The sequence below is a fragment of the Labrus mixtus genome, chromosome 16, assembly GCF_963584025.1.
Source record: "Labrus mixtus chromosome 16, fLabMix1.1, whole genome shotgun sequence".
Classification (NCBI taxonomy): Eukaryota; Metazoa; Chordata; class Actinopteri; order Labriformes; family Labridae; genus Labrus; species Labrus mixtus.
The window spans coordinates 6675672-6739452 of NC_083627.1; the positions used below are offsets into that span (position 1 = coordinate 6675672).

At 42.4% G+C, this 63781-nt stretch overlaps 1 protein-coding gene and 1 long non-coding RNA gene across 2 annotated transcripts; both read right to left on the reverse strand.

The window, feature by feature from the left end:
* Window positions 1-13820: 13820 nt before the first annotated feature.
* On the reverse strand, window positions 13821-15380 carry LOC132990647 (uncharacterized). The gene is made up of 3 exons (XR_009676082.1): window positions 15202-15380; window positions 14890-14971; window positions 13821-14451 (listed from the first exon to the last, which is right to left on the reverse strand). It is a non-coding gene; the product is annotated as an uncharacterized LOC132990647 (long non-coding RNA).
* Window positions 15381-24849: 9469 nt separating this feature from the next.
* On the reverse strand, window positions 24850-51311 carry atp1a3a (ATPase Na+/K+ transporting subunit alpha 3a). Its single transcript, XM_061059480.1, has 23 exons — window positions 50947-51311; window positions 40635-40748; window positions 38518-38577; window positions 38073-38276; window positions 37003-37116; window positions 36498-36632; window positions 35890-36007; window positions 34531-34619; window positions 34210-34389; window positions 32182-32380; window positions 31277-31521; window positions 30954-31146; window positions 30672-30847; window positions 30291-30427; window positions 29963-30113; window positions 29678-29846; window positions 29326-29480; window positions 28425-28548; window positions 28083-28228; window positions 27813-27943; window positions 27300-27401; window positions 26397-26488; window positions 24850-25940 (listed from the first exon to the last, which is right to left on the reverse strand). Exons 1-23 carry the CDS (start codon window positions 50950-50952, stop codon window positions 25912-25914), a joined length of 3069 nt encoding a protein of 1022 aa, XP_060915463.1. The 5' UTR covers window positions 50953-51311; the 3' UTR covers window positions 24850-25911.
* Window positions 51312-63781: the final 12470 nt, after the last annotated feature.

Sequence of the window (63781 nt, forward strand, 5' to 3'; positions counted from 1 at the left end):
GGGCCTAATCGGGATGCCAATGGCACAAGTCAAAACAATTAAGAAGGAAGAAAAATGTTTAACAACCCCCCGCCACTACCACAACCACCGCCGCCGCCACCCCACCACCCCACCCCGATGCTTACACAGAGGCAGAAGAGAGATGGAGGGAGCAGGGGGGGGGGGGGAGAAAGAATAACAGAGGGTTGAAACAATACGAGGGATGTTGGGAATGTGGAGAATGTCAAGAGGAGGATCGCGGCCATGTTGGATGTGATTCAGGATCAGAAGAATTAGAAAGTATTCACCCGGTGAAGTGACTGAGGAGCCGCAGGTTTGAATCCAGATCATCAGTTTGGACATCGCTCAGCTCTCTTTCAAAAATGAAGTTGTAACCTGTTCAAAAAGAAAGACCACATATTTAATTGCTTACATAACGTTCAGATTATTCAAGCTGATCAGTGAACTTTACCAATCGAAAATAATATGCTGGACAACGCAGGATTTGCTCATGCAGGCTGATAAACCCAGAAGTGGTGCTGCTTTGGAATCAGCATAAGAATGATGCCGTCAATCAAGCACGTTTTTTTTTAAATTTTTTTTAATTTTATTTATTTTTGGACTTTTTGTGCCTCTAATGGAGAGACATGACAGTGGATAGAGTCAGAAATCAGGGAGAGAGAGAATGAGGAATGACATGCGGGAAAGGAGCCACAGGTTGGCCTGAACCTGGGACGCCCGCTTGGAGGACCACAGCCTCCATACATGGTGTGCACGCACCAACCACTGCGCCACCAGCGCCCCCCCCCCCATGCATGTTTTTTTAAACTACTATTTCAGGGTGGTTGCACATTAAGCTAAGTAACGACGACGTTCTTCTCCCCAAGTTACGTCCCGCTCTTTCAGATGGATCCTGAGAAACCTCAAGAGATGAGACCATTAGGAACACCACGGCAACCCACCACCAAGGTATAAAGATGCACTCGACTTCCCCCTGACTGGGTCCACGTGGTTTTTAAACCCGTCTTTGTGGGTGTGGGTCATTTTGATACATGCAGGGCCATTATGTGTTTGCTTACTAGCACACTTCCATTGCTTCATTCATTTGAGGACGGGGTTCTGGGTCGATCTGGATATCGTATGCAAGTCCTCTGAGATCTTTGGACCTACAACTACATTAAAATGTGCCTTAGGGAACCTCATCAGGAGCCAAACAACAACAGCTGGAGGCCAAGACCTGATCAGCGTATTTAAATCACACACGAGATCTCTTTCCTTTCTTTGGGAAACAAAGACACCATCATGAATCCTCACTGACTGACGACTGAAACCGACCACAGCTGCTTTCTCTGTGAGAAATACAAAACTACGAATGTTTTGCCCTTCTGCAGACAGTGAAGGGTTTTCAAACTAAAGAAGATTTTGGAGAGGAGTATCACTTTCATGTTCTCATGGAGATATGAAAGGATGTGAAAGTATTGGCATGCGGGGCCGAGCCGGTGGAGAGGGAGGAGAGCAGTTTTGTTGTTCGTAAAAATCTGTCAATAAAAATATTTCAAACACAAAATGATTGATGAATGGAGATGACACCGCAACATGATACGAACACACCCAACAGCACGCTGGAGGAGAGGAAGGCGTGCGAGGGGAGAGTCATAGAGGTGCAGATAGAAAGCGTCTGAAGGTATGGTGAGGCTGCATGCCGTAGCACTGCGGTTAGGTTATGTATGTATGTGTGTGTGTGTGTGTGTGTGTGTGTGTGTGTGTGTGTGTGTGTGTGTGTGTGTGTGTGTGTGTGTGTGTGTGTGTGTGTGTGTGTGTTGTAGGGAGGTGGTGGTGGGGTTGATCCGGGGCCAATCAATAGCGGCAGGCTCTCTTACGACCCCTGAGTTCCTCCTGGCTTGGCTGGCAGGCTGGAAATCAATGGGCCGAGCCAATAACTCAGGATGGTGTGTGGATTAGTGAACTGTCAACTAATCAGAGAGTTACTGAATCTGACACCGCAGCTATTAACCTATCGATATGACACTTGGCACTGACACACACTCACACACGTGGATATATATATATGTATTGACGAACACACGGGCGTATAGAAACACGTATGTGAACGCCTGAAGGAGGCTCGCACGATCGTACGCGCCTCCAAAAAAATGGACTGACACAAACTTATAGAATAGATTTTATACACACAAGAGAGAGGACACACAGGCACACAAAGACCATTTAAAATGTAGGAGCAAAGGGGCGCCGTTATGTCGGGCGCCCCATGCTGTGAGTAGTCTCTCTTCTGCACACAACAAGCAGAGTAGGCTGAGTGTAGGTGGCCTTCCGCTGCACTACATCCCTCCTTTATCCACAGTTCACATCCAGTTTCCTCCGCGCTTCTTAAATATGTACACTCTCTGATCTTTTCATATTCTCATGTTCCTCCAGTGTGCAAGTACAGGCTTATTCTGTGTCAAGGGTGCTGGTTCGTTTTACATTATTCTCTTCTATTCTTTGCTTCTTTTCTACTTCTTTTTTTTTGGGGGGGGGGGATACTGGGGGAAGAAAAAGGAGATTATTTTGGGGGGTAATTCCATTGAAAGCGCTCTGAAATAACTTGACTTGGCATGTGCCTATACAAGGCTCCACAAAGGGCTCCGGGAATACTATTCAGTAATGGGGTAAAGCAAGAAGAAGTAGCAGGACAAAAAGCCTGTGAGTGTGTGAGTGTGTGTGCTAGTGTGTGTGTGTGTGTGTCTGTCGGTTACAGTGCAGCTGAAATAAGGGAGAAAATAAGACAGCTTGCAGGAGGGGAAAAAGAGGATGAATGAGCAGCAGGGAAGCTAGCTGAAATAATTAAGGGTTAAGATACGGGCTAACTCGTTGGATTCCTTTCAAATATAACACATTTTTCAATCATTCATGAAGGCACTGGAAGGTATGAAGTCCAGTAACAAAACAGGGTTTTCGACATCTATGCAACTTAACTTTTTGGTCAGCATTTTGGCTCACATGTTTGGCAAATTTGGTATATTTTAGTCAGATTTTGGTTGTTCATTAGCAACACGTTAAAGTGAAATCATCATGACAATTGGTGAATAGAAAAGAGAAGAAAACAGACTTAAGATAAATAGAAATGAGCGGTAATAGCAAGAAATGAACCCCCCCCCAAAAAAAAGACAGAAGAGGGGCAGGATGGCTCAAGAAAACAGAGGAGGGGACGGAGAGGAGGCTTTGGGTGGGGGCAGGCTGGTTCACTCTGCTGTCTGCCGATAAGAGCTGCAGAAAAGACAGACAGAACAGGGCTAAAAGAAAGACGAATGGAGGCAGGTTACAGCATTACAGCCACCAAGAGAAAGGCGAGGGGTGGAGGTGGACAAGGAGAGAGGAGGGAGGAGAGAGGAGGAGGAGGAGGCGAGGGGGTTCATGGGCCTCCCACACACTCCGGATTAGGAAACATATGCAGTGGAGTAGCGAGGGATTAGGGGGTGAACGAGAGCTGGAAGAAGGAAAAGAATGTTTTTTTGGGGAGCAGAGGAGGGGTGAAGGGGTGGGATGGAAACACAAGTGCTCGGCCAGGCGTATTTCCACCCCGCTTTCATCCTACATCCCCTCCTCTACCGTCCACCTCCTCCTCCTCCTCCTCCTCCTCCCCCCTCTCACTCACCTTCATCTTTGAACCTCTGGGATGACGAGATTGGTGTGCAAGGACTCTGATGGAGAGGAGGGAGGAGGCCGGTAGCTCGCACCATCCTTTGATTGTGGTTATTTGCTGCGAACACAAGAAGGAGCATACGAGGGGAAGTGGTCAAAATGAGTAAAAACCTGGACATTAAAATTGTTTAGTGACCATACAACATGAGCCGTGCCTGGGTGATGATGGAGTGGGTTTCAGAAGAAGAGAAGACAGCACTATTATTTTGTCGAGTTCTGCCACAAGAATGAAACAATACAAAAATAAAAGTTAAAGACAAATTAGATCATCATTGTAATAGTGACAAGAAACCAGTCCCTCATCACTGCTGATGTCTCTCTATAACTGACAAGTCAGACACACGGTTTCAGTATTTGCGTCCATAACATGAGGCGTCCTGCACGGTGGGATTGTTAGCTGACAGGAGTGCAGAGTAGAAGCCTTTTTTTAAGAGGATTTTCATGCTGCTTAATCTTCACATTCTGTGAATCTATCTCGACACACATAAAACTGCTGACAATAAAAAAAAAAAGAAGATTTTTAATGTAAAGTGGGAATGAGTTTGGACAGCATCTGTAAATGGTTTCATCTGAGAGGAGCACGACTCGTTGAATGAATGGCGATAAAAGCCGCCTAAATGTACCTACATCAACAGCTGATCCCATTCAATAAACATTCTGTTCAGATTAAAAGGTTTGAGGTCGGACTGTAAGTGGACAAACACTTCACCAGGTTGTTGCAACAAATAATAGTTTAGAATGTCAAGAAAGCAGACTGGGAGTTCTCCTAAATCTTTGCAAATTTCATTAAAAAAAAAAAAAAAAAAAAAAAAAATAGACTTTAAATGAGGATGGATTTTATTCATTTTTAAAAAATATTTTTGGGCCTTTTTGTCTGCTTGGATAGGACAGCTGAAGAGAGACAGGAAATAAGGGGGGAAGTGAGAGTAGGGGATGACATTCAGCAAAAAGGGCAAAATCGGATCCGAACTCGCTGCGGCTGCAACGAGGACTATAACCCCCGTACATGGGGCACATGACAAAACCGCAAGGCTATCCGACACACCATGAGTATTGATTTTTTTAAATAATTAGATTCCACTCATTGTCCCGTCAGCGCATGCAGCAAAGAAAATGTATCGCTGTTGATAAAGAGGTTTATCAAACTGATACTACTTGCTGAAAAATAGAATTTCTTCTGTAATTAAAAAAACATAATTGCATCATTTCCCACTTTTTGGTTCCTCCTGAAGGCTGCAGAAGGTTTGCCAGACTTTAACACGTCATGCAAACGTATCAATGATCTTTTAATCACACTGACACCTTTCTTTGTATCAGAATGTAAAGCCTTAATGTTACGACTTCAATTAATATTCATAAATCTTTTTAGTTAAAAATATCGGAGGTTTGTTATAAATCTCGCTGTAACGGGTGACCACAGCAGACTTCAGTGTGAGCTGCTGTACACAAGGGAGTCAGCAAGCCTGGGTGTGTATTTCAGTGTGTGTCTCTGTACATTTTGTGTGTGTGTTGGGGTGTTACGCGGGGTTGTGAGTCAAGGTCAGGTTATAATTTGCCAGCGAGCAGATGAAGGTATAGAGGGACAGTGAGCACAAAGTGGCGAGCAGGAAAAGTAAAAAAAAAAAAAAAGAGAAGTTTGAGATGATGGCCGAGTGATAGTGAGCAGGACGAGGAGGCCAATCAGTGAGGAAGGAGGAAACCTGGAACTGCAACTATCCACCAATCTGTCACTGGACCCTTTGTCTCCCTCTGATTTTAAGTTTTTGTCTTGGACGTTACACTCTCTCTCTCTCTCTCTCTCAATTAATTCTCTCCATTTCCCACGGCTCATTTTCAGTGGATTGAATGAACACTAAAAATCCCCCCATTCTGCAATCCTCCATCTTTGCTTACTGCCTTGCCTCGAGCAATATATCGCAAACGCAGACACAAACATTTTAATATATAACAATTGACATTCTATTTCACTTGTGCTCTCACTTCATCCTATACTAACCCTCACACACACACACACACACACACACACACACACACACACACACACGTGGCCCAGAGAGGTCGACCTTTGCTGGATGAGGTCAGACGTCTGGGATGAAATTGGCCTTTGACCTAGAGGGCACAATCGCCTGCTTGCATCCTAACCAGCTGGACAAAGAGCCAGCCGTGCAACCTTCACCGTGTTTGTGTGTGTGTGTGTGTGTGTGTGTGTGTGAGTGTTTGTGTTCTTGCAGTAAGTGTTTATGTGTGTATCCGTGCCTTTGTCCATGTTTGTGTGTGTGTGTGTGTGTGTTTCGCGTCTTCCGTGTGTGCTCTAATATCTGCATGCTCTTATTTATGTGGTTAACAGTGAGAGCGTGTCGATGCAGAGAAATTGGATTTACCTCCTCGGTCTCAAAGGGACGCCGTCGCTCGCTGCTTGTTACTGACGGCGATGAACAGAACAGTATTGATCAAGCCGGGGGTCATCAATCGACAAATCCACTCTTTAGTCTTTCATCACTTCCTCTCTCCTTCCTTATGCGAGGTTAATATCTCATTAACTGCTATTATCTCCACACCGGTCACCACAGCAACAGCCAGAAGGACTAGAGCTGACAATTCCCCGTAGCCTGCATCCTGCGGATCAGACGGGCGATGACCAGATTATTGGAAATCAATCCAGGGGAGTTACTGTTTCCCCGACCTCCCAAGCCTCATTTCCACTATTTATTGAGGAACCCTGGTCAAACGTCGACGACTGTGAGGTTTACACAGATGTCAATACATGCAATAACAAGAGTCAATATGCAATGAGTGTTGTGATTGTGCTTTATTATTTTGAGGTTCATAAATCAGACGTTGATGTCACAAAAAAAGCAGTTAGTAAGACGTGTTGAAAAGATTTCTATTATTCATCTACTGCAGGTTTTTTTTTTTTTTCTTTCTTTCTTGCTGATGGCATCATTTTCTTGCTACAGTAAAATGTCAAGCAGAAATTAAAATGATACCCACAGATGTTATCAGTTAATTTGGAATGAATTCATTTCAGACTTCTGACTTACACAGAGATGACAGTGAACCGCAGGGGGTAGGAGTAGGTCTATATGTGGTGGGGGGGTGGGGGGGCTTTTCTTTCTTATCAGTCGCTGGACAGTCCTGATCCGTATTTTCCACGGAGCAACACAGGAAAATGTTATTTAACAACACACACTTTGAGCTTATAGCTGCACAACTTTACTGTCACAGCATTCTGATGACATGAATTAAGTGGTTGATAAATATCTGCTTTTTTGTATTTTTAAGATGTTCACTAAGAATAATAATGCATAATAAATAAAACAGACCAACGCCTCTAGTAGTTCCATTCAGGTGTCGCCTTCAGGATTATCAGGGGTTCCCAAACTTTTCATTACAAATCCACAAAATGACGGTGCTATAGAGACTAGGACCCTAATGTTATTTTAGTAATTAGTTGTAAGAAACACTACAGACAGAGCAAAGTAATCAACATAGACCGAGTGGACGTACAAGTTAAAAAAACAGACACACAGGTGATGTCTGTGTGTGTCTGTGTTGTAGTCATGTGCAAACTTACATTTTAGATTTTTAACACAACTTTAGTTTCAAAATAAACCATAAAATAAATGGTTTATTTTAAAATGAACTACTTCAAATTGTTATGACAAAAACACAAATAATTTTAGTGTTTACTAATTACCTTTAGGTAGTACCCCAGTGCAATAATGCATACATAATCACATCTACTGTCTGCTGCCAACCCATCTGAAATAGTAGGCATATGTGTGCATGACTGTATGCAAACTGCAATAGGGCTATATGTTAAATTACACCAGCACTTTAAAGTTACAGGCTCCAGGACAAATGTGCAATTTAAATCAGCGACTCATAATCATGTGCAATAATCCATCACTCTCTTTAATACTCAGGTAGGCTACTTTACACCCTGTAGACACTTTAAGCACTTCATGTTATCCTGGTTTGTTTTGAACAACAGGCCTAGACACCTTTTATGCTTGTATAAATGTGTAAAGTGTAAACTAATGTACAGTTTATGTTGTTGTTTGGTCGTCAATTGTTGTTTGTTTTTTTGCTTGTCACTGAGTTTATGGTTGTGTGACCACCAACCTGCCAAGGGACTACAGATGTTAATTAGCCTAGTGTGTGTGTGTGTGTGTGTCTACAATCTGGAACTACTGACATGTTTATGGTCATTAATGTCCCAATTTATATTATTAAATAAAGTACAATTATAGTGAAATGCTACCAGACGACTCCAATTTGATTGCGCCGACCTGAACTCACTTGTGCGTCTCTTAGCAACCACACTGTTCTAGAACGTTACTGCTCATACTAACTGTAATGTTTGAGCAGCTACAGTTTGCTTCACTTTCTTTACAACAGAAGAAGAGTGATAGGTGTTTTCAAGGTGGTTATGAGCGTTATACGGTAAGAGTTTATATACAGAGTACTTACCTATAATGTGTCTGGTTCGTCTGGTGCTAGCTTGGGAGGGAGCTGATGAGCTGCGGTAATGGCTGAGTGGCCGGCTGACCTCTGACCTCCAGGGGTCGGGGCAGGGAGCCGCAGCAGTGACAGACGCTCCCAGCAAACTGATGAAAAAGACAATCAGGTCTGTAATAAAAGGAAGCAGCCGCCACCAAATAATCACATAATGGCTTGAGGTGCAATAATGATGTTCTGTTATTCAGGTTTTCATTTAGGCTACAAGACGACGTAACAATACACGATTGTTTCAGAAAACACTTTTATAAGAGGTTTGTTGTTTTTGTTGTTGAAGCAGCTTAAAGAAAATGATAACCTCTCTGGACGATCTTCTCTTGTTTTTTTTCTTTATCAGTTTTTGGTGTGACACATAACCGACACTCTGAGACTATACATTTCAATAATCAATTAAAAAACATTCAAATATATAATTATCTCCTATTAATGACAACTGTTGTGCAAGTAAAGCAAAACGTTTTTTTTTTGTTTTTTTTAAATAAATCGGACCGGAAACTGAAAACTCTTTTAAAGCATCAGGAAACAATCAAGTGACCCACGAGATGTGCATTTGTGTTTTTTTAATTTATAATTTGAAATTTACGTCAAATCGTTATTTTTGGGATTGAAAATCATTTGATGAAAAGTGGACATTTAAATCTTTGGTGATTTTCAAACATCAGAGGAAGTTGACTTTTCCAGTGGTTGATCTTTGGGCTTTAACTTCATCATAATTAAAAAATAAAACACCAACGACTAATAGACTATTTAGATCTATTTTCATTTATGCAAATTAAATGAAAAATGGTTAAATTTTAAATCGTAAATGAAACGACTTTGTTGGCTTTTATAGTGGATTTTTTAAAAACTTAATTGGAGATTATTTATTTATTTATGCATTTCATTTCGTTTACTTTGACTTTGCTGCTTTTAACGAAATATTTTTCTATCATAATTTTATTCTCTTTCTTTGACAAATCATCAAAGTGTTGGTCGGTATTTCAGTGCAGCCTCGACAGGCCATTTACATTCAGTGCATACATGTAAATCCAGCTATAATAAATACAAACACGTGCAGTGAGACTCAAAACTGTGTGTGGAATTGAAAAGAGGAATTTATCTGTTATGACAAAGGTGGAAAACACGCTGTTTTACTAACTGGGGCTTATTTGCATATAAGCAAAAATATTCAAATCGTGAATTAAACGCGTTGCTGCTTTGATTTTGTTCAAACTTTTCAAAATAAAAGACTTCATGTTTATTCCCAGAACGAACAATATTCATCCTTTTAAAATGCGTTTTAGACAACTATTAAAAAAAAAAAACCAAATAAACAAAAAAGATTCAGAGAAAAAGAAAGTCAGCCACAGTTCTCTTTAGATGAATCAAATACTTAAAGAGCTGAAGACACATTATTACTGAATGTTATTGATCTTAAAGAAGCAATAATTAGCCTATAATAAAAAGTGAATGAAAATACTGATCGTCTCCTCAGTTGTCAAATGATTCAATCTCAATCAAAATACATAAAACACGTTCAAATGTGTATCAAATATATCAGAATCATTTAAGGTTTGGTGTTTTTTTTTAATCAGGAAAAAGGCTGATCATAAGCTTCGTGGGTAAATATCCTTTTTGTTGCAGTTCCAACAGAAAACAGTTGAAGATAAAAAACAGAGTTTACGATCATAAAATGATCCAATCAACTTTTAAAGCCATATTCTTAGTTTTCAACCATCACATTGCACGCGTGTAAATATGTATTGTAATAAAAGTGATGAGGAATCAGGTGTGTGTGTGTGTGTGTGTGTGTGTGTGAGAGAGAGAGAGGGAGAGATGCGGTCACGTAGCGTGTTTGTGTCCATGCAGGGTTCAGATGGGCCGCAGGTTTTGGACACAGTGTTTACCTATGGACTGAAGATCAGGGTGACAATCCTCTTCACCTGAGTGTGTGTGAGAGTGTGTGTGTGTGTGTGTGTGTGTGTGTGTGTGGGGGGGGGGGGGGTCAGAAAAAATATATAAAAGGACATTAAGGGGCTTTTGTTTGATGTCAATCGCTGCCGACGACACGGTGTGTTGAAGAGATGATGGAGAAACATGAGGATTTCATAACAAACTGTTTTAGGAGAGATCGAGTATTAAAAAAGGAAGCAGCGTAAATTGCCTCCTCTTGTTTTGGTGCAAAAAGAAAACAACCAGGAAAGAGAGAGAGAGAGAGAGAGAGAGAGGCCATCACTTCTCTCGTCTGTGGCCGGCAGGGTGCCCCTCTCCCTCCTTTTAATTGATTTCTCATAATTAACTCACTGTGTTCATCGATTTCCCCGCGACCGTCCGACACCGCCTCCAGATCGGCACCCTCATCATTTCCACGTTAACCCGAATAATCCCGAATAAATACCGAGCACATTCGATAACAATTAGACTCAGACAGCACTAAATGAACCCGTTTCATTTGGACGACCGTGGCCTCAGGAGCAGGCAGCAGGGAGACACGGGGACTGAGGCTCCACGTGGGGCTCAGAGTTTGGAGATTGTGCGGAGAATCTCGAAATCTGGCAGCAATTTAAAAATAACGCAGAAAAAGTACAGCTTTGTTGTTTGCTAAAATGCATGCATGAAATAGCCACACTTTGCAAATAAAGCCTTAATGCAATAATATAAGAAATAACAATAATACAATTGTAAATTCTCATGTTGTTTCCTGCTCCTTTATTTAATAAATGTATCTAATTAAAGCCTCTCACACCAGCTCAGCCATTATAAGGCCTGCTGGACATCAGTCACTGTGACAATGGTCAGTGTGTGAGAGATGGAGGATCTCTCCATCAGGTTCAGTGGCTGTCTGAGAGGAGGAGGAGGAGGAGGAGGAGGAGGAGGAGGAGGTCAAACGAGCCTGCAGGCTGCAGTTCAACCAGCAGCACTCAGCTTGGACCTCTGCCTCCCTCCACCTCAGTATTCTCCACCTGTCAGTAAAAATGAAGAGGAACAAGAGACGTGTTTGATTTGTTAAAACTTTTTTTATTTTACATGAAACAAAAAACACCGTCATGTAAAAGTGTCCCGGTGTTCAGGAGACGTTCACACAGCAATCTTTTAATGTGAGCATGTTTATCGTTCTCCAGGTTTGCAGGAATTACTATGTGAACGTTTAGAAATAGATTCCCTTATCTTTATAAAACATAAATCAATTACTGCTTGAATTTAGTTTAACTACAGGTGTGTGTGTGTGTGTGTGTAAAGTACGAGACTACAAATGAGCCTTTTAATTAAATCAGACACATCCATTGATCATATTTTTTTTTTCTGATAGATCGTGTTAGAAATTCACAATATTTAAAATAACATATTTCTTGGCAGGTTAGAAACATTCGTTTTAGGTCAAACTAAATAGTCCAGTAGAAATAGTCTCCCCAGGATATGGACTCAACGCAGCTCTACGTGTAAATAAATTCACTTTTTAGAGAGAATAAAAAATATATTATCAAATGAAACTCGTTAAATCAGAGCTCCTAAAGTGTGAGAAGCATTCACTGGCTTATATGAGACACGCGAAGCAATATCTGTGTATGACAGAAAAGCAGAAGAAGAGAGTAAAAATGAATTTTACATCAACAGGAGGCACACTGAGAAGAGGGACGAGGCAGATCTTACAAAAAAGCAGAAGCGACGAGAAGAAACTTGAAGAGAGAAAGGAAGAGCAGGATGGAGGAGAGAGGAGAGTAATTGAGGAAGAGATAATGGAGTCGAGGAAAATAGAGGGGGCCAGGAAGGACAAAAAAACAGAAAGAGAGTAAGTGGAGAAGGAAAGAAGGAGGGAGGGAGACGGTGTTGGTCACGGGGGGTTAAAAGAAGGGGGCGTCTAAAGCTTGTGAATTAAACGCTGTGAGGCCCTGTGTCCTCGGCACGTGCACCGGGCCTCCTGAATAAAAGCAGCGCCGGCCCATCTGGCTTTTTAAGAGGGAGGACGAGAGGGGCGAGAGAGGCAGATAGAGAGAGAGAAAGTAGGCAGGCGTTTAGGGCGCTTGGTTCCCTCTCAGGGTCAAAATGATATAATACATATACTGTATATAGGGTCTCGTTGTTATGTAAGACGCTTTTGAGTGAGCGCTGGGCGTGCTCTGAAAGGGTCGGCTGAGAGAGTCAGCAGGTGAGCGAGAGGAAACACGAGGAGGAGACGAAGAGGACGTCAAAGAGGAGGAGAAGAATGGAGGGTGGAAAGGGTGAGGAAGAAGTCAGCAAGAAGGAAAAGGTTTTTTTTTTTTTTTTAAGTGTGTGTGTGTGTGGGGGGGGGAGAGAAATCGTGTGTGAGGGTGAATGAGTATGCATTCATAAGCGGTGTCAACACAACACACTCACCTTTCATCTAAACGTGTCCTTCAGATGATTTTCTTTTTCTATACCATCGCTGTCCACACACACACACACACACACACACATTTTTACTTCTCCTGCACTCGGCATCTTAGCTGTTTCCATGGCGACGGAGTTGAGACTGCAGCCCAGAAAAGGGGGGAGGCTCTATGTGTGTGTGTGTGTGTGTGTGTGTGTGTGTGTGTGTGTGTGTGTGTGTGTGTGTGTGTGTGTGTGTGTGTGTGTGGACAGCAGCAGGTGATGAAGCTCAGCTCACAGCAGACGGTGCTTCAGCATCTGGGAGAGTGATTCCTCCTCCCCGTCCAATAAAAGTTAATATTAAGGTCAAAGAAAAGAGGAAGGAGAGAAAAAAACGGACGTTGTTAGCGTCATTAAAGGTTAAAGAAAAAAACATCTGGACGAACACGAGGAGGAGTGAAGTCAAAGTAACGCTGCGAGCTGTGATCATCCTTCACAAAAAATCGTTCGGTTCAGAGAGCGTCAGAAATGTTTCCCCGGAGCTCAAAATATCGTCTTTTATTTCAACGCAAAGACACGTTCACTTCACAGAGTAAGGAGGAGAAGAAACAAAAATGAATCCACATTTAAGGAGCTGAAGTCTGCCTCTCAGCCATATTTCCATGACTGCATTTCAAAAATATTCATTTAAAGGCCAGAAGATCGACTATTCCTAACGAGGACCTGACATGTTCGACAACTAATGGAACGGGTTTACAACTTATCGGTTGATGTTGCAGCTTTTTAGGTCAAGAAACGAGATTTTCAAATCAGTCGTCTAAAAAAAAAAAAAGATTTGTTGGCTTTTTATGCCTTTAACTTAGAGAAAGGCCAGTGGATAGAGTCCAAAATCAGGGGTGGGGAGGGAGAGAGAGTGGGGAAGGACATGTTGGAAAGGAGTTCAGAGGTCGGATTCGAACCCGGGTCACCCGCTTAGAGGACTACAGCCTTCTTATGTGGGGCACGTAGTCCTCCGTCGCCCCTTTAGTTGACATTTTTGTTCTGAGAATATCAAAGACAGCGTCTACTTAGTTTGCAACGTGCAGATCTATGTGAAAACCTTGGACATTTAAATCATATAATAAAAAGAATAAACTGAGCTGTAAAGAACAGCAGACTGATGGACCCTGAATCTCTGCCTACGCTCTCATGAAGAAGAGATTTGCAGATTTTAAAGATCCTGCGTGGTGCAAAGACCTCAATGAGCCGTGACGTGAGGTCACATGCAGAAATAAATGTCCTAAAAGGGCGACGTGGTTCTCTCTTTGACCGCTCAAACATCGATGTTAAACTTTCTCTTCTTTCAGCCCTTCTATCTTTAGTGTGCTTTTTTCATTATGTGTGTGTGTGTGTGTGGGGGGGGTGGGGGCAGGAAATGACACGCACTTGACAACCCTGCATCGGGAGGTTGAACCTGAGACGATGCGGCAAGGTCAAGGTCAAAGCCTGAAACCGTGCGACGACAACAGGAGTAAAAACAGTGAGTCGTCACGGCCGGACATCTGCTCTGATAACTTTAAGGACACTGACGGAGCGCAGAGTCGGACTTTATTCAGCCGTTCCAATCTGTCCTCATTTTGAAGCTCTTTTTTCTTCTTAGATATCATTTAGTCGTCGAGTCTCTTTCTTAAACGTTGACGTGTTCTGGAGGACAGCAGCCAGACGCTCCTACTCTTCATCATCACAATCTAATAAATCAAACTTCTTACTCACTTACTTTATCTTCTGGTTTCTTTATTCAAACTCGGGCTGGGTCGTCCTCACAACCACCTCCGTCCTCCTTCCTGCACGGCCTGCTCCGACCTCAACCTCAGCGGTGAGGAAGTACAAGAGGAATACAAAGGAGAAATCCTTCCTGCATATTATCCCATATGCTCTTTTATAAGGCGTCTGGAGGTAACACTTGTTATGAATTGGCGCTATACAAATAATTATTGATTAAATGACATGCATACAGACTTCTATCAATCCATCATTATTTGTATAGCGCAGATACAATGCTGCTGTGTTTGTTTTGTCCTGTCTTTGCTGAAAGGTGCTATATAAATACAGTTATTATTATAATTATTATATAGCCTATTGAAATTCTATTTTTTTGTAGGACAGATGTGCATGCAATGTACCTGTGCAATAAGCATCTAATATTGTTTTTTTATTGTGTCGTTTTTATCGCTGCAAAACTAATTTCCCCTCGTGGGCCGAAATCAAATCTGAATGTTTTTTTTTTTTTTTTTTTTTTAAACGAGCAGCATTCTGGTTTCTTAAATGTGCAGAATGATTGAATCATCTTCTCTTCCCTTGTGGTCAAATGAAGTTCATTAAACTAAAACAGTTTGTTACGTGAGCCTGCTCTTCGCGGTCGGTCTTTGTCAACATTTCCTCCTCCCTCGGTTTCTTCTGGGATGAAAGTTTCCGGTAAAACCTGCAAAAAAACAATAAGGAAATGAAAATCACACGAGCGAGCAGCTGCGTGGTGTACACCACAAGTACACAGACACAAAAAAGAAGCCGGATAGTGGATTAAAATCTGCTACATGGGGGATTTAGAAATCTCCATTGATGAGGGAAAAACTACAAATAACCTCCAGAATTATGAACGCAGGTAGGTCACACATATTTATTTAACATAAACAGGAAGTGTTCAGACTTTACCTTTCGATAAAGAGTTTAATCTTTATTTTTTTTCTGTTAAGTTAACCGTTAATAATGCACATTTAATATCCGCCTCGTGAATATTTGAAGCTTTTAAAAACGTGACATCATGTTTTTAATCGACGACAAACATTTCTCAGAGGTCAAAAAGTTCGCTTTTTGTTACCGAGCTGTTTGAGAGTGCTCTTCTTCTTCATGCAGGAGCTTCCTCCGCCGCTGGCTGCCGGAGGGCATCGAGCGCCATCGTGCGGCCAACATGGAGGACTGCGACTTTTCCTTCTTAAGCGTCAATGAAGCCTCGTTCAACCGGCTCCTGAGGATGGTCTTCCTCTTCACGCTCACGTTGGCCGTAATCCTGTAAACACCTTCACTTTCTTTATTTATTATTTAAGCTTAAAATAAAGTTTTGAAGCAGTGAATTAAAGCCCCCCCCCTCCCCTAAATTAATGAGCTTTGCTGCCCTCTTCAAACCACTGCTCTGAGATGTTTTATGCTCCAGTATCAGAATCGTTTTTTAGTGTATGTATGTATGTATGTATGTGTGAGTATTTTATTCAGACATTATACATATACAATAATTTTTAAACAATACAGACAGTTCAAACATAGTCAACAGTCATGTATTATGTAGTGACTGAAAAGGAATAGGAGGAAGCAAAAAGCTTAGAAACGCCTATCGTACAATTATTGCAAAGTACATTTAGACATACAAGGAAATGAAGCAAAAATAGCAAGAATTTAAATTGATTAAATTAAGATTTAAGAAGCAATTACAACTATTTATATGTAGTTTTTAACTCTGCCTGATTTTATAAGAAGATATCCTTTATTAGTCCTGTGAGGGGAAATTAAATTTTACATTGTTTTTGAACATGCTACACACACACACACACACACACACACACACACACACACACACACACACACACACACACACACACACACCTTACCTGTTTGATCTTAGTCGTTGCTTCTCAGCTTTTATTCCAAATTGTAGCACTTTTTACTTCACATGTGGTTAATCAATTTTTATGTGAACAGGCAAATATTGCAGGTTAAAGGTCGAGTGAGCAGCAGCCTCGTTGATACATTTTGAGATTTTTCCTGTGAACACCTCAGCGTTACATTGAAGGATAATGACAAACCTTAGTTTCTCATATTTGGTAACCCGTCTTAGATGACCTTCCTGCTGATCTAGTTGTCTTATTGCAGAGGGTGTGTGCACACTTTGTCTCCACAAAAACCTCCCTTTGACATGTCATTCATGTAAATAAGATCTGATCTAAATATTCTGTGATTGTCACTCATGTATGTTTTTATTCTTCTGCTGTAATTCGATGAGATCTTTGCCGTCTTTCATGTAAAACTAACATGTTTTAAAAATTTTTTGTACACATGTTTCAATCCACTGATTGGTTAGTATTTAAAATTCTGAGAACACAGAGAAAGACGCCTGATACTCTTTCTCTGTAGAGTCATTCAAATTAATATTTAGTTCTTCACAATCCCCCAAAAACAAAGACTTTCTGTCTCTAATAACAGAAAACATTAAAGTGTACACCAGCATGCAGAGAATAAATCTGATTCATTCTAACATTATGACAAATACAAAGTAGTAACATTCATCTTGATGTCCCTCCAGCCCGGTGACCCAGTGATTGTTTTTGTCATTTTAAATTAAATATAAATCACACGTTTACTGAACTGTCTGGATTAATTCTGTTGAATAATAAATCTGTGTATCTGATGATGTCACAGCTTTACGTCTCAGTGTGTTTTACATCACAGGTCAACTTAATGTCCTCCATAATAACTCGAGTTCAACTGGTTATATGTGATAAGTTAAGTGAGTGAACGCTAACGCTCCTCATCTGCTTCTCCACAGACTTTTAATTCTTGAAACCGTCTCTAATCCTCCCGTTGGTCCTTATAACAGTGAGTATTTTAATTCACCTTGGCTAAACATGAAGTGTGCTTTAATTAAAATGTCTGAAATGATTTATTTAGAGTCGCTCATTTCTCTTCCTCTCTTGCAGAGCCTCCTCTCCGGGATTACATCTCGGCACAAACTTGGCTCTTCGGGCATTTTCAGATCAGGCAGAAGGAGATCGTCTTCCTGGCCGTCCTCGGTGAGCTTCTGTTCGACGCTCTTTAAACAGCGCTTCTCTATTTATGACCTTCTGCTCACTTTTCTGAAACACGCAGCGTCAGCAGCGGTGACATGTGTCTGAAAATCAGTCCCACGGACGGGTGCAGTCGTTGACGGGGGCCTCTGTTTGATAACCTGCAGTGTTAAAGCTGGATGTGGTGGAGGATGGGGTGGGGGTGGGGGTGGGGTCTGCGGCGCTCAGAGATTGGCTTTGCACGGACGCCTTGTGACTTTGAGATCCTATTTGGTCCACTGGCTTAACATCTAAAAAAAGGACATCTTGGTACTAAGGTGCTGTTGACCAGATAAGTGAAGATGGATGTGAATTTGTATTCTGAGACGCAGGCTGCAACGTTTCTCACTTCTCCAAACACTCCAGCGTCCTCGCTCGCGCTGAACTGAACGCAGCGTGCAAATAAGAAAAAAAAAAAAACACCTGGAGGAGTGTCTCTCTCTCTCTCTCTCTCTCTTACAGCCTAATCAAATCAAATTTATGGGATTTTCTGATCAACTTGAGAAGGTTTGGGTTCAGGGTGACACACGTGTAGATGCCAGATGTCGTGCTTTTATGGAGTTAGTTTTTCTGTTACACACCGACACATATCTGAGACAGAAAACAACGAGACACACCTCACATAAAACGCCGCTAAATACCCCACACACATCTCTGCTTTACTAAAAAAATGTGAGAATTCCGGCACACAAATGTTTGAGTATGTGAATAAGACATGGACGGTAAATTTGTCTGATTGCGTTTTTCAATTTTTCTCATAGTTTTGTCTCCCTTCCTCTCAAGTTACACATCTTTGAAACGCAACGATCTGTTCATGGAGGGGTTTGTTGACCTGTTGTGGGGACACATGGTGATAGAAACTCACTCATCTATTCTTCTTCTTCTTGTCTTCTTTTGTGCGTCCTGCGGCGTCCCCTCCTCTCAGTCGGTGTGTCCGTGTGGAAGATGAGGCAGAAGACGTCGGGGTCAGGGGCGCCGAGGAGAGGAGAAGAAAAAGAAGAAAAAGTGCAAACATTGTCTGCTCTCGTGCAGCAGGTTTAATTAAACACAACGTTACTGTGAAGACGAGAGGATTATTCTACACTGAAGGCGAGACCCGAGGCTTTCTGTTTGTTCTTCTATATGACGGATTCAGACGAGCTCAGATGATGACGACTCGGACAAAATGTGGGATTAACAATTTATGTGATCTTCCTACACATTTAATAATATCAGTTTCCCCTCCCAGATATTTAACGTGTTGCTCGATTCATCTAAACAACAGTTGATGTCTTCAGTAGCAGATCCTCGGGCCTTTTGACTGATTTTTTTTTTTTTTTTTTTACAATAAACTAATTCAGCTCCTGTGATTTAGTCAAGTTGAAAAACGATGCTCACTCACCTCGCTGAGAGTGAAAACACAGACGAGCACGAGAAGTGAATTCACCTTCGTTGTGATGCTGCAGACGGATTTTAAAAACCTTTTTTTCTCAAAGTGAACGAGACGTAAAGAAAGTCAAACAGTTGACCTGATGAAAAAAAGATTTAATAAAGAGTAGTAACAGTGAAAATATATGAAATATGTTTGTCATTTAAGGATTTAAAAATGAAAGTAACAAATCAGAGAAGGGGCTCAGAGACTCACAGTGATTACAGCAGAATAACCTGTGATAGAAAAAATAGAAATGTGCAATGTGTGTGTGTGTGTGTGTAACGTTTCTGCAGCAGAGATCGAATCACTAAATGAAATTAATCTAAGCAGAAATCTGCTCAGGTGTTTTAAACTCTGTGTTCATGTTTTGGCTTCATAGATCTCCCTGAACTTGAACTTTAAGAAAAGATTTTGCACGTGTGTGTGTGTGTCGGTGTGTGTGTGTGTGTGTGTGTGTGTGTGTGTGTCGGTGTGTGTGTGTTGTGTCTCTCCCACTCAATGATATGATGTCACATCTTTAAGCTTTTCTTCAGATTGTTTCATCCAGATTTATAAGTCCACGCTGATTTTCAAAGCACAGCTACGCGACAAAATTCATCTTTTCAAAGTTTGTTTTTAAATTTGAAAATAAATCACACGGACTCCTGAGCTGAGGTGTGGTTAAAGTGATTCATATGTTAGTGCGACGCACACACACATACACACACACACTCACACACACACTCACACACACACACACACACACACACACACACACACACACACACACACACACACACACACACACACACACACACACACACACACACACACACACACACAGATGGAGGGAGAAAGAGAAGCGACCACATACAACACCATTCATTATTAACACACCCCATATAGCCGGACTGGACAGGACGCCCCTCTCTCCTCGCCCCCCTCCCCTCCTATTAACGCACACTCACAGACACACACACACGTACACACACAGACAGACAGACACACGTACACACACACACACACACACACACACACACACACACACGGAGAGAACGAGAGCCCTCCAGGACCCTCCCCCTGACCCTGCGACCTAGGCTCCATGGCAACCCTCTGACCCATCCCGCTGTTGCTGTGGTAACAACCTTGGAGCATGTCTGACCACTTGCCCCCCTTCCCTCCCAGCACACCGACACACACACACACACACACACACACACACACACACACACTCACACACTCCCTTTAGCCCTACAGCCGCCCCCTCCTCCTCCTCCTCCTCCTGCTCCACGCCGAGCCGAGGCAAACCGATCGATATTCTATCACACAGAACAGTGGAGCGAGAGAGAGGAGGCCACGGGCCAGCCAGATTACTGGGAGGAGGGGGGCAGGAGGGTGAGAAGAGGAGGGGGGTTAGTGGTTGACAAAAAGAGAGCCAGCGTTCGTATGTGTGTGTGAGTGTGTGTGTGTGTGTGTTAGAGGAAACGAAAAAGGGTTTTAAGGAAGGTGGAGGTGCGTGTGTGTGGGTGCAAAAAGGGGGTTTTGGCGTGCGGGTGTAATCGGGTAGGAGATTGGGAAAGGATGTGTGTGTGTGTGTGTGTGTGTGTGTGTGTGTGATTTGGAAGAAAGAGGTAGTACTGGAAGGGGGGGGGGGCTGAGTGTGTAAGTGGGGAGAAGATTGAGAGAAGGTCTGTGTGTGTGTGTGTGTGTGTCAGAGGAAAGGTGTTTTTAGTGTGGTTGTTATGGAGGATAAGAAAGGGATGTGTGTGTGTGTGAGAGAGAAAGAGAGAGAGCATCATTATGAGTGGAGTGGAGCTGCAGCGCTATAAGGCATCGTCTCTCTTCTTTATTCTAACAGATGTTTGTTAGTGAACTCCTGGCTGTGTGTGTGCGTGTGTGTGTGTGTGTGTGTGTGTGTGTGTGTGTGTGTGTGTGTGTGTGTCTCCTCATAAATGGAATACTTTTATTCCAGTGTGTCACACCCGAGGGTGCCCGGCCCACATGGCTTATCACACGTTGCATACAGAGGAGAGAGAGTCTAAAGAAAGGGGACTGATTGTCTCTTCTACTCTTTTCTGTTTTTGTTGATTTCAATGTTTTAGCCGAACTGTTTCTGAAACTTCATGCTAATAAAGTTTTTGTATAAAAGCGTTAATTTGTAAAAAAAAAACCCAGGTTATCAGGGGCACCGATGGCCGAGTGGTAATCAAAATAAAAGAATGACAGTAATGAAAATGAGGAGCTAAAAGATTGTTTTTCGTCATTACTGACATTGTAGCTTTAAATCCATCTAATCCATTGTTATTGTTGTTGTTTGTCTCCTTCCTCCTCCCTCTCTGCCTCTATCCAACCCTGACACAGTCTCATCATGAATCTGGTTCTGCTCGAGGTTTCTGCCTCTTAAAGGAAGTCTTTTCTCTCTTCTGTCTCTTTGCTAAATGTAGCTCAGCGCTCATGATGGATCGATGTTTGGTCTTTGTAGATAATATAACAAAGAGTATTTTACCTGCTCTCTCTCTCTCTCTCTTTTTGTGAAGTGTCTTGAAATAATATCGGTTATGAATTGACGCTAAACAAATAAAGATTGTTTGATGATTGATTTTCTTTGTTCTCTGTATTTCCTCCACAGTCTTACAGAACTTAAGAAACATGAAGCCATGCAGAGTATGTGACTAAATAAAAAGAAGTCCTTCAGCCCTCGTGTGTGTGTGTGTGCGGTGAATCTTCTCATCTGATGGCAGGATGATGTTTCCTGCCATCGCCTGCACTGAGATATAAGGACTGACAGTAGTGTGCACAGATCATATATCTTAAGGTCATGTGTTCTGTTTTAAGCCCCGTTTCCACCAAGTGGTCCGGTTCAGTTCAGTTCTGAACGATACCCATTTATTAACGTTTCTACCATCAAAAGTTTGGAATGGTACCCTTCTGTTGGGGTGCCAAGGGTCCCGATCCGACCCTAAAGGGTCCCTTTGTTTACTGTGTCCCGTTCTTCTTCTTTAAACTTAATTAATAGCTGGCTACACTGTGTTGGGCTGCTATGATGTCACACTGTTACATAGCTGACGCAGCTATCTCCACCTGGCTTTCACTCCTCTTACCAAATAAGGGAACGGTTGGTTGTGGAAACGCTAGCCAGTTCAGGGTTTACCGTACTGAACTTATCCAAAGTGTACTGAACCGAACCGGAGAAGAACCGGTTCAGACGTGTTAGCTTCAGCTGTAATGTGTGAAGCAGCCTTTGCCGCACTAGAAGCGTTTAATAACACTTCATTTTAAACGATATTAAAGATATAATTAGTATGAATGACAGAGAACAGCTGCTACAGTAAGCGGCCGGTTAACTTCAGATCGTTAACGTCTTCATGTAGAAGAAGAGCTGAGACCTGAAGATGATGAAAAACAGGAAGAAACGTGAGAGAGCGAAACTAGAGGAGAGAAAAAACAATGAAAACATAAAAGAGGTGACCTATATCCCTGGGTTACAGTGTGTGTGTGTGTGTGTGTGTGTGAAGTGGGCAGCAGCACTCATTTGCTCTGTGAGCCCTGTAATAGTATTCATGAAACACGGACACAGTTGCTCTCAGTCACTGAGTGGTGTGTGTGTGTGTGTGTGTGTGTGTGTGTGTGTGTGTGTGTGTGTGTGTGCAGACACATAAAGACTCATCCGTTCTCATGTGGAGACGTTAAATATCAAAACGTTTCAGTTTGTTTATGATGCTCAGCTGCTGCAGTTCTGTTTTCTAAAGAGGGCTGAACAGACTCTAACACACTACGTCCAGTTCATCGATTATAAATCAGTAAAGTGTTTTAGATCGTTAAACGATGATTAAACATCGTCACGTTTCATTGGTTGTTTGACTTCAAAATGTGGGTGTGATGATGACCTGTTTTTATCGTGTTAAAGATCCTAAAATAAAAAACGTTTTGAGCACAAACTGCAGGCAGACACACAGCTGATGAACATGGTGGAGAGGTCAGAGGTTAAAGAGACCAGAAGTTAGTACAGACTGAAAACGATTGCTTTAGTCCACCAGCTGATAAACATGACAGACACGGTGCAACGTTACAGAGTGAGCAGGTATTCAATATGTTGTTTTTGTATTTGCGGTTAAGTTTAGTTTTTGAAATGTATTCGTGACGACCCTCCAGCTTTTGTGTGTTGCCCTTCCTGTCTGTGTGTCTGTTTCCCTGCAGGTTGCTGGCTGCTGGTGTTCAGACGGTTCAGACACACCTGGACGGACCTGGCCAGTCTGTCAGCTGTAATCAAGATCCGACAATCCAACAGCCTCTCATTGTCGCCACACAGTTCCTGGTCGCACCCTTCTTTTTGTTTAGTAGTTTCCTTTTTTTTCCGTTTAGTTTCACACCGTACAGCATGCAGCACACACTGACTGACAGCCACTCACGTTTTCATTTTGGTAGATTTTGTAATAAACTTTTGCACCGTTAAGTTCAATATTTTTGTCAGGTCTTAAGAGCCAGGTCATGACTTATTTATCTAAAATTATATTTTTTTCTTCACGCTATCAGCACGGGTAAGAACAGCCATCTGATTTGGTTGTGCTGGACTTGTGCACTACATGACCAGAAAGGTAAGTAGATATATCTACCTGTCTGTCAAAAGAGAAAAGAATCATTGAATGAATCAAATTGCAGCCCTGGTCACAAGTTTTCCTAATAAACTGAAGAGACAGTTTGTCAAAGCTGTTTTCAAAACATGTTTCTGCTGCCATCAAGTGGCCAGAATTGGTCATTGTAGTTTAAAAGTTCTAGGAATAAAATGAAAAATGACTTGAGCGTGTATGTTTCTTTTCTCGTCTTCTGACTACTCAAAGCTCTTTTACACTGCAGGTCACACCTACACATTCACACACTGACTGCTGTGAAAAGAGTCCATCAGTATTAACTAATCCATTCACATCTTCAACTTAGGGTTCAGCGTCTTTCCTAAGGACACATCCACATGTGGCTGCAGCAGTTGGGAATCAAACCCCTGACTTTCCAAATGAGAGACGACCAACTCTACCACTGAGCCACAGCCGCCCCAAATACAATGTGAACGTCTACATTAAGCTTCTAAATGGACCTGATCTTAGAGTACTTATGAAACCGTGCTCTTGTACCTGCTCGGAGTTGTTGAAGTCCTCGTGTGTTGAACGGGTGAAGACTTTGATCAAATAAACAGTTCATTATCCAGAATGGAAAACCTGGAACAAATACGATTCCTCCAGCCTCAAACATCTTTGTCCATTAACTTCAGGCACAACATTTAACATTTACACTAACTTTGATTATTTCTTTAAACCTGAGCCTCATTTTCTCATATATTTTGGAGTTCTAGGTGAGACATGCGTACAAACATTTAGGATTTTCTTACATGAAACAGGATTCAGTGACTGCAATGTGATAATTGCAGGGAGCTGAGTCTGAACCAAATCCTTCCTCAGATTGTTATTTTAAGATAACAATATGGAGAGGATGCAGACATATAAAAACATCTTTGTGAGAGTGAGATGCTTTTTATTGTAACCTGAAGTCTCCAGAGAGGAGTTGTTGTCGGAGGACGGTGATCAAAACTGAAGTCAGAGTCGGAGAGCATTTGAAGTGTTGGATTACAGAAAGAGGGAGCAGCTTGACACACACCGAGAATAAAAATCTGAGCATTTGACCAAAAACATTTGGTGGACACGTTCATTAGTTTGTAACGTATTGCAGCCATTGGAGACGGTGCTGCCGGCTAAAGCGATCTCCCTCTGTACCTAAAATCTGCAAAAACAGGCCCGAGGTTTAAGAAGCCGCTGGTAAAGTGTTAAATGTTGAAACTCTGAAGGAAGACGACAGATGAGTTCACACCGCTGCCACGATTAGGAGATGGTCACAGCATTTATTTCCATTTTCTGACAAAAGTGCACACAAAAACCAAGTGGAGACCGAAGTGAAAAAGAGAGATCCTTCTTCTTTATTTCATTTTCTGCTGATTTTTTTTTGTTTGCTGCTGTTTCGCAAGTGAAGGTTCAGTGCCTTGTTTCACATTTCCACTGATTCAAACAATGAAATTGGAGAGAAATCTCTTTTTCCGAGGACACAGAAAGATTGTATTTTTTTCACAGGGGTGAGTTTGGGTGGGGTTGGGGGGGGGGGAGGTTACGGGGAGGGAGGGGAGTAGGGAGAATAAGAGGAGGCAGGTAGTGAAGGTGGGAAGAGGTTTAGGAGGACGGAGGGTTTGCACGGTGTTCACAAACAGACGAACGGACAGATCGACAGGCAGGGGGAGGAGGGGGAATTTGAGAGGAGAGGAAGAGGAGGGAGAGACGGTGTGCTTTGTCATGTCTGAATGAAAACAAGCAGCTCTTAGACCCCCGCTGGACTTTAAAAAAGAAGAAAGAAAAAAACTTTAAAGACAATTTTGTCTCTTAAAAAACACCCAGTCGTCTTTTAGAAAACAACAACACAAGCAGAAAATAACACGAGAGAGGGAGGAGGGGAGGTGGGAGGGAGGAGGGAGGGGGGAGGGGACATTTTGTGAGTGCTTAAGTTTAAAGGTGAGATTCTTTATTGACAGAGAAGGTGGGAGAAGAGGAGGAGACAGAGCGAGCGGCAGTAGAAGATTGGCAGTGAGTTGAAATAGAAAAAGAGAGAGAAGCTCAGTCGCAGCAGGTGGATGGTAGGAAATGGCAGTGATCAAAGAGCTGGATGCTGTTGGTCCACTTGGAGCCACATGCTAGTTTTGGTAGTCTAGACGGGAGCTGCCATGTTGTTGTTCTGCTCGGGGCGAGTGATCCCACTGGAACAGTCACGTTTTTGTCTTTAATTTGGTGACTGTAATCTTTATCAGAACTACACGGTGGTGTAGTTTGAGCACTGGCAGACTAAAGCTGTAAATACTTTAGATAGAAAAAAGAGGACAGAGGAAGAGAGAGGACGGGGAGGATTTATAAACTCATCACTCCCCCTTCCCTCCTCCTCCTCTGTCTTTGGTCCACTCGCCGTCTTTCTTGGCGTTTGATTTTTTTGTTTCTTTGGGAGATGAGGATGAGAGAGTGAAGAAGAGACGTAAACAGTTGTCTTGTAAAGTTTGAGAGTGGTGTGACAGGAGAGAAGGGAGGGAGGAGAGAGAGAGAAGGGAGGATGAGAGGTTAATGATGATTTGATCATTTAATAGTATGTTTCTTTTTCCACCCATCCTGCAGAGAAGAAGAGGAGAGAGGAAAGAGGGAAACAAGAATAAAAAAGAGAGAAAAGGAGAAGAGTTAACGATCAGAGACATTAAGTGATTGACATAATCAGCTGAATATTCAAACTATAAATAACTGATTTTATACCTCTGCCTTTAAAGTGTTTAATGGATGAAGTTGTGTTTTAAACAGACTATTGATCTTTGTATTGAATGATTATTAGAGAAACATCATCACTGGTTTGTTATTAAATCGGGTCTTTTGATTCACTGCAGATTTTCAGCTTCTTGAAATCAACTTAAAAATATTATTAAGAGAGATTTTTAAGTGTGAAACGTGTTATATTTTCTCTCTTTCTTTACTAAGCTGCAGGCTGACACTGAATGAAGCGTGTTTAAACATGTAGGTGTGGAGTGTATATACGTGTGTGTGTGTGTGTGTGTGTGTGTGTGTGTGATGTGTTACCTCCTGGGTTTCGGCGCAGGATGAGTTTTCGGATCTCATCGTAAACAAAGATGAGGAAACTGTACGGGAACGCACAGAACCACCAGCTGGGCCTGAGAGAGAGAGAGGGAGAGAGAAGGAGGGCGAGTGACAGAGTGAGGGCTAAACTCTGAGACTGAACAAGGTTCTTAAAGGACGCAGTATTTGGTTTATGTGAATCATGTATAACTGCACAGTGACTGACATTAAAATAGTGTTCTTCTTCTTCTATTACAGTGAGCACAGAGGACTACAAATCAGAACTACAACCCTTAAAGCTAACCGTACTGTTAGCTGATCAGTCACTAAGACAATCGCAGCTCTGCTGGTTACTGTAGAAAACATTACATTTGTAATGAGTTTGCATTTCTTTTCAAGTCTTATTTTTGCTTTTATTAGATAGGACAGCTGAAGAGAGACAGGAAGTGTTGGGAGGAGAGAGAGGGGGTTGACATGCAGCAAAGGGCAGAGGTCGGACTCAAACCCGCTGCAGAGAGGACTACAGCATCTGTACATCGAGGGCGCGACATAACCACTAGGCTATCTGGCACCTCATGTGATAGCAGTGTTTAATTCAGAACGGATACGGCTGTTAGCACAAAGTTTCTCCCTTTGAGCGAGTGATTATTAGATTGATATATCAAAGGTTTATCAAACGGGATCATCTCGCTTTAATTTAGCAGTTTTAAAAATGTGACTTAAATAATTTTCAGATTCCATAAAATACTGCGTCTAAAAAAACTTGACTGATAAAAGTGTGCAGAGACTAAAAATCTTCAATAGGCTATCAGTCAACATGGAAACTGCTCTCCCCCTGACTGTACTGTGTTGATTTGTTGATTTGCTTTTTGCTCGTCCTCTTGATGTTTGTGTGACTTCTCTTACTTGAGTGGATACATCCGTAGTGCCAGGTCCATGCCCGGGGTGTAAGACAAGAAAGCAGCCAGAGCCGTTTCCTCAAACAGGCCGAAGATCAAAATCTTATTCCTGCAGGAAAACAAAAAGCAGACAGGAGAGAGTTAACTACAGCGGACGGATAAGTCAAGTTAGAGGTGAGGAGGCAGAGAGGAAATACTTAAAGACAGAAGGAACTGTTCTCTGAGTTCAAGGATCTTTATATGAACAGCTGACTGCATCAGTTACTACATGAACGTCTTAGAAGCTCCAGTATCTCAGCTTCTGTGCCTCGTCATACATTCTGCTTCCACAAATGTGCAGCAAGTACAGAAATAATGTTTGATATGCTGAATGAAAGTCACTCACTGGCTGTTAAAAGCTACATCAAGTTGTTCACTGGTCTCAAAAAGTCTCTTTCAGGTCAACGCTGAGGCTCAACACAGCCGTCTAAGAGACCATGTTGTTCAGATAAACTCATAGCAGATGTTTATTATGACTTACTTCATGCCTTGCTGGAACACAGAGTTACGTCTGGTCTTACAGATGATGACATCTGCCCACTGCACCACCACGATACTGACAAAGAAGGCCGTGTGGCACGTGAACTCCACGATCTTACGCTGCTCGTAGGTCTGAAACGGGAGAGGGAACGATGTTTTTTTTAAATCAGTAAAACACAACAATGTGAGCTTCTAACATATCACTTTAAACACAGATGAACCGTCAGGATAAGCATCAGTATAGCAGGAGAACACTGGTTTGGTTTCTTACCCATTGCTGGCCGTAGCTGTCCTCCAGATCATTGGTGGAGCGATCGTCCCAGTTCAGCCGAATGCCGACGAGAACCGACGGCAGGAAACCGTTTTCAGCCATGATGACAAAATAGGCGAAGAAGCCTCCGAGAGCTTGGATCATACCTGCAGACAGACGGAGAGTTAAGTCATTTACATGGTGATCCTTAACAGCCGTAAAAATAAGCAAACACACCTCATACCACAGATTAAGACTCCAATCTAAGACACGGTCTGGCATGCTGATATGCCAAAATGACACAAAGAATGGACACTTTTCACACCGTTTGCAGTTTGTTAAAAACATAAAAGTGGCAGCTACCGATTTGTCCGTAGGCGATGCTGATGAGCCTCTCGTTGACAAGCTTGTCCCTCTGTGGGTTCCTGGGCTGACGCTTCATGATGTCACTCTCTGCTGCTTCATAGGCGAGAGAGATGGCTGGAACCTGACAGACGAGGAAGTTAAATGGCTTTGATTTATCATTTCAGGTATCAGTTATGTTTATTTTCGGGGTAAACTTTGCTCTGGTTTATTAAAACATGCCACCGGTTTAATGTATGAAAACTGGTCCCACGCTGCCACCTAGTGTCCCTTTTGGGTACATACTCTTCAGGAATAACATTGAAGCTTCCTTTATGGTTTTATTTTTCATAGTGATACTGAATTATAAATTATGTTCCTTTATGGTGACGAGGCACGTTAATAAATGTGATAAAAAGGTAGATTATGTTCAACTTAATGTTTCTGTCCATTCTATTGGTGTTTGTAGGGTTTGCTAAAGCTACAGGCATAAAGTGACTTAAGTGTTTTCACAAAACTTGGCTCACAGTTTTGTTGTTTCAGGATTTCTCCGGAGGTTGTCTTTCCCTTTTATCTGAATCACTTTTAACATTTCATTAATAACTATCCTTTACAACTCCCTAACTGGATTTTTACAATCTGGTATAGTATCTAAATATCTAATTATATGCCTTTATTTCCAATGCATGTTATGACTTATGAAGCAGAATATACATATACTTATTTTACTGACCCTGTGTGTGTTGTCCGATAATGAGATCATTTTTTGCCATCTGTTTACCGGTCTGACATGTGACCAGCTGAGCTTCACTGGCTCATTGTGCATGAATGTTTAAAAATCAACCATGCAAACATTTAATAGAGCTGAGTGTGTAGTTCCACCTCTAACTCATTAGCATCTGTATTTGCTTATGTCTCTTACCATGTCTGTTCCCAGGTCGATGCAGAGGATGGTGATGGTGCCCAGAGGCAGAGGGATGTTGACCAGGATGAAGAACAGGAAGGGGGTGATCTCTGGGATGTTGCTGGTCAGAGTGTATGCGATGGACTTCTTCAGGTTGTCAAAGATCAAACGGCCTGTGAAGAGGAAGGTGGTGCGTTGATACATACAAGCTGCTGAACACGGGTAACCTCAATGACCAAACTCTAAACCGAGTCAACACGGCTAGCCTTATATATTTATAAAACAACGTTGCTAACAAGACTGAAATAGACCTAACAGCATTTCTCCTGTTAAACATTTACTGCTCATGTACTGCCTCTCCTCCCCTCACCCTCTTCTACTCCAGTGACGATGGAGGCAAAGTTATCATCCAGCAGGATCATGTCTGCAGCCTGTTTGGACACGTCTGAGCCAGAGATTCCCATGGCAACCCCGATGTCGGCCTTCTTCAGGGCAGGGGAGTCGTTCACACCGTCACCTGTCACGGCCACGATTGCACCCTGACAGAGATTGAAAATAAAAAGTTTTTGGTTTCATTCTCCCTTCAGTGTGTCTTAAACTTATTTCATTACATGCACTCCTTACAGGTCCATTTTAAAAATGCATGTAAGCGTACCTGTCTCTGGCAGCCCTCTACAATGATGAGTTTCTGCTGTGGGGAAGTTCTGGCAAAGACAATCTCGGTGTGGTTCCTCAAAATATCGTCCATCTGATCCTGGGTGAGGTCTTTCAGGTCCGTACCGTGGATCACACAGGCCTTGGCATCCCTACACAACACAGATCGAGCAAAGACATTCCTGTATGTTATCACAAAAAGGTCATTTTATGAGAAAAAGAAAAGTTAACGACTCCAGCTCTAAAGCATTTTAAAAATCCACTGCTAACCTGCAGTACTACAGCGACTTGTGTGGAGCAGCGTGTTCATGTAGTGCTTTGGGTCTTACCTCGGGTTGACCTGGCTGACGGGGATGTTGAGACGTGCAGCAATGTCTTCCACCGTCTCATTACCCTCAGAGATGATGCCCACGCCCTTGGCAATGGCCTTGGCTGTGATTGGGTGGTCACCAGTCACCATAATGACCTGAAGACAATAAGAAGATAAAGGGGAGATGAGAAAGACGATATTAAGGGACAGTTAAGAGGAGGCACAGATTGAAAAGGTTGAAGAGAACATTGACGGGAAGGTAAGAGGAAGTAAAAAATGGAAGTTAGGAGAGACGTGCTGTGCTATGAACTATGAATTTCCTCTTGAATGTGCGTGATAGTTTTCCTCGCTTTTTTCATCTTTTAAAGTCCTTTAAATGCCAGCTTTGAAAGGGGCCCACCTTGATGCCAGCTGAGCGGCATTTGCCTACAGCGTCGGGCACAGCAGCGCGGGGAGGGTCGATCATGGACATGAGGCCCACAAAGCAAAGGTTGTCTGTCTGGAAGTTGACGTCATCTGTGTCGAAAGCGAAACCTTTGGGATACTTATCCTCTGGCATGAACAGGTGGCAGAAACCTGAGGGGGGAAACAGGGATGAAAGTGGAACATGACATGACTGTAGACATAAAGACAAGAGACATGCCATCACGGTCGTTGTTTTATCATCTTGTGTCTTCCTTACCCAGCACTCTCTCTCCAAGTCCTCCTAGCTCCATGTAGGCGTTCTGGAAAGCCTCCTTCAGCTCGTCGTCCATTGGGTTCTCTTTGCCCTGCACCATGATGGTGGAGCAGCGGTCCAGAATCCTCTCTGGGGCTCCCTTCATCACCAGCAGGTAGCGGTTATCGCTTTCATCCTCGCCTTCATGAATTGAGAGCTGATGAAAACACAGATTAGTGTTAGTATGAGAACCGTTTAAGAAGAATGTTGTTTATTCGATTTATTATCAGTTTCAATCAAAGGTTTGAATGTTTTTTTAGCCACATGAGTGAGCAAAGGGGACAAACCTGGTACTTGTTGGTGGAGTTGAAGGGGATCTCGGCCACCTTCTTGTTCTTTTCCCTCATGGCTTTGACGGAGCCACAGGACAGCTCGATACACTTCAGCAGGGCGGACTCAGAGGCATCGCCGGCAACATCCCGCTTCAGGATCGGCAGAGTATCCTGAGCAGCCTTGAACACAGCACGGTTACACAGAGCAGCAACACGGGCAAGAGACACCCACGTCATGGAGCTTTTGTCAAAGGAGGAGCCTAGAAAACAAGAAAACATCAAATATGTTGATTAGGGGTCTCATTCCATTACAGTCACAGGTGTGTTGAGTCACCTCAGACACTGAGAAAGAAACCTGTTGTTCTACTCTGAGGGTTGTGATCAAGCAGTGACCTCTGCTGTTGAAAGAAGTGAACAAAACTGCAGTTCTTTAAGTGTCCACCTGAGGCTGGCTCCTCATTACAGCTGAACTGAACATGTTTGCAGCCTGGTACAAACTGTGCAGGGAGTGATTTTTTTAATAACTCATTTGTTTTTTAATGTATTAGGGCAAAGAGTTATTGGATAAATTGGATAAATCGGAGCATAGATAATCTGACTGACAGGCAAGTTGTAGCTGGTCTCCAGGAGGCTTAAAGTCCGCCTTAGCTGCAGCTCTTTACATAAAACATTCAGGCCGTCAATAACATGGACAACATAGCAGCTAGGTTCAGATCTCATCAGTCATGTGGATTCACATCCACACGATCAGGCCACGATCAGATCATAACATTGAGGAGTTTGAGGTTTTAACAGAACGTACATTTCATGAACATTCACCAGTTCTAGTTATAGGATCCAGACCGGTCCATCATACTGCTTTAGAGAAACTGAGGGTATGATGTTCTTTTATATTTTGAAGAGAGAGAGGAAAAACTCACCAGACTGGTCCTCAGTGGTGTCGGCCTCATGGATCTGGTTGTCGAACCACATGTGGGCCACAGTCATCCTGTTCTGGGTCAGAGTGCCCGTCTTGTCCGAGCAGATGGTTGAGGTGGAGCCGAGAGTTTCCACAGCCTCCAAGTTCTTTACCAGGCAGTTTTTACGAGCCATTCGTTTAGCAGTCAGCGTCAGACACACCTGAGAGACAGACCAGGGAAAAGGAAGAACCCGAGGGATGGCAGAGAAGAGACGGAAAGACAGCAGGAAGGAAGTTGTTGATGGTAGAATAAGACAAAAGGAGGGAATAAAAAACAAACCAAAAGAGAAAGAGAAAAAATAATTAGTATCCATGTGGAAACTTTACAGCACAGGTGATCATCTCCAGGTGTTACATTTCTGCCAAAGAGCTGGCAACCAGTGCCATATTGTACCCGATATATATATTTAACCAAACCCAGAAAGCAAACAGCCCTGACACCTGGAGATGTTCATCCTCCTCGCAGTTTATCCCTCTACAGCAAAATGCACTAAAAAACTGAAACCTATCAATTAAAAAACGCAGCCAAGACAGCGATGCAGAGAGAATATGAAGCATGACCAATGAAGCTGTGAAGCAGAGCAGCGGTGCATAATATGTCATCATGCCAGGTACGGCAGGACCCATGGGCCAAACAGAACTAGCCAAGGCCAAGCAGAGGAGGCCAAATTCAGTCATTATAGCCTAATATCATTACATTAGCTAGACGATGTCATTGCAGACAGCACCGCGACTGGCCTGGAAGAGAGAGAGAGAGAGGGACATACACAGAGGATGATGGAGAGAGAGAGGGACACTCACAAACACATATGGGTCTGCACTGAGAGAGAGGGAGAGAGAGAGAGAGAGAGAGAGAGAGAGAGAGAGAGAGAGAGAGAGAGAGAGAGAGTGATGGAAAGAAAGATTTACAAACAGAGAGAATATCACCACAGAAACACAAACGGACACTGAGAGAATGTTAATGCACAGAAATACACAGAGATGCACACAGATTTACAACATCACAACATATTCCAGAAAGAGACTCGCGCACAGAGACACGGGAAGCAGAGACACACAAATCACACAGCAAACACAACATAAGCCAGAACACTGTACACGACCAGACATGGATGAAACCACAAATTGATGAGGGATTCTTATCGTTCACACTTTCTTTTAGGACGACTCAGTGATTCATTATAGCTAAAATAACAACAATCATGAGCAGAGTCTGAAATGAACTCTCCTGACTCACTGGCCAGGGTGGCAGATATATCACTGATGCTGCAACCGGGAGAGGGGTAGCTGCGCTTCCAAATGAATGTAAGTCTATGACGACAGGAAGTCCATCCACAATTGAAATATTCACGACTGTCACGCTCGTCTGTCAGGATGTTTGTTGACATTTCTAATTAAGGAAGTTGTTGTTATCTGATAACGAAATGCAGCAGGAGTTTGAGCTTTGAGGGAGAGTCAAAAGCAAACAGCTGTATGAAGTAAACCGATGTAAACTTTGGTTTCACAGACGAGTCACAAAAGTCATTTCTTCTCAATTAAAAAAAAAATACAAAAATGATTTATTGCACCAACCGGTGGTTTCTTTAAATATGCAAGATGATTCCCTTATCACTAAATATCTTTACAGAGCTGCTTATTTATGGACTAAAACAATCTATATACAGGGTCTAGTTGTAACGTCAATGCTTTTGGGTTGGTTCTGTTTACACAGAGAGAAACAAAAACACTTTTCATGATACTCTGAGGATTTAAAAAAAACAATATGATCAGTGAAACAAGTTGGAACTTCTAAGATACAAAAAAATACAAGAACATCAACAAAAAAAGAACTGCCTGTCCTCCAAATAACCTCACATACACACGCACATGCGCACACACACACACACACACACACGCACACGCACACACACACACACACACACACACACACACACACAGACACACACACACACACACACACACACACTTTCTCATGTCTCTTTGGACTCACAGTGACGGTGGCCAGCAGTCCCTCGGGCACATTGGCCACAATGATACCGATGAGGAAGATCACGGCCTCCAACCAGCTGTACCCAAGGACGATTGACAGGATGAAGAAGGACACGCCGAGGAAGACGGCCACACCGGTGATGATGTGGATGAAGTGCTCAATCTCCTTAGCAATGGGAGTCTGAAGAGTAGAAGGAGTGATTGAGGAATCTGATGGATGTGAATACTGTGCATGTGAATACTTATATGTCAAACCTTGTTAAGAATAAGTATCTGAAAGCTCAGAGTATCGTTGGACAATGATTAATCATCAGTGTGGTACCTTGCCAGTCTCCAGGCCTGAGGTGAGAGTGGCGATGCGGCCCATCACTGTGTGGTCACCGGTGCACACAACGATACCACGAGCGGTTCCTGAAGAAAGAGAGGAGAGGGAGCGGGTTCAGTAGAACTTCAGTAAAATGATTGAAGATTAAAACGCAATTTGACGCGTTTCAGCACCAAGCCTCCATCAGGAAGTCAAACAGATGGGACACTGAGTCCTTTCTAGTAGACTCAAACAGTTGGAAATTTCCACTTGGAGCGGTGGGTGTGGCCTGCAGAGGGGGTGTACACCTAAAAACTCAACCAAATCAAGATCCTCATTAAACCAGAGAGTTAAGTATACCACAAGAAAACTCAAGAAACTACAATATATCCAGAATTCTGCTGCTCACACTCATCACCCCACTCCTTCATAACCTCCTATGTCTCCCCAACCCACCAAGCGTATCCACTTCAAACTTCTTATTATCACCTATAATGCCCTCAATCACCTGGCTCCCCCCTACCTGTCAGAGCTCCTCCACCAGCACCCTCTCATCCACACTCTCAGGTCTGATGATGCAGATCTCCTGTCTCCCCCCTGTAGGACCAGCTATCGACCCTGGGAGGACAGGGCCTTCTCCACTGCTGTTCCCACCCTCGGGAACTCATTCCCAAAAAACATCAGACCCCCCCTCAATCGCCACCTTCAAGAAATCCCTCTTCAACTTCACCTACAACCACTAACAAACTCTCATCCTCCTTCTCTCAGACTATTTTTTTTGTATTGTTTTCATTGTTTTGTTTTTCTGTGTCTTTGAGTGTTCTGAATATTTAAGCTCCTGATGAAGACATGAAGTGTATTTTTAAAGTCCACATGACCATGCCATAAACAAATGCACCATAACTGTTTAAAAGAGAGAGCCTTGGAGATTTTCTTGTTTTTTCTTTGAAGGACAGATTTGACAGGAAGATGCTGGCTGGAGTTACTACAAAAATGCAATGTCCGTATGTTTCCACCAGAGGGCAGCATACATCATTGTTTTTGTTTCCACCACCATGAGGAGCATGCTTTAACTCTCCCAGTAACCCTACCAGTAACATGATGAACTAGAGTGAAACAGATTAAAGGTTAAATGAGGTCATGTTTACCGTGACAACCCCCCCACTGTGGCCTACAGCAGAAGCTAAAATGAGGCGTCTTTGTTTGCACGACTATTTGACTCGCTGAACCGGAACAATACAAACATGCGAGGCAGCCCTATGAATGGTCACACATGCAAATACAGCCATGTTTACACGAGTAAGGGGGGGGGGGGGGGGGGGCACCCCTCACAGTTATGAATATGGGTTCAAGGAGGATTTAGGTTTTAGGTCTCACCCTCGACACAGTTGGTGGAGAAGAAGGCGATGTTACGGGTCTCCAGTGGGTTGTCATGGGTACAGTCAGGTGACCTGGTCTGGGGCTCTGATTCACCAGTCAGGGAGGAGTTGTCCACCTGGACGGAGAGGAAGAAACCGTTTCAGTGAATGTATGTAAGAGAGGAAGGGAGTGAGAAGCTTAAGAGCAGGATAGAGACAGGGGATGTGTTTTCTGTCTTTCTTTTTAATTAATGATTGTTTATGTTTAATGTTTGCTAATCACTGTTTGTGTTTCTTTTTCATCCAGACATTTAATTTGATAAAAATCTGGAGAAAAACCAGGACTTGAACAGCATTGAGGTAAACAGTCCATGAAGCAGGATCATTTTATATTCAAAAATGTCATCTTTATAGCGTGAGATTAGTTTAGTTTATTGTTCAGTTTGTTAGGGATCATTTACAGAATACATTCATCTAATTTAATTTTTTAGTGGAGATACATTGCACCAGATTTAGCTGATTAGCTAGGTTCCATCTGCATCCCCGGGGCAGGTAAACACACAAGCCATACACGGTTTCTCCTCAGGTTTTTATAATCATAGGAGTTAATCTGTGTCTGTTTCTCACCTTGCAGCCGTGGGAGGAGATGATGCGGAGGTCAGCGGGGATCCTGTCTCCTCCCTTCACCTCCACCAGGTCTCCTGCCACCACCTGCTCAGCATTGATCTGCATCTTCTCTCCCTCACGGATCACCAGGGCTTGCTGGGAAAGAAAAGGTCAAACAGCATGAGTGTGGTGTGGAAACTAAAGCATGCAGACAAGAAAAAAATTGTGTGAAAGCTGTGACAGATACTGAACAAGCAGTGTCGTAAATATAGAATTTTCCATTTTAATCAACACCTGTAATTCCTCTTTTAATACACCCGCAACGTTTCCATCATTACTTTAGACCATTATTCACAGAGTCTCAGTCCGCCAAGGAACTTTTGAATAACTTCATATTTAAACTACATCCAACCAGAGTGCTTCAAAAGGTTGCTTTTGGGTGCTTTGAATGTCGTAATCAAAAAACCCTTACCAAAACAACAACTCATAACAAACTCCTGAATGAACAAATTAAAGGGTCCAGTACCTGAGGAACCATGTTCTTAAAGGACTCCATGATCTTAGAGCTCTTGGCCTCCTGGAAGTAGGAGAAGCAGCCGGTGATGATGACGACAGCTGACAGCACGATACCCAGGTACAGCTACAGAGAGAAGAGAGCAAAGAAACGTCAGCATCATCCAAACATGTATCCCAATGGAGGAGAACAATCGATCAGTGAAGAGACAAACACATAAAAACTATCATTGTTGATGGCAAACATAGACTTTGGAAGAGTGGAAGAGGTAAGGAAGCTAATTCAGGAAGTTAAGGCTTCAATAAAGTTTGATTTTTCAGAAATAACCTGATAATTTTTAGCCTTTATTTAATTACGTTACTGATTGATTTGGACTCATTCTCTTGTAGGTTTTCCATCTGTTTTCTGTTGCTGGTTTTAGGACTTTGCCCGTGTGTCTATCTTCTCATGTTTGGATGGATCACTAGTCTAATCCTCCGGTAGAGCACTCCCATCTCTGTCCCGTACCATCTGACATAAGCGTAGCACGCTATCAGAGTGTGATTTACTTTCTGGCAGTGTGTTACAGTCTTGGCCACTCATGCTGACTCCTCACTGTCTTTGACCCCGAGTCATCCCCTGGCGGTCTGATCCAAGTATCTTTTCATACTGACTGTGTCATGGCCGTTTATCCTCAGCGCTCTGACCTGACATGAAACAGAGCTGACCCATGAACACCCTCCTCTTAGCCTGTCATTATCAACGCCATGAGTCATACACCCCTGGTGGCTCGCCAAAAACAAATGTTAGCAGGATGGCGTCTGACAAACTGAAGATGGGTCAGCTGGCATGACTTGGACAAACTGCTGACACAAACTTTATCACTGACACAGCAGAATCCCTGAGGATGAGTGACTCAGCAGTTTTTTTTTCTGACTGATGTGCTGGAGGTCTGGGAGCACACATGAACGAGCAGCAGCTCATCGCTCTCTAAGTGTTTACCCCCTCTGGTGCTTTTTGATATCTGGACTCTCTCAGATGTAACAGCTGCGAGCTGATGATTCATCATAACATCATCATCCATTTAACAACTTTCCACTTACATTATCTCCGGCAGGCTCGTCCTCTGTGGCAGCCTGGATGGCGTAGGCCAAAAAGCAGAGGATGGCGCCGATCCACAGCAGGATGGAGAAGCCACCGAACAGCTGGCGACAGAACTTGACCCACTCTGGGGTGGTGGGGGGTGGGGTCAGGGCGTTGGGACCATCCCTGGCCAGGTACTCCGCTGCCTTGGCATTAGTCAAACCCTGAGAGGGGCAGAGGGAATGTGAAGGAAGAAAGATGGAGGAGCAGAAGCAAGAGAGCAACGCAGAGGTTTGAAGAGAGTGAAGGATGAAAGAAAGGAAAAGGGGAAGAAGCACAGAGAATAAGAAAATAAGGAACAGAGGGTACATAAGTAAGAGGAGGAAGTAGAAGTTGTAAATTGGACATCCATAAGCATGCACAGATGGATCAAAGCAGGAAGTATTTCTGATCTGAAGAACTCACCTGGACGATATCAGTGCTGTATTTCCGGCAAACCTCCTCGACAGACATTTTGTGTTCAGTCTAGAAGAAAGAAAGAGTGGACTAAATGACATGCTGTATGTTCTTAAACTCCTGACATGCTTTAGTGTAATGACCAGTATTTCTTCTGTTCCTCGAGCGTGGAATCAAAGGATCGTTTTGTATTATTTTCTATTTGTGTTCAAACTTTGCTTCTCGCTCACTTTTCCTAACTAACGGATAATTATTCATACGCAACACAATAAAGCACATCAACTTTTTTCAAAGCTTTAATCTCAATACTGAAAAAAGGCTGTATTTCCTGTCTTCACTGTTTGATTTGTGATGATCTTGGGAGGGGGAGAAGCTTTTTTCAGAGAACGAAATAACTGATCAGGAAGGCGACTTATTTGTCCTTTGTTGAATCGAAATCCAAACAGATCAAGAAAATGAATTTTACAGCAAACATAGTTGTGTCACATGTGGAAGCTTCATACTTTGCTTTACTGACAGTTTGATGACTTATTATGATCCAAAGCAGGAGATCAAACTCATTCACTGTCAGATTAAGATAAACTAACCCCGAAACAACTTGTATATGTGTATGTAGTTTAGAGAAAAAAGTTTAAATGTAAAATACATATTATCCTCAAAGAGACTCTGGTATTTTATAAAGTATCTGACTGATCTCATATGGTTTTAGAACTGAGGGATTCCTAAGGGTTTGGCTTCTTGCCCTGTTCAGGAGGAAATCCTCCACAACAGGATTAAAGCGCCCTCTCACCCAAGGGCGGATATCTCACTTAATTATTGGGGGGGACAACTAACATGATTAATTTTAAAGAGCCATTCCTGAGGGGGACACCAAAGCAGCCATAAAAAGTATTGTTTTATCAAGAAAGGCCAAACAAACTGGTATTAAATGTATAAAGAGGAAACCCTAAACATCTTAAAAACTTTAAAATAACTATAAAAATAGTTACAATAGTTCTCACAACTATTAATATGTTAATATAGAGCTTCAATCAATGAAACACATCTCGACAGAACTGGCTTCTTCTAACACATGAAGTCTGGTCGTGTGTTTTAGCAAACTTAGAGATGTAAAATATATAACAAGATACAAAAGAAATGCGTGGAGGGGGGTCTGGAAAAAATTTAACTATTTAAATTTAACTATTGTAACATGCAAATTAAGCTTTTTTTAGAGCATTTTGGAGCATTTGTCCTCAGCTTCTGATTGGCACTGAGACTAAGTATACGATTGTGAAACTGACAGAAGTCTTTTGTAGCGACGGTGAACTGTAATCCCTGCAGATAAAAGAACGTGTTTAACTCCAAACAGACTGTGGTCTGTGGCGATGGCCGGTCTTATTTCAACAACAGTTTGCGTGTTTTAATGTTTTTGAGAATTTTAACAATCTGCGGAGTGTTAGCTTTCTAAAGAGACCTTGTTTGTGCTTGTAGTCCAAACAGTTCAAGAACAAAGCTCACTTTCCTCGGGGTATATTTGGAGAAAGTTGGCGATCATCACCAACTTGTGCCGCTCTGCTCCACAGACACTCGCTGTAGTAGGTACATGCGCTGCGGTGTGTTGGGGGGGGGGGGGGGGGGGGGGGGGGGGGGACAGGTGGTTTCAGCAGTGGACCAAACCACTGTCAGGCAAGGGGGACCTGATCTTTAAAAACGTATAAAAACAAATTGTTTTGCGTCTTTGCACAACTGTTTTCAATGCATATTATTATATCACTCAAAATGACATGTTTATGATGACATGAATACTGGGTCCGGTCCCCCATGTCCCCCCCGTGATTTCCGCCTATGCTCTCACCTCAAACTGAACCGTCTGAACTCCACGTCTTTTTAAACTGGGGGATTATATTACGGCTGGATCGTTGCTTTTAGAAAGCTGGAGGGAGGCCGGGATACTCCATCTATGAACTCTTCACTGCGCAGCCTGGACTTGGCCTGGCTTTTTATCACACCTGATTAGTGAAGCTTTGATTTAAGTAAGATGTTTGAGTATTTCTATGTCACAGTTCTAGTTTTCCAAGTATATGAAAGAAACAACATGTTCCAGTCCGCAGTGAGGTCAGAGGACCGCGACACAGTGTACTTACTATGGGAACTTCCTTTTTAAGGTCATCCAGATCCTTGCCTCCCTTCTTCTTGGGCGACTCCTTCTCATCCTTGTCCTGCGTGGTGGCCACGCGGTAGCTGTCCGACCGTCCATACTGCAACAACACAAACACAAGGTCACTGAAACTGGTCCTGTTGTAGTACTGCATCATGATTTAAGCTTAATGGCTGACACTGTTCTCTGATAGAAACAAAAGGAGATCAAACATCACAATATGTGACACAAAAACAGCCCAAACAAGAATGAAATAGGATCACAACAAAGCGAGCCAACCAAAGAAACCTTGGGTTGCATGCTCGACATTAAAAGAGTTTTCTGTCAGGATAAAATAAAACCATTTCAAACCACTAAACCTTTTGACGGTGATATGAAGGATATGTCATCACAGCTCTAAATCTGCAGTTATCAGAAATACAAGCTCAAAGTTTTCAGCAGCTCGGGTTACAGTCTCTTAAGTCCTGCTGAAGAGTTTTAGAGAGACGCTAACTTTGGATACGAAAAGTATGTACAAAGTATTTTTTCAGGGGTTAAACTATGTGGTCCATCCATTTTGGAGGAGACTTTTATGGAAACGGGACGTCCTGCCAGAAACTCCATTATCACTAAGGAATCCCACAGATTATTACAAAATAAAGTTTTTCAGATCATGCCTGGCTGACTTTTCTTTTCGTTTTCTGACCCAGTCACAACATCTACATTGGGATCCTAATTAGATGTAATCCCCTGGTGTTGGAGGGGAACTCGACACTTCATGATTAGATCCGGCATCCTTACAGCGCAGGCCTGTCTCAAGAGGTCCACTTCATCTGCAGATTACATCACTACTATTTAGACTACTGCTGTTCAGTCCAAGTACACAGCTACTGAGTCAGAGAAGAAGAACATATAAAGCATCGTTAGGGTGAAGGATCAGGGCAGAAAGCAGGAACCTCCTCGCTGTGAGGCAACAGCACTAACCACTGCAGCACCGTGCTCCTCGCTGTGGAGACCTCAGCCTGTTTGTCTTCTGCCTGACTGCAAACATGAGCATTTGTCCATGTTTGTTATTGTGTGTGTTTGAATCCGTATGCACAGCATGTTTATGGGTCTGTGTGTGTGTGTGTGTTGCCATCTGTCTGGAGGTGCAGTGTTCCCCCGGTAGACGCGTCCAGCAGGCCATGAGATTACTGCTGTTTACTACACTGACAGATTAACCCACTGAACAGCAGTAATCCCTCGCCATCACTCTCTCTCTCTCTCTCTCTTTTTCAATCCCAGCCTCTCATTCACTTATTTACATTTCTAAAAACATTCTGAATTCATCTTTCTGCTATAAATGAACAGAATAGATTTTAGAGTGTTTAAACAAACACTCAATCACATCCCAGTCTCATTAAAACTTCATGTATCTTTAGTTATAAAAGACAACATACGGTAGTTATTATTATACTCACATGGACTTTGGGTAAAACTCAGTTCTGAGAAAAATGTTTTACATGTTTTGGTTGAACTGTGTAACATCCTACTCATGGATTTGTAAATAGAACTAAAGGTAAGAAAAACAGGACGGCAGAGAATGTAGAAGTAACGTTTCTACCACCTGTTTTTAATCTTCTTCCTTTAGTGCTTGAATAAAATAAATGTTAACATCCTAACAGATGTTTTTCTGTTTTAAATCCACAACTTAAAATCAAACATTTCACAAATAACTTCAGTTATCCTTGACAATAAAACCTAATCACTGCTCTGTAAAGAATCTGAGAAATCGGCCGTAAAAACATGTCTTCAGGCTTGCAGTCAGCTGCCTTCAGATCAGCTGCTATCAATTTCTTTTAAAGAGCAGCAACAAAAAACTTTGAAACTGTCAGACTAATACATTTATCAGAAATCACATCATCACAATACTGGACAACGTTTAAGTGTGCATCAGGGGATGACATTTAGTTATTTTGTCACTTTCACTTTGGGCCGGTGGCTTTTCAAGGTCATTGTAACCACTGACCCAGGAACTTTTTGAATCCAGAAAATAGAAGTCAAACTACTTTAACTTTTCTCCACTCACCCTACTTGTCGGCACTGACTGTCAGATTTGGGAAAAGACCTCAATATAAGCTGCTTTGTGTTTCAGCCAAGTCCAGCGATCTCTCCAGAGACGATGAAACTTTCTCTCTCTTCTGACTTCATACTCTGTCACTCTCCCTCATCTCTTCTGTTGATTTATTTTCTTTTAATGTACATTTTTGGCCAGCTTTTGTGAACTGGTTGTTTAACAAAAACAAAAAAAAACACACTAGTTTATGAGAGGAAAACCTTTGCTACAATCAGTGTCTGAGTGTACAATGTGAGTGCAGTGATCACGCTCCAGGAGTGACAGCAGTGAAGCTGTCTGCAGCTGCTGCCTTTCAACTACCACAAACGTGCACATGGGCGCTTATTAACGTAAATATTTAGCATTCATTAAAGAGATTATCTCACAGGAAAACAATTTTTAGTTTTTTCTGTTTTTAAGATGCATTGTAAATGGCCTGAGTTGGCCAGTGGAACGTGCAATAAGCTGGCCTGGAGTCTTTCAATGGTGCTCTCCGGCCAGCGGGTCAGTTATAATGTCCCGCCATGATGCATGGTGTAGGCCTAATGATGTCTTTTTTTCAGACAACTGCCACTTCCATTCCTCTATTTCCTGCCCTCTTGCTCGTGTGTGCACACATCCATTCAGCATGATGACTGCAGAGGCGACAAGACCAATTCAAGCATGTAAATGACTCATCAGTGCAGCAGCATCAAATGATACATGAAGTCATAGAAGCCCAACAGATCCGAACTGAACACTGGTGAATGCAATAAACTCCAAATATGAATTGCTACAGTCAGATTAGTTTAGTCGTCTTTTAGTGTTGCGAGCCAGAGCAATTATCTTCCTCTGGGTTGATGCTATCGATCGTTTTGTTAATTTCCTGCCGAAAATGAACTGCAAAGAAATCTCCTCAGCTTCAATGAGTCACATAAATAATTAAACCATTCAATGAAAGAAAGACGGACAGGGTAAAGTGTAGTAAAGGAATTCTTAATTATTAAGGGAGAAATTCATAGGCATGGACTTTCAAGGACATTACTGTATAAAATCAGAGTGAGAATATTGCCTAATTTCCTGAATGCCTCACCGTTGATTCAAAAAAGAACATCAGATCATATCTTTATTCCACTTGAGCAGTAATTATTATGCACAAAACGCAGTGCGATGAGAAGAAATGCTCTCAGCGCCCCCCCCCCCCCCCCCCCCCCCCTACACTGAAACAAGTATTAAACAGAATCCAGCACAAAGCCCCTCCTGTGTCTGTTCTCTGTGTAATCTCACACTGTAAAACCTGAGGAGGTCTCAGCAGCCTCCACATGTTGTGTGCTGAGCTCTAGTCAGCTCTATCTGCTGCTCTATCTATCCTGCCTGGTCTGCAGCTCAGGGCACCACAGCAGGTCTAAGGAAGCCTGGATAAGCCATTTTTAATCTGCTGAAATCACTTGAACAAATCTCGGACATCCAACAGCAACATTTTGATCCATGCATTCAAGTTGGAGTACAAAGAAATGAATGAACAGTTTTGAAAATGGACCTAAATATTTCATAAACTTTTCAACAAACAAAAACTGGTTGTTGGTTTGCGTGCCCTGTATGCAGAGGCTGAGGTCCTCGAAAGGTCCTGTGGCTCCTGTCCCCCATGTTATTCCCAACGCTCTCTCTTCCTGATTTCTGACTCTATCTACTGCCCTGTCTCTGAATGAAGGCTTAAAAAGCCCCCAAAATAAACCTTTAACATGATCTGACATTAATAAAAACAAGTCAAACTTAGTTTAGCAATCTTAGCTGAAAACAGCAGATTGCTGCCTGTTAGCTCTGCTGCTATCTAACTACAGGATGATTCACACACCAATCAGCAGCTCCGAACTGTAAGGGCTCACACTTAGCCTATTTTTTTAACTAAATCTGATGATGTTCCAGTGACTAAAATATCATAATTTGGTCTCAAGAGGTTTTGAATGAAAGATATTTCTGCCTTCAGTGGAGGATGCCATGGTGGATCATCGTAATGGCACACATAAAGAAATGGATTATGGTACAGATCAGTGGACTGAGCGACCTAGAAACTACTGCTGGACTGCTACGCACACACACACACGCACGCATGCACACACACACACACACACACACACACACACACACACAGTAAGAGGGGTCCTCCATCCCCTGCCCCTCCCCTCACCCTCCCACTTTGTTTACATTCTCCTCCCTCCGTGCTGCCCATCTGTTTCTCCGCTCTACTCATCTGCACCGAGGTTTAATCACGAGGAGACCGTCTGAGTGGTGATGCAGACATCGTGATGATGATGCTGTGTTTTCACCTGATGTTTGTGATTCCAGAGACTATGTCAGATAAAAGCCACACGAGGGCTGAGCATTACCAACAGATATGATTGCGATCTATCAGTGTAAATATTTATCACAGTATGTTGAGGAGTGATGACAGTAGCCTGAAGAAGTCGGACAGTTGATAAGTTAGCTATGTTAATGTCTGGAGAGACTGCGAGCCGAGCTGTCACTTACATTAACTCAGCAGAGTTATCTGAAGAGGTCTATTCCTCTTTAAACAAACGTTAAACTTTGTTAAAGCCGGTACAAATCTTTCTCTACAGCGCTCTGCATGGCACAGGATGTGAAGCCACCGATGTGAAGTATGTCATGTCACCTTTTTTCTCTCTGGAGGATAAGCGGAATCCCCTTTCATCTTGGCTTTCCTCCACCTTTTCAATGAGACACTAACTTTCCTCACAAGTGGCTCAAACTGTTGAAGGTTGACTTCACATGGAAACAAAAAAGTCCCACTACAGACTAAGTTGATCGTCCTAACAGAATGGTTCAGCTGGAGATATGACGGATCAGCCTGACTTGTTTTTTCATTTGATTCTGTGAAACATTTGAACAGAGGACGCCTCGATGGCTGTCAGTCTAGAGATTCTGTGCGTGTGTCACCTCCTGAATTGCAGCATGTCTGAGAATAGAAAATGGCAGCGAATCAGATTGACTGCGTCTACTTCCAATGAGTTGATAGATAGGGGATGTGTGGTCTCCTAGCAACAGCCATTCCACTGGGTCCATCTACATAAGTATAGAGGAGGGGAAGGCGGGATGGGGAGGTTTGATTTTTTAATTGATTATACACTTAACGTGATGTTATCTTATGTTATCTTAGTACGGAAAACGACCAATTACCCTTCACATCTTTGTCACCAAGCCAAAAGGAAGTGATGTCAGAGTGAGCTCACAGGAAATGCCCTAATCAAAATGCATGGCGAACAGATCAATGACATTAGACAACCCTGATCAGTGGTTTTAACAATAAATCCAGAATGTAACACACAAACAGAAACTAATGAGTGAAAGTAGGAGACTAAGTAGTACTGAAATATTTACACACTGAAACGATTACGCAACAGAGACCATGAGCATGAGAACATATACAGCGTGAATACAATGACAAACACAATGCAGTATATTTAATCTATAATAAGTCATATTCAGAGATCCAAGTGTGGCTGAGAGGATTACACTTTGATGAAAACACAAGTTGGATATGAAATCATAAACTCAGCTTCATCTATGGCTGGGCATTTTGAGTAAATTCTATATTTGGGACTTCACCTTAAATTATTCTAGAGTATTTAAGTACTGGAAAAAAGGAGGTGCTGATTTGAGGACAGCATACAACAGGCTTTTTCATGCCTCACTCCCCATTGGCTGCTCTGAGGTGGGCCGACAGGACAGCCATCTTCACTCCCAGTTTTGACCAAAAGGGAAACGTGATGATAACATTTAAAGCTAACCCTGTAATAAGCTGTATCTTCAGTAAATGCTCACATGTTAGCCTTCAATTTTACTGCACACTCTCTTCTAAATCTAATTCCTCATGTTTGTAGTTTAGTTTTCATCTGGATGATTTCTCAAGAAATCCCACTAACTTGCTGAAAGCTCCATAAAGCTCCAGTGAGGAGTTTTAAGATGGTTATGATTCAGTCTGAAATCAATATTGACCCCTCTACAGTATGATATGTACAAAAACAAAACAGACGATAGGTAGAAATAATTACTTACATCCAAAGTAAGTACTCCATTACGCAGGCTAACCCCTACAGATTTAATCCATAGAAGTCTGCCAGAATGACACATTAGAAATAATGTCTGTTGTACTCCTCTGTATCCGTACAAACCAGTTTAATGTTTTTGTCTTTGAGCATTTTACTGAGCTTATTTCAATTCCCCAAAGCTGCATTCATATTAACACTGGAGCAGTGAGGGCACCCCCAGTGATCCAGTTTTTTAAAAATGTTGTTCACAGACTAGAGCCACAGGCGGTTTGCTCTCTTATTGATTTGTAAAGTCAGTGGGCAGTACGTCTCTGCAACACTGTACTGTGGGCATGCCAGTTTGACTGGTTTAATTAGCGCTGAGAGCCATTTAATGTGTTATGACTTCTGGCTCCTCTGCCAAGAAAGATTTATAAATTACAAATGAACAAACAGTTACGCAACAAGGGGATCATCATTCAATCAACTGCACATTGAACCTGCAGTATGATCTGAAAAAAAGTGAAAGCTGACTCATATTATGCTGCAGCTCATAAACTCATTATGTACTCAGGGTTGCTGCAGACTTTTTAAGACCCAAACAAAGAAAAATTAATATCATTTTTACAGCACAAAGTGTCGATGACTCTAGGATTTCATGTGGGATTCAACAGCTTTGATTCCCATTGTCCCAATTTAAAAGCTTTTTTGCATTTCTTGCATGTTGCCTCATAACTGTTTTTCCCCCTGCCAACTATCGTCTGCATTTCTCAACTTGAAGCCAAAATGTCCTTGAATTCATATCTCTCCATCTTCTTATTTATTTTTCCACTCCCAGTATGTGACTGAGTACATTATTCTCAGACTTAACTGCCTTGAATGAACAAACAAATTCACAAAAATTAAATCACACAATGCTAACTGGAGAGAGTAGACTTGATGAAGTATTCAGACATGTCACACAGTGCCATCTAAAGTTTTAGACCTCTCACAAAAAAAAATATTTAAGAGATTAATGACATTAAATCTAAAAAAAAAAAAACCTTGGGAAACCTTGTTACCATAGGAAACCTTGTTACCACAGGAAATGATTTGTGCAGCAATCAGTGATGATCGGCGCACAATCCACATCAAAGAGGGGGTCTACTTTTACAGTCCTTGGGGTTGCACAACATACCAAACTTGGAATAAGGTTCGGTTTAGTATCCCATTTGCAGAAGCTGCTTTCATTTCATTAGGTAAAATGTATTACAAATTATCATAACAGTAAAGTACTCTTAGCAGATACCTGGGCACACAGTCACACATACTGATGAATGATTGTGTGTTCTGATTTCGATGACACAGAGAGCTACTGAGTGAAACATCAGCTTTATCATGAATGAAAGTCGGTTTAGTCCTCAGAGAGCCACCTTCCTCACACTCATATATCAACAGTGCCAAACCACACACCATCCATCCCCCACAGTGATTGGTTCTGAGAAGCTTACGCACCAAAGTGCATTATGGGATATCAGCAGAGGTATTCATCCTTGTATATCTATTCTGCATCTCACTCTTCATCTCCCTGTTTTTCTCCTCCAGCTCTACCATTGCTCCTTCATCTGTGACATCTGTGACGCGAGCAGCATCTCTTCCTACATTCCTTCACTGCTCCATCCTTCTCAAGGTGACTCACGGTCTCCATCTCTCTCTCTCTGTTACGCTGTCTCTCTCACTCCATCATTCAGTGTCAATCACTGGATCTCAGACAGTTTTCCACTAAACAGGATCTCCCCTTGAGGCCACCTGTGTCTGACCTTTGTTTCATCTCTACCTCTCATCCTCTCACTCAGAGTACTGATCATCGCCTCCTGCATCAACTGCCCTCATCAATCGATAGGCGCGGATCAAATGGCGCGTTGTCTGAACTGAACTTCCTCTCTTGTGGTTCCCTCCCCCTCCCCCACTTAAGCCCATTTCACCTAAATATCTATCCTCTCTCTTTCCACTCCCCTCCCCTTGGCAAATCCCAGCCCTAACATGGGAGTTTCCACTTCCACACACACACACACACCCCCCTCTCCTCCTCCACTCTGACGTTGAAGTTCAGAGCGGTTTCCCCCTCAGGCGTTTGAGTGGACAGCATCGCAATCCGTGACAGAGAGTCACCATTTCTACTGCCCTCTCATCCCAATCCCACCCCCAACTCGGATGTGGAGCAGAGGAAGAAACCCCTGCCCATCACACTCCATTAGCAGTGATGCATCATGACACTGTGAGCGATAAAGTACATGGTAGCATCAGCAAAGTAAAACACAGCATCCCATAAAGCAATACAAGGCTTTACTTTACAACACAGAGAGGTATCAGTGATTTTTCAGCAGAAATGACATCATGGAGTCTAAGTCTAAATTTAGAGTCCTTAATGACCTGACACGACACATCACATCAGGGAGTTTTTTTAGATTAGGTAAAATGAGACAGTGGAGGTGTTGGCTGTGTCTATGTTTGTGGAGAGCACTTTGGGACCCATTCTTTGATACAATGTTACAATTCACTTAGCAGATGCTTTTATCCAAAGCGACGTACATCAGAGAGTAAGTACTAATCCATTCATACACCGCCACTGAAGCAGCAGGAGCAATGCGGGGTTAAGTGCCTTGCCCAAGGAGACATCTGACATGTTGCTTAGCTGGGGATCGAACCCTCCACCTTCCGGTTGAGAGGCAACGACTCTATACCAACAGCCGCCCAACCTGATATTTGTGGGGGCAAAGGGGGGGGGGGGGGGGCTGACCAAAGCCGAGGAACCATTTTGACGCACTTGTCTGTGCCCATTTGGTACCCACACCTGCTCTGCTTCTACATCCTTACCAAGCCTAGCAATGCCAGTCACAGCAACATGACGTACCAGCGCATTATGTCATTTCTGAATGAACAAATGTAGAGAGACTGGGGAAGAATCAGAGCCTGCCTGATTTTCATTCCCAGCCCACGCCCACTGTTGATCTTGATTTACCACTTTGCATTCTCATATTTCGAATTGTGAATGTATGACTCTCTTTTAACTCCCTTGATATGTAACACACATACAGACATGCACACATTTATAGCCACGATTTGTTTGCTGTCAGACTTAGTGGACTGACAGTCTGGGCTGCTTTTATCAGGACCAGCTGCATGTTCCCTACTGTGCGTAATTGCGCGCTTCACCTGCATATTTTATACAATCGATTTCATTTCTGCTTCGACTCGTCAGTGTCATTATGCAGTCCTACTAATCGTGTGCTTAAGAGCTGTGAATTTCCTCAATCGCCTGCAGCAGGTCCAGCGGTCCTGCTGCCAGATGTTGAGTCGGTGTAATCTGGCATTTTGGAACCGAGGGACGAAGCAGCACGTCTCTCTGCCCCTCCAACACAAATACATGCGATTCAATTTATACAAATAATATCGATAGCTTATTTATAGTGAAACAGAAATAGGCTGAACGCACATTGGTGCTTAAAGGCTTCTCAGACAGCTTTACAACTGGAGATGATCAGTATGTTTAAGCTGTAATGATCAGGAATCCAACTATCGGAATGTTAAATTATCATTTTCTCAAACCTAGAAGGCTGTGTTTGTAAATGATCACTCCATTGATTCTAACAGCTGAAAAAAACCCTAGGATTTTCCAGCTGGAAAATGGATATTATGAGGCTTAAAGCAAATATCTGTATTATTAATGTGTAATTTAGTGCTTCTAAAATGAGAGAAATTGAAATGCTCATGGAGAAAATGTTCATTTAACTTGGAACCACCTTGCTCCGGTTCTGGATGCTTCTGATACGGACAAATCTGGCGCACATTCCTCTGAAAAAAAGGCAAATAGCCTCCCCTCTATTATCATTTCATTTAATTATAATCACACCCTGCAGCGTATTGATCACAAACGTGCAAGTAGTGCGTTCCGAGAGAAAGTAGATCCGCTTGACAGATAATGACAAATCATGAAACAACGCGGATTCGTCCATGGCTTAAACTAAACACACCTATCCAACCATGTCCAATGTCATTTTAACACCACACCTGTGCCTCTTTTCGTTTTAACCCTTTCCTGAACAGAAACGCGGACTTTCCATTGACGTTTCAAAATCCACTCAGCGCAGCTAGCAGTGACAGAACCGTCATTTTTTTACTACATTAGCTCAATAAATAAAATGAAATGAAGCTCTTACCCCCATCTTGGCGGTGTCAGTCGGCTCTCCTCAGAAGATGAGTCTGTTTTAAGGCTGGATTCAAACCAGAAACTGTAGATAATGAGGAGAAAAATGTCTCCCTTCAGATGTTGCTATGACGACAGAGAGAGAATGTGTCTATGTGTTAGATAGATAATATCCAAAACTATCGTGATTAAAACCGGAACGGTGATAAGATAACTTTACAAGGCAATTTTAAATGAAACACAGAGGCAGAGCTGCCCCTCTTTCAGCTGAAGAGTCAAAAAATTAAATTTTTGGACTCAAATTGTTAAAAATGAGTCGTTGTAGTTGGTGATACCTCACCAACCGTCTCCCTGTGAGGCGAAATGATGCCGTTGGAAAGTAGACCCGGGGAGCAGGCTTCTTCTTCGGATGCTGTCTCCCTCCGCGTCTGTGCTGAGGCTGCCGCAGCACTCTGGATTCCCTTGTGTCACTCCGCGGATATAACATGAACCAATCTGTGCATATAACCTATGTTCTGATGTGTTCATACAATATAGGACATAAACCTGAAAATACAAATTCTCTCGGCTTGTCCAGTGGTTATACCATAGACTGATCAGATATAACAATACAAAACAAGTTCAATGACTGATCTAAATGGTTAAATCATTAAATAGGTTTATACCTAAATAATTATGTAGTCCAAAGGCATACAAAATGCTATATTGTAGGCAAATCTGGAGGAGAAAAATCCTTTGGAGCCTGTTAAATACTGAACAACACATATAGTCCTCTGGCAATATTCCACATTCATGTGCTCCTCTGATGGTCCCAGTTTCCCAGCTGGGAAGTCGTTCTTCCAACTTCAATGTGTTCACAAGCTTTCAATTTGGAAAGTCTGAATGTTGAACAAACAACATGGATGCTGCAAAGAAGATGTGTGGAATTTAACTGTTAAAGAGAGCATAAGCAGGTGTTCATGTGCATTTTCCAACTCAGAATTTAGTTTTTCTGACGTATCAGACACAACATGGATGCAGCATGAGTCTATCTTTTAACCCCAAAGTTTCCATTTAAATCAAGTGAAACAAGTAGTCCTCTGCAGTACTCTGGACTTAAACCTGCACTATTTTCTGTCAGTTTCTGGTCAAATTTAATCCTCAAATTATCAAAGGTTGCAGAACCTGCTGCAGAAGCAGCACCACTACGAGTTAAACTGGGGCTTTAAGAGTCTTTTAGTGTTTGAGGCTCCTCAGCAGGATGTACGGCAGGATATACAAGAGTTGGAAAGAACCTAGGTGTGCTATGATGCTTCTGTTGTGCAAATTCTCAGGTTAAAATAGTCACTTTCTCATAGTTATGCCACATCTTATATGCATCTGTGCATTTCTTTTAAATCACATTAGAATTCAGAGAAGAGATGACAGGAATCATCTCCTACCTGGATTTTTGTCACGTCGTCAGCTGCTGTTCAGTCTGCAGCTTTTCTGTTGCTGTGAACAAAGTGCACATCTGCAGCATTAGTATCGTCAGGGGGAAAGACGGGAACAAACATTAAAACGCAGGATATGGTCTGCATGTTGTCATTTTTTTTTAACACGTGTGAGCATCAGTGAAGCTTACATAATAATCACAGAGAACAAAAATAAAGAAAGGATAGAAAGAGTGAGGAACAAAAGGCAAGATCATTTACTGACATTAAATCTTTCAGCAAATTCACAGCGGGATAAAGATGGCTTACTCTGTGCTAACGTGGTAAAAAAAATAAAAACAAAGCCAAAGTCCACACAAGCAGAATAACTGGAAACAGAAATCACATGGAAACAATGCACTGCCCTGTGGTCTGTCAGAGGAGAAAGCTGCAGCCTTACATGCTTTATTTCTGTATGCACCACCTGCTGTGGAAGATTAGCCAATTACGCCGCTGTTTATAGAGGCTTTAAATGGAGCAGGAGACTCTGAGTATTGTGCAGCTGCCTTACATTCACACACATGCTGCATGCACACAACCGGGAATAGTGAGAAAGTGATGAAGTGTAAAGCTAACACACAGGCTAATGAGACAGTGATCCAGTGAGAGAGTAAACGTGTCGTTGTCACTGCATAGACATGTGTGTGTTGCTATGTAAATGTTTGTATGTGTTTGCCTGTGAGGCTGTGTGCAGGACTGTCGGTATGAGTGCATGTGTGCCTGTCTCTGTGCCCGTTTGTGTGTGTGTGTGTGTGTGTGTGTGTGTGTGTGTGTGTTTTGAGGCAGCAACTGTGTCCAGATGGGATCAATACTCGCCTCCATCACGATGTGAAGTGTGGCCTGGTTTCTGCAACACTTTATCATCCCTCTAGTATACGCCATCAATCTTTTTCTTTTTTTTCTTTGAGCAAATGCTTGAACTGACCTGGAAAAAAAATGGTTTCATATAACAAAATGACTTTTCAGATACAACACGTCAACTCAACTTTGTTCTGCCAGCTGCTTCAACCAAGGTTTCTTTTTTCACAGGATTAATGCATGCAACACATAGCAGGGCAATACGAGTGAGTGCTGTCAGATGGGGCCCCCCAACTGTCATTACAACATTTGTATATTTTGGGCCGCTGTTCTGGTTTGTCTGTCCTCTCTGGATTTCCATTTCAAAGCATCACACAGTTGATTATTTTAAAACACAATAGAACAGTTCTTCTTCTTCCTCCTCTCAGTCGATCATTCTGGGCATCCCCTCAGGCGTGTGCAGGACAGTTTCAGTAGGGTGCTGTCGAAAAAAGAAAACAGAAATACTGAAGATAGTTCCATCTCTCACAAAGGTTCACTTCAACAACAAAGACTGTGTTTTCAGGTCAGAGAGAAAAGCAGAGATAAGAGTGTAGCAGAGAGAGAGAGAGGAAAGAACAGCACAAAAAATACAATTTAGAGACCTGGTCACCATGGCAACCACTGTCAGTAACCGTGGCTCCCTAATCCTGGAGCCGACACAAAACAAAACTGAGGAAATTGGAAACAGGATGAACCGGGGTAGAAGCAAACAAACGGAAAAGATGCCTGGAAAAATGATGTTGGTGCTGATAATGGTTTTAAAACTAACTGAAGTCACTACATCGAAGACAAACGGAAGCTACTCTTTATTTTTAACAAAAGATTATTAGATGAAAGGGGTCTTTATTCTCTGAGCAGAGCTAAGTTCATAGGTCAAACAGCAGGTGACAAGTGCCGTTTAAAAAAAAAGAGACAAACACACAGACAAGTGATCGAACTCTCTGAAAGTATTATGTTAAAAAAATGGAAGTCATTAAGACAAATATTACCACCTTAAAGGTCACCTATTATGTAAAATAAACTTTATCATGTTTTTCTAACACTAATATGTGTCTCTAGTCTGTTTACAAACCCCCCAATGATGAGAAAAGTCCATCCTCTCAGTCTTTTCCCTGCTCCACTTTTCAGAAAATGTGTGCTCAAACAGGCCGGTTTGGAGATTTTCCCTTCATGACATCACAAAGGGCAGTAGCCCCTCCCCCAGATGGGTGACACTCCCACAGCTAGGTGTAGATAGATAGATAGATAGATACTTTATTCATCCCCTTGGGGAAATTCAGGTATCCAGTAGCTCACGTAGTCAGACAAATAAAACAAACCAAACAAACAAAAAATTGGACAAACAATAAAAGTCAATAAAAGTCAATAAATAAAATAGTGAGCAATATTGCACATAATTAAAATTGTATATAAAAAAGAAGAGCCGGAGGTAGATATTAAATAAATAATAAATAAGTATTGCACTATTGTCCATTGAGCGTATGTGTGTATGTGTGCATGTGAGGGGGGGCAGAGAGAGAGAGAGAGAGTGGGAGAGAGTCACAATAAGCCCCTGCCCTCGACTGAGGTGTTGTGTAGTCTGATGGCTGTGGGGACAAAGGATGCTCTGTACCGCTCAGTCCTACAGCGCAGCGAGATGTGTCGTCTGCTGCGGCCGCTCCTCTGTTCTGCCAGTGTGAGGTGTAGAGGATGGCTGGCATTGTCCGTGATGGCCTGCAGTTTACAGTGTTTGTTCTGCCCTCTGAGTCTGCCTTCTCACCGTAAACAATAGGACATGGAGTGAGGAAGCCAGAGACATCCAAGCCCTTCCAGAGAGGGGGCGTGGTCAGACACAGCTCATTTACATATTTAAAGGTACAGACACAGAAACAGCCTGTTCTGAGCAGGGCAGAAATAGAGGGGTTTATAGACATGATCAAATACATGATCAGAATGTTGTCCCTTTCTGCCTGCAATGTCTGCATTCAGGTCCTATCCCAAGCCTTTAAGAATACCAGGTCAGATCTATATTTTTGATCACTTCTTTATATATATGAATTGAAGTTATGCATTACCAACGCCCCTGCAGAGAACTATGGCAAAATGACAATTTTTGCGTCATCAGAAGCTCCTTTTCAGACTTAAAAATACAAAGATTTCCCATCTCAGGGAAAAATGAGGGCGGGATGCACGACCATTCAAAAATACTACCAGGTTTCTAATGATACAACACTTAATGCAAATGGATGAAGTATCCCTTTAAACAGTCCTATCAGGGGCTTCTCGATACAATCACCAAACTCTGGGCAGCTCTACCGGAGCAGCTGTGGGCTGAGGGCCTTGCTCGGGGGGTCTCTGTGGTACTCATTGATGCAGCAGAGGGTGTTACTCAGCTCTCTCGCCAAGACTCTCTCAATGTTTGTCTGGGGATTCAGGTCACACACTCTAACCTTTAGCTCACAGACTCTGTAAATGCCACAATGGGAATGTCCCACATGAAGGTCTAACCGGCACTCGTGTGGCATCACCAGTCGGACGTCTATGTTTAATACTGCTATAAGAAGTGACTCACCAAGAGAAAAAAACCAAAAACCTGAAGCTCTTTAACACAAGCACTCTCAACCAAACAGGTCAGCTGAGCAGACTGTAGCAGTTAGCTAGCTCGAGTCGTTTTTCCAAAACAGAGAGTGCAAAATATTAAATGGATGTACGAAAGCAGCGGCCATAGTTCCAGATGTGCTTGCACCTGCCTCTGTGAAGAAATGCACAACCTGCATGGTGTGTGAGACCCAATCAGCCTGTCGCACAACAAATGTGTTGATATTGCTGAGCTGATGGTTCCAATCGAAGTGTTGATCTTTTAGGGTTTTAGTGCTGTGATGTGTGACGGTGGTTTTAAGACATAAACATTTGTTCATATCTTACATGTGGAGGTGATTGCATTACTCTTCAATATGACTGCTACACGTATTGTCTAAATCTATTATACAAAATAATACAAATATTTGACAACTAATGCAACCTCTTAACAAGGAAATACACTGTTATAAACTCACATTCATGTTAGTATACAGAAGAGAAACAGGAATGCTGTGTGTCTTTGTGTATGTGTGTGTGTGTGTGTGTGTGTGTGTGTGTGTGTGTGTGTTAATGTGAGTAGTTTCAGACAGGCAGGATGCCATGCGTACTCTGATGAACATTATCCCTGCATCACTGAGTGCAGACATGTCCTGCAGTTATAAACATGGTTACACACACACACACACACACACACACACACACACACACACACACACACACACACACACACACACACACACACACACACACATTAACACACAAACATGCACCTGAGAGGTAAATGAGCATGGTCAGACTAACAGGACAGGTGTTTGCACGGTTCAGTTGTAATGATGCCCAGACATACAGGTACCAGCAGCAGGACACACACCCACAGAGACACACACACACACACACACACACACACACACACACACACACACACACACACACACACACACACACACACAGACACTCTGCTGTGTGTGGTCACTTGTGATGTAAGAATAAAAAGGTCCTTCTGGTGGATTTACGCTTGAAGTGAACACAGACATAAACACATTAATTACACACACTAATTAGACAACAGAGCTAAGGTCAGCCACACATACAATCAGCTCTCCCTCTGTTGTTACAATCATTCATGACATTGCAAATACTGAGTTTACAGCCTGAAGACGGCTGCCTATGAGACACATTAAAACTGATACGCTGCCGTTTTGTGGGATCTTATTAATTCTGCAGGAACTTGGACATAAGCCGATAAATCGATGTCAGTGTTTTGGTGCCATGTACACGTGGAGGAGTGTGGCTCATTCTTCACTTCTGCACCTTTCTAATGAAATAGAAATCCCTTTTTTAAGGCTGCGTTCATTCGGCTGCGTCAGGGCTCTCTGCATTAACTACTTAATCCAAACTAATATCTGAAATCAATGCATCCATTTTTTTTTTAATCTCACGCTGTTTTGTCCCTTCAGGTGCACCATAGATAAGCCTCCGCAGCGTCTCCCTGTAGTCACAGTGATGCTATGCACAAAAAAATCCAGCATACCTGTACTTTCCTGTACCTGTGCAAATACACATCTATTCTATTTATCCATGACTAACTCACTTTTCTAAACTTTTCGTTAGAAAAGCTTGTATGCTTTTCTTGGACTATTCATTTTAAAAAGGAAAATGTTTTTGCAGAATATAATATATATATACCGTTTTATTTAAAGCTGTAAAAAGCAGCAGGTCTCACTCTCAAAGAAACTCCAGCACCCTGGACAGCGCTTGTGACACGTCTAACCTAAAGTGAGATGACTTCAGTATGTCATATGTCACATGTTAGAGTTGTTTGAACTTGAGAAAGAAGAGTCAATTTGGATCAAAGTTTATGAACAAATATCTCTGAGTCATTTAATAACGTGTTCCACTTCAGCTGCCTCTTTCTTTCAAGTAGAACAAATCTCTTTCAGCCTTTTTCTCTTCCTCTCTGGTACCTTATCGGTCCCTGAGCTCTTTGATCTCTTCTCCTCTTTCTATCATCTCTCTCTGTCAGATGTAACTTCAGACCTCGTAGGAACATTTCTAAGGAAGAGGGAAGTTTGATTTTTTTCTCCATGAATTAATTTCTCAGAGGTCATATCAGGTTGTGTAACTCTCTCTCTCTCTCTCTCTCATTCGCTCTCTCAGCTTCTAGCTGTTGTTGTGCATCTTTGCAGGGGAGTGGAATTGTTTGGTATGTCCACCCTGAGGTCAAACATTTAATAAAGTCAGAAGCCACAAGCCCCAAAATGAGAATGCTGAATATGAGAGACAAGAAAGCCTCACGGCAAAGAGAAGCACGGCTCGCTGAAAGGAACATTTAAATATAAGATACACTACATTTTTCCTACAGTTGAAAACTTTGAGTATTACATCTGAGCACAAATAAAGAACCACAGCACTAAACTAGATCCAGTTAGTGATTGAGATCCATGTAACTATCTCTTCTTTCTCACTCCTTCTGTGGAAGTGCAGCACTGCTGAAACAATCATTTACATATGAAAGTCTCTGTTTATGTATTTGTATGTGTGTGTGCATGTGTAACATCATGTGTGTGTGTGAGCTCACCGACTCCGCTTCTCTCTCCTCCGCCCGCGCTCGCTGCACTTTCTGCTCCAGTCACATCTCCTAATAGAAACACAGGCCGAGCTGAAGATGCAGCCAGGGCTGGAGTTACAGCAGGAAGGTTTAATCCACTGAGGAGGGGAAGGCAGATATGAACAGGAAGTGCTGATTTTTTACTTTGTAGTCTTCAGGTTAGAGACACAAGAAAGACAAGTAGGAAGTCAAAGATTAAAGAACCAAGAAAGGCAGAAAAAGTAACCATGTTCACAGCGTGTAATCGGCATTTTTTCCAGCATCCTGTCAGCCAATGCTCGTTGGTTTTTGTGAAATTTAAAAGAAGAAACTAAGATTGTAAAAGTAAAAGACAAATCAGATCGTCACATGGGCGAGCAAACTTGCATGTGAGTCTCGAGCCAACCTGCCTGCAGCGTGAGGCGTTCTCATCCTTTAAAAGTGAAGTTTCAGCCTCTCCGCTCCGGCTGTCGGTTTGTTGCTTCTAAGTGGAGAACAAAACGCTACAGGGACACTTTTGTACCTGCAGCTAAATCACTACTTAACAAAGCCAGCTCAAGATGATGCACTTAAACCCTGTCAGGATATGTTTAACTCTTCACTGGATGTCTGTGTAAGGACTTCACCATGAACCTGATGTAATCGACTGTTTGTTCTGATGTCTGCTGTCTGCTCATTTTTACCTTGACTTTGTTTTCTTATGTGTTGTATGTAACTATTGGAAGGCTGAATCTCCTGTCTGCACAACAAATGTACCTTTATGTACCAATAAAGACACCTTGAACCTTGGCTACAACTACCAGATTTCATCTGAAGTTCAATGATTTCAGTTCAATGTGTTTACATTCACTAGGGGAGAATCTATTTATTGAAGTTAGTATGTCTGTCTTCCCCGTGGCTAGACGGCAATAAGCTCCCTTTGAGCTAGTTACTATCAGACCTTTTCATCTGTTTGTCTCTTTCTGACTGCTTGTAAACATACTGACTGACACCGTTTGATACCCAAATTCAAATCACAGTGAATGCTGCCGGGTGTCATTTCAAAATCAATCTTTCAACTACTCTACATCAAAAACACTTTAATATCATCAAACACAGTTGGAGCTGCACATGGAAGTGTTGGGTCTATAAACACAATGATTGAAATGAAGTAATCAATAGTGAAGGACAGGACGTCTCTTTGACCTTCCCGTCTCTTTAAAAGTCCAAACTAAACAAAAACAGCCTCCACTGTGTTTAATATTTCACGAGGGGAATGAGGCATTTTGAGAAAATCCACAAGTGAGGTCGGACTTCTTAAACACAATCCCACCTCCTCCAGCTGCTGCTCGTTCACTGTGGCAAATATAGCTGTTACGTTACTGTCTCTTTAAGGCCCTGCTTCTCTACAACAGCCAATCACAGGGCAGAAAATGCAGCTATACCGTCCTTGTCCACGACCTTGATGGAAGAGTAAGGGAAGAGCGAGCGATGGGAATGATGAATGAAAGAGAGAGAAGTTTATTAACGTGGAGAAGTCCCAGTCATGACTTTCTCTCTTTTGCTCTCGTATAAACTCTAATCCCTCTCGCTCTCTTTCTCCATCCATCTACTTCCATCACACACATTTCTACACACACACACACACACACACAGTTCTCCCTTCAGTCCTCCATCCTGACAGCCCTGCAGAGTGTTACATAACTCCCAGTGTGAGCGAGAGAGGACGAGATGGAGGGAGGGAGGGGTGGAGGTGAGGAAGGGGCGAGAGAGGAAGCAGGAGAGTGACTCACGATGCAACGCTGAAATCATCCAACACCTTAAAAAAAAAACGGTATCACTTAAAGGCGTGAATGTTACACTTATACAACCACCTGTTACTTTGGAGCATTACATAATGTGTTTGACTGATGATTCTCATCTGAATTAAAAATCAGCTTTTAAACACATTGTGTAATAATTCTGTATTCTCAGTTCTGTGATGCAGGGATCTTCAAATAAACGGCTCCTCTGGTCATATAGAGCTCATGAGGAGTGATGGATTATCTCTTGGTTGAGACAGGACTAACTTGTTTCATGAATAAGGGATGAGATGTCTGTTTGCATTGTGGCATGAAAGCACATTATCTCTACATCACAGATATTGAACCTACAATGACTTATGATTAGACGATGTGTTTGAGGGTGTTCTACTGTGTGTGAATAATTCATAGAACGATGTACGGGATGCAAGGCTGAAAATAAATGTGTTAGCTTCAGCTGTTATGGTTTTGAACCTTTTTTTTATGACAATCCAAAAGAGCAAATAATTTAAAAACTGACACTTAAAGATATGAACGATAATATTCAATTTAGACATTGCAGCTCCGCAGATAATTAACTGTAAAGACATGAAGTAAATTCAGTCTTTTAAGGTATATTTTTTTGCGAGCATTCACACAGAAGAGTGTTGTAAAGTGTTGATATATCATTGTGTGTGGTTACTTTGTTTCAAATGCGATTTTTCTCTGTTTTAGCCCCGTGTTTGTGTCAATCATGCGGGTATGAACTGGTTGTAGGTCCCAACAATCAGAAATGTGATGTTAGTCATTTAAAAGTCTGCTGTCGCCTGCAGCTGCAAACTTAGACAAACAAACTCCATTACAGAGCGCTTCTTTTCGGTCCAAAAACTGAAGACATCGCTCCTTAACTCACGGGACCCCATTGGGGTTTCGTCAGGGTCGAATTCAAAAAAGTTCAAACATGCAATCAAAAATGAGATTAATGGCAATTAACTTTCAAAATGAAACGATTAATTGGGAATTCTCTGAAAACCACCATTATCCCGAGATGAAATAATCAGATTGAAAAGTCAAGATCTCAAGAAAACAAACAAAATGTGCTCGTTATCAGAGGACAAAAAACAGTCAAATAAATATGTAGATGCATAGAGATACAGTAGATAGATACTTTATGCATCCCGAGGGAAATTCAAATCAGCATGTAGCATAAAGCACGTCTGCTTCGGGCCTCCGTAGTGTTGGTAGGAGGACATTCAGTGCAGTCCTTCAGATCTACTCACCTGGGTAATGGATCCACCTCACACATCCATCTCCGTCTCTTTCTCCTTATCTCCCATTATGTAGATGTTTCATTCAGCCTGCAAAACAAATGACATTACTGTCACCCTGGGACACACACACACACACACACACCGACACACACACACACCGACACACACACAGACGTTATAGGTGTCAGGATGACCTTGCAGAGGAAATCTCTGTCATTCATCATGTTATGGCTCCAGTGGTGCGGGCAACGGCAGATTTGATCAGACCTTGAGATTAAATCGGTCGATTTCCCTCAGCAGGGCCACACGAGGCTGAGCGGGACGGAGGGAAACCTGAGACACTGAACCGGTCATGGCACAGCATCGGTCTCAACCCACTCACACTTAAATGTGTAAGGGGGTTCTGGACCTGAGCTGTTAGAAGTGGATTCATTCAGGAAAACTCTGTGGGTGACAGGAAGTGAACTGCATTGTGTTTATTGTTGGACGTAAAAATGTGAACACATTACAACAGGACTCAGTTTGTTCAATGTTTTCCTGACAGAACAGTAATAATATGTCAATATAACATTTAAGAGGACAGTCAAAGGCAGATTTGAATGGATTTAAATGTGACTGAGCCAAAAACTGGATGCCATTTGATATTTCACACACTGAAGCCATTTCCATTTAGACATGCCGCCCCTCCTGGTCTGGATGTTCACACATGCACCTCACAGCGGGAGACATGAGGCGCCATGAAGAAACAGAGTCAGCTTTGCGACGCTATGAGAACAACTCGGTGTAGTTCCACAGAATCACAATATCAAAAATGCACGCAGCTGTTTAATTCTGGATTCTGGTGTTAAAATGTAGTTTTATGGAAGTTGTGCTTCACTTGAGTAGGCGCATGCTTACTGGTGGATTAAGTTGGGTCTCACATATTACAAAGAGTAGGATCAAGACCTGCACTACATGTGTTATGTGTTTATCAGATGACTATTTGTCATGGCTGATTCATTGTTTGAGGAATCCAACTGTGGCATTCATATAACAGGATATTCTCCCTGAAACTCTTCCTTCATCTGCCTTTTAAAATGTGAATATTTCAGGAGTGCTCCTTGTAGCTGTGCAGGAAGGTAAACACAGGGACCAAGAGTTCAGCCCTGTTGTAAAACTCACTAAAGCTCGCTGTGATGGGGTGAGCGGACCTTTCCTTCAGGGTAATGGGGAGAAGCTGCCGTGGGACTGGTTCTGTAATGTCTGCACATTAGTCTTGGATGACATGTTCTGAAGGTGCGCAGAGAGCGACAAAACAACACGGTGAGGTTTAATGTAAGACAGGGCAGCTGATACAGCAGGTGGTGTTATGTGCAGTTTGGTTTTAAATGTTTGAGTTGGCCTCTTTGTTCTATTGTGGAGGGGACAGACTGGATGAAGAGGATGAGAGATAAAGAGAGAGAGAGAGAGCGAGAGAGAGAGAGAGAACAGAATTAACAGCAAACTGTGCTGCTGTTCTTTGTGGTGAAACTAATCAACATTTTGACTCAAAGTCATTTTCAAAATGACGGCGGGTGCTCTGACCCGTCGAAAATCTCCTCCAAACAGCCTGGAAATAAGTCAACTGTGAAACAGAGAAAAGCTGTGCAGAAAACAACCAAACAGAACATCTCCACACACACACACACACTCATTTTAAACACACTCCCTAGATCTTCTACTACACGTTGGATTTTTTACATTAATAAATATTTTATCCATAAAGCACATGGTGAAGATGTTTGGTGTCAGTTTAAAGTTGCAGTGTTTTACTGTTAACTACATGCACAGAGTGAATGCATATAAACACTCCCTGCTGTCTTTGCCTGAACTTTTCAATCAATAAATACCTCTCTGTGTGTTTCTCTCTCCATGCTATTTTTATACACCATTATAAGCCCCCTCTCTCCCTCTGTCTCCACACGTCTTTCACTCATCTACCCGTTACAGGGACAGCTGTGGCTACACTCCGACGGGCTCTCCATTTTAACGCCGGTTCCTGCACAGCACGTCGAAAATGGTTCCACTCTGCAGGAGTCAGGGGAGGAGGAAGCTGCTGGGTAATTTAACTTTAGGTGAAGGCGGCCGTGACGGGAACCTTAATGGAGAAAGCCTGTGATTTAGGAGTTTGAGACGACGGCAGAAACAAATCAGTGTGGACGCTTAACGTTAAGATTGTTGCGTCTACATTCACTGAGTATTTGCTCAAACTTTCACATTTGGATATAACATTTTTAAAAAAACTGTTTGGATGGGAAAATGTCATTCCAACTGGATCTTCTTGCTTCTCACTCCTACACTCGTCACGCAGCCCTGTCCTCTCATCTCACCCTTCTCCTCGCCTCATCTGTGAATGAATCTG

Excerpts from the sequence above, each read along its gene's own strand:
- atp1a3a (XM_061059480.1), bottom strand. Across the intron at positions 31,147-31,276 it reads ACTCCACCAACAAGTACCAG|CTCTCAATTCATGAAGGCGA; the intron begins GTTTGTCCCCTT and ends TGTTTTCATCAG. Across the intron at positions 29,847-29,962 it reads TAGAGGGCTGCCAGAGACAG|GGTGCAATCGTGGCCGTGAC; the intron begins GTACGCTTACAT and ends AATCTCTGTCAG.